This window comes from Dendrobium catenatum, unplaced genomic scaffold (genome assembly GCF_001605985.2).
Source record: "Dendrobium catenatum unplaced genomic scaffold, ASM160598v2 fragScaff_scaffold_43, whole genome shotgun sequence".
In the NCBI taxonomy this organism is placed as follows: Eukaryota; Viridiplantae; Streptophyta; class Magnoliopsida; order Asparagales; family Orchidaceae; genus Dendrobium; species Dendrobium catenatum.
The window spans coordinates 1,829,244-1,891,021 of NW_021318505.1; the positions used below are offsets into that span (position 1 = coordinate 1,829,244).

A 61,778-nucleotide genomic window follows, 5' to 3' on the forward strand; every position below is an offset into this window, starting at 1 on the left:
ATAGATGATCTTTGATGATGATCATAAGACAATACAATAGAATTCTTTAACATAATCTCTAAATTTATGTTAATAAAAATAAATTTTACAAAGACAAATCTTGAATAATTAGATTAATAAAACTTTCTTCAATTATTAAGCTCCTAATCATTTTCACGAGGACTATACGGTTTGTACTCACCAATAGCAGCATAAAAACGACGATTTGGAGGGCCCCACCTTAGGTCCTTACACATGATCAAAAAGAATGGCAGCGTGTGCATTTAATAATGTATATATAATGCTGGACCCGCCTCGTCGGCTAAATGCGTAAATGGAACCGTCGATCCGACCGCACATATTGACCACTGTCTGCAATTTGCTCTAATCGACCACAATGTGGTGGGGACCTCCTCCCATCAGCATTGCGCAGACATCGTAACGTCAACCATTGTCATCACCGAGGCTGTTACAGCTCTCTCAAATTTTATAAACTAAGTAGCGAGCTCGTTCTTTAAAAGAAAATTAATACAACATGTATTTAAAAAAATATGAGGACATAGACCCTAATACAATTATTAATATTGATAGGTCATCAAAAATATTTTTATCAAGCACTAATTTCGAGACATATTTAAATTAGAAACTTTCAAAATTAAATTTTGGACCATTCAAATATTGATCATAGTATACTTTGTAGTCAAATTAATCTTCTCAACAAGATGAACCCAATGACATCAAAATCGGTCTAATCTGAGTTCAAATGGGCTCGAATTAGTGGACTGAAATGTAATTAGAAGTTTTAAAGTAAAAATTGAGTAATCAAATGATTTTCAAATATGACATGATTATAGTCAAATCGAGCAACTCGATGAGACGAATCCAACGAGACCGAGATTACTTAATTCTGACATCATTAAGACACTTAAATACTTGATGAGAGCTCTATGGTTAAGGGAATCAATATGAACCATTGATGGGGCACTCCTAATCTGTCATAAATTCTCTCTATATTTATGGAGTAACCACTCACAAAAACCTATAAATATGCTCTCATTCTTAATATGATGGGAACGAAGAATGGAGAAGAGAGTGGAGCTCTCTTGCATTTTCCAACCATCGTCGTCGATGACCACCACCAGTTATTGCCATCGACAACCACCATGCCAACGATGGCTAGCTTCAAAAATCATTGTTTTCTCAAGAATATTAAGATGATTTAACTCTGCTGTTGGATATATTTGTCCACATGTGGAGATCAATTTTCTAAAATCCCTTTTGAGAAAATTAAGCCCAGTTGCTGGGTATAGAATGTCCTTCTGTGGACACCTAATCTTTGCACTTTTCTTCTTCAATAGTGAAAAAAGCAAGATCTTTGTATCACTTATTATCTAATGGCTTTTTCAACTGGGGTCAGGCCCGTGTTTTTTTTTCTTTCAAGGTTTTTCACGTAAAAATTTTTCCTGTCCTAATATTTTTATTTGTTCGTGTTGAATTTTTGTGCAATGCTAAGACATAAAATATGCATTCCACTAACTCAAAATTTTTAGCACGCAACAAATAAATTAATATAAAATTTTTATCCCATTATGGGAGATCAACTATATAAATCTTTTTTCTCGACTGTGTTATATTCAAAGCCAATTTGTCAATTAAATCTAATAAAAAAATATCATTTATAATACTTTCTAATCAAATCTTTTTATATTTACATCTATCTTTCTTAACATAGGCCGGATCTAACACATCAACTATCTTATCTGAGTTGTTTCATAAGGCCAATGCTTTATATGACCAAACCATCTAAGACAACTCTCTAGTCATATATGCCATTGAAGCTATTTATACCTTTTTGTATATACTAGTTTCTCACTGTCTTTAAAGCTTCCTTTGAGACAGTTTTACAATTTTATGAAACAAAATTTTAGTACAAAAAATTTTAAATTAAAAATATTTGTACAAAAAAACTGTTTCATAAAATAATTAAAAAATTATCTCAAACAAAATATAAGTATAAAACCATTTGTCCACATGAGCATCCTCATATGTACAATATTTAGTTTTATGCTTATCTCTTAATGGCAATAGTTTACATCATAAATCATTATAGGTCCCATCGCTATCTTATTAAATTTTCTCTTAAATTTGAGAAATATTTTTCAAGAATAAAATTATTAATAATAGATAAAAATTACATCTTCCTTTCTCACCTTAAATAATTTCTTCCTATTTCTCATATTATTATTTATCACTATTTTTATCAATTTATTACATCAATAACTTAGCCTAAATCTTCTTTCTTTATTTTAAATTCAAGACAAATTTTACTTCATATTTCCTTGCTATAAAATAAATATCTAACACGCTAAAAAACAGAAAAATATTTTCAAATGCTTCCCACCAAATAACCCCTATAATCTAACATAATAAATAATTATTGTCTAAGAATTTACTAGATAGATTTTTTTTTTCTTTTCTTTTTCGATTCAATTTACAATGCTACAATTGCATCAAAGAAAATCAATAGAAGCAAGCAATCTCATATGATGGAAAACATAGTAGTAGTCATAAGAATCATGTGACTAGATACTCTCAATTGATGGAAAATACTAACTTTACGTATGCCCCTTGAAAGCCTAAGGTTTCATTTGGGATGACGGTCTTACTGCTTCTTAAAGCAGCTTTATAGTACAAAAATTAAAGCTGCTTTAAGAAGTAGCAAGAAAGATATCCCAAACTAAACCTATTTTGAATTCACCATCAATCAAATCCAAGTTGCAAGAAATTAATGCCGAAGCTACTCTTTATGGCTCAGGCAAAGAAAATCAGCACAAATTACGCCTCTTCATCAGCTGAGAACCAACTTGAGTTGCATGTGCCCATGGTGGCATATTTATTACAGAATTGTTGAAGAATTGGGCCATGACACCTAAGCCATGACCTCGCCTTATGAATATATGAAGAATTCTGACGCACTAAGTGGGTAGTAGATAGATTCAGAGCCGTTTGATCATCAGAAAATGTCTGGATGAAAACGACCTGGAATGGAGGTGGCCTCCTGAGCCCTCTGGAGATGAATCTTCAATGTATAATTGTTCAACTGCAACGTAAGTTTAAAAGGATTTGGATTATAATGCTCAAGTAAAAACAGGCGTTCTAATTAGTTTATCTTATTTTTATTTCAATAAATATGGGTGTATGAAATTGCAATTGGGATTCTTATGGAATGATAGAAAAAATTGACTATATTGTCTCCCTTTTCTCTCCCCTATTGTTTGGGTCCTTCATCTACACCTAAGTTTTCTCATTTGCTCCTGTTTCACCAACTTAACATTATTTTGGTAACGGAGTGAGTAGAGATTATTACGTGCGGTGTCCGGATCGTCCGGAGGCGAATCCGGACGCGCCACGCCACCCGGATGCATTAGGTCCCGGGTGATATGGCGCGTCCAGATTCGCCTATGTACGAATCCGGACGCCGCACATAATAATTTTCCAGGAGTGAGGCCTTCTTTTCTCAAGTTACCAATATCACCGAACATCAACTTGTGCATACCAGCCCACCATCCTGCTCAACACAATTCAGTCACAACCATTTGATCAAATCGCCTAAATTTTTTGAAGATAACCATCTTAATCCTAGTCTTGCATGGGGCGCAATTAAGGGAATGATTTCCTTGAGAAAAATAAAAAGATTATGCTTAAGAGTTTGCAAATTTAAATTCACCTCAGAAATACAGGCGTTATGATGATTGTACAAATGATTCTTCCAGATAGTGTTACTGAAAGAGCACAAGCTTTTGGCAGTCCCATCTTTTCTAGTGTGGATTATAATAAAGTATCAAATAAGCAAAATGTTGTTACTGAAAGCCTTGCCTAAGGAGTTTAATTACTTATTCTTTTATTTCAGGTTTAATTATATAAGTATATTATAGTCTTACCAAAAGTATTTGCTCATAAAATATATTCCTTAGTTGCTACAGTTTAGATCTCAAATTTGAGTCCTATTTGTTGTTATAATGATTTTCTTTAGCTCCTCTTGTGGGTTCATACTTGTACCCAGCATAATGCCCCAAAAATTACCTTGTGCCCATTTTATGCGTAACAACATCTTAAAAAAAGGCATATAAGAGCATCTTCCAAATAAAAAATTACTCTTGGATGCCTATTTATAAAATTCACAATTTCAAAACCTTTTACAAAGAATGTGACAAATGACCAAATTAGTCAAATCCTCCTTGAAAACTTCCATAACCATTTGGATCAAAACTAAAAAATTCATCCATTTAACTAACTTGGGTCAACTTGCCTGAGAGGCTGGAGAAGCCTATGGTCAGCCAAGTTGGTTACCAATCAAGTTGGATAAACTTGGCTGATTAGTTCAAAATTATGTTTTAACCAAGTTGAGTCAACTTAGCAAATTTGACCAACAAGGCTGAACGATTTGAACTGGATAGATTTTGTCAACTTAGAGGTAATCTATCTTATTTAGTAATGGTTGTTTGACTAATCACTTATGTCAACTTGGCTAGTAGAGATTATGTGTCACATTTAATAATGAGTGAACATAACCTGTTATTCTTTGATACCCTCGAGTTCTAATTTTTTACCAGAATATATAACTAGTAACCTACCATTAGCTTAGAAACCTTCCAAATGTTATCAATTACATGCTACATGAAATTTCATTGGACTAGCTACCTCTTGTATGCTTCCAGTAAGGGTGCAATGTGCTCTCCTTAATTACCTTCTTTTAAAACGAAGTTTTGTAAGTTTAATTGATATTCTAATTGTCTTCCGCACAATATCACTTCGTCAATTGTCAAGCATAAGAAGTTTTTCCATCTTAGAAAGACTTAGTATAATGCTCCCTATTGTAAAATTCTTTCTTCTTTGTATTTGTGTTAATATATCTAGCATTTGTTTATATTAATCTTTCTCCTTATCAAGGTTAATATTGATCCCTAAAAAAGATCTGGATTTAGGGCAATTTAGTTGCAATTATTTTGAAAACACTGAGGAAAATAAATAAATTGTATTTTGATTACTAAGAATTGTTTTATTGCTTGCAAATAAATATCGTACTTTTTTATTGTTTGTAAAGTAATTCATTGATCTCATCAAATTTCTCACATCAAGGGTGGAGAATGAGTAAGTAGCAAAAGGTTTATTCCAAGAAGTATTGAGGATGAAGAGCCAATTGTCAAGTCATTGTCAGTGGCTTAGTAGGAGAGATAGAAAGCATCCAATGAAGGAAAATGCAACGGTCACGTAGATTGTGTTAATGCCATCTTAGAAGGGGTTGGGATCATATATCCTGAGCAATGCAACATAGGTGGTCTTACATTTCAAAATGTAATGGGAAATGTGGATTTGAGTGGTATTGTTACAATGCACAATCAGAGGAGCGAGGCAATTGGGCGCTTGGTGAGGGGTATCAGAACAGCAATAACGAACGTCTATTCTTGTGATCCAATAGGAATATTACACGTAGGCATCTGTAATTAAAACTGTCTATATATAGTAGCACTAGTTTGTATTCAGGAGATATGAAAATACATTTCACATTTTCTCAGTCACAGTAGAACAAGAAAGTTCTTCTTCTTTCTCCTCTCTTGTATTGGCATTCGATTAAGTTTCTACATGGTATCAGAAGCGGGTTGAATCTCTGGACATCAACCCATGGCCACCTCCGCCGTCTCCGGCAGCACAGGTGCCACCACAGAATCCTCTCAGATCTACTCCTCACTCAAATTTATCATTTTCAATCTCAAAACATTAGTTACGCATCAACTCTCGTTGGAGACGTATCCTATTTGGAGAAATCAAATTCTCAAAGTTTTCAAGGCAAATGGCTTTGCCAAAATTTTGGATCCTCCGTCATCCGATGCTGGATCGTCAAGAAATCAAGAATTTGACGCCGACGACATTAACAGCTGGCTCATCACCGACCAAAATTTGGCGGCGGCGCTCTGCTCAACCATCTCCGCCCCTATCTTACCTTATGTGATGCATCTTGAAGCGACACATGAAATCTAGCATGCGCTTCAAGTAAGATTTCAATCTTCTTGCCGGTCAAAAGTGATCCAACTCAAAAATGAGTTACACAACATCTCAATAAAGAATCAGTCAATGCAAACATACTTGTCTGAAATCAAGAAGCTGGTAGACAACATAGCATCGGCCGGGGCTACCATTGATACAGAAGATATCATTCTATATATCCTCAACGGATTATCACCGGCCTATCAATCGTTTAAAACGACAATCAGAACAATGCAGTCTAATATGACATTGGAAAATTTATACGCACTCTTGATTAGCGAAGAGATACATATTCAAGCTGATCTTCAGCATCTCGCCATCCACACGGACAACAATATTTCATTGTACGCTAACAGGGGCGCGGCCGTCGCGGCAGGGGTCGCAGTAATCAGACATCCAGCTCAACTAACAAAACCGGCTCAAGATCTTCTCTCCAATGTCAGATATGTACAAAAAGAGGTCACACGGCTGACATATGCTGGCATCGTCACAACGCAAATTACATTACCCCAAAATAGTCATCCGAAAACGCCAATGCGCTTATGGTCACAGCAGATACCTCATCTACTGATTGGTATCTAGACTCCGGGGCGTCTACGCACATGACGAACCGCTCTGAGAATCTTGATCAAGCCTCAGCGTATACTGGATCCGACCACGTCTCGGTTGGGGACGGAAGAACTATACCGATCGCTCACTCGGGCACTGGTATTCTTCCAACCCCGGATTGTAAGTTGTTTCTATCCAATTTACTACATATCCCTTCTATCTCTCACAATCTTTTATCTATTTCAAATTTGGTTACCGCTAATCAAATCTCAATTACATTCTCGCCTGATGGTTTTATTTTCAAGGATTTACAGACTCACAAAGTCATACTTCAAGGCCCCTGTAGGAATGGGCTGTATCCGCTCACTGTCAAGAAAGAGTCTTCCCAGCATCAGGCAATGTCGGCTTCGCAAATGGAATCCATAAACTGGCACATTAGATTAGGACATCCGCACAACAGAATTCTCCAGTTGATCGCCTTCGACAATTCGTCGCTTCATATACCAAGAAGTTACAGTCCATGTATTCCATGTAAAGTCTGTAAGAGTCATAAGTTGTCATTTGATAACTCTGTACACATAACTCTTAATCCCTTAGATCTCATTCATTCAGATGTATGGGGGCCCTCCCCAATTATCTCGAACCAAAATTTTCGATATTATCTACTCTGTGTCGATGATTACTCGCGATTTTGCTAGTTGTTTCCTCTAATACATAAATCCGATGTCGCAAAAACGTTTATTAACTTTATTACGTTTATTGAAAGACAGACAGGTCGTAAAATCAAAGCCATCCGCACGGACGGAGGCGGGGAGTTTGTCAACAGCATTTTTCAAAATCATCTACAAGCCAACGGCATCCAGCATCAAACCTCCTGCCCTTACACACCCGAGCAAAACGGAGTTGTTGAACGCAAGCATCGGCATATTTTAGACACGGCGAGGACCCTTCTCCAGACGGCATCGGTTCCTCATTCGTTCTGGCCAGATGCTGTGACAACAGCAGTCTACCTGATTAATCGTCTCCCGTCTCCTAACAGTGCCAACCAAGCTCCTATTAAACTAATGTTCAATACTAAACCAGATTATTCTTTTTTCAGGACATTTGGGTGTGAATGCTTCCCTTTGCTTCCTCAACACTCTCGGTCCAAACTTCATCCGAATTCGACTTCCTGCATATTCCTAGGATATGCAGTTAATAAAAAAAGGATACAAATGCCTTCACAAAGACACAAATCGCATTACTGTTTCTCGTCACGTTAAATTTATCGAAAACTCGTTTCCTTTTCATCAAACTAATTCTATATCTACTACCACACCTCAGGACATACCAGCGTCAATGCTACTACCTACATCGGTAGTTCATCAGGCTCTACATCCACCTCCACAATAACTCAGACCCATATCGAATCATAATATCACAACTAATCTTCCATCGTGGCCAAGATCAACGGACAATTTCATTCATTCGTCTGACTCTCGTTCGGTATCAATACACTCTGATTTCGCTCAGCCACCCCGTCACCACATGGTCACCAGGAAGCAAACCGGATCACTTAAACCAATATGTAGACTCAATCTCTTTCATTCCACAACATCGCCTCATGAATTGCCCGAACCAACCAACTTCTCTGAAGCCAGTAAATTTCAAGAATGGCGACATGCTATGGCGGACGAGTTCCTCGCTCTACAAAAACAGGGCACATGGGATTTAATCCCACCGCCTCCAGCTGCTTCTGTTTTGGGATGTAAGTGGACATTCCGTAAGAAATACAATATCGATGGCACAATAGCAAGATTCAAGGCGTGTCTTGTAGCTCAGGGAAATCGTCAAGAACACGGGCTGGACTATGATGAAACATTTAGTCCGGTAGCGAAGCTTCCCACAATTCGTCTAATGTTCACAATCGCTCTCCATAACGGCTGGCAGATTAAGCAACTGAATGTGGCAAATGCCTTTCTTCACTGGGCATCAACATAGCCACTGAACCAGCTCAGTATTTCCTCTCCCAATCTTCTTATGCTCAATCCATTCTTCAACAAGTTCATCTTCTAAATTGTAACCCCTTAACCAACCCCTCCTGTACCAAACTTCCTTCTCAAATGCTGCAGGACAAGGAACTGTCGGACCCGAACGTCTATCGCAGGATCACAGGAGCACTGCAGTACCTAACGATAACACGCCCCGACATTGCATACGCCGTCAATATACTATCTCCGCATATGCATAATCCCGAGCCTCAGCATTACTATCTCCTCAAAAGGCTCCTGAGGTATATCAAAGGAACGTTAACGTTCGGCCTACCCATCACAAAATCCAGTCTTCATCTTCGGACATTCTCTGATGCGGACTGGGCGGGAGACCCGATCACACGCAAATCTACCTCTGGCTATTGCACATTCCTAGGTGACAACCTGATTTCCTGGACGGTGAAGAAGCAAAAGACGGTATCGCGCTCATCTACTGAGTCAGAATACCGCGCACTTGCAGCTGCCACAGCGGACATTCTCTGGCTACAGCGTCTCTTATCATATTTCTGCATATCTCTATCGGAGCCAACACATCTACACTGTGATAATACCTCAGCCATAGCACTCGCACACAACCCTGTGTTTCATGCCAGAACAAAGCACATTGAAATCGATCATCGATTTATTCAGGACAACATTCAGAATAATAACATTCGACTACTCCCGATCAGCAGCGTTGATCAGATCGCTGACATCCTAACGAAGCCTCTATCCACGGCACGGTTCAAAATGCTTAGGGACAAACTAACAATCCAACAAGATTCGTTAGCTTGCGGGGGGATATCAGAACATCAATAACGAACGTCTATTCTTGTCATCCAATAGGAATATTACACGTAGGCATCTGTAATTAAAACTGTCTATATATAGTAGCACTAGTTTGTATTCAGGAGATATGAAAATACATTTCACATTTTCTCTGTCACAGTAGAACAAGAAAGTTCTTCTTCTTTCTCCTCTCTTGTATTGGCATTCGATTAAGTTTCTACAAGGGGGAGGGGGAATGATTGATTGAGAAGATATGCAACTATAAATCTTTGGTTGTACGGTTTATTCATTTTTTGTTTCAACACTCTCAACTCTCGTGATCCCACGCTTCACTTCATTACTTGCCTTCTTGTGCATAAATCAATCTTTAAAGTGAATTTTAATTCTTTTCAATGAATTGGGCTTCACTTTATACTTCACATTCTTTTGTGAATATATATTTAGAATGAATTTTACCCCTTTTTGAAGAAGTTGTTTTTAAAAACCCAATCCACATAGATCAACAAGTACTCTCTACAATCTTCTCTGCATAAAACTTTCTTATGAAGTCATGAATTTCTTGTTAAGGCATGAAGACTAGTGTCAATTGACTTAAGCATAGAAGATTAAAACTCAAGAAGCGGTTGAAAATAAACTCCAATGTAAATCAAATGGAACAGGTGTACTTCCTTGTTGTCAACTAATATTAACAAAAACTTCTTGGTGCTATGACAGATGTGTATAAGGTAGAAGTGAGCTGAAATGTTATCCAAGTTACCTCCAATGTGCGGACTTGCTCTTGGTATTGACTAATTATATTCTTCAGCTGTTGCACTTCCTTAAGCTTCTCTGAAAATTCGGAATTGTGTTCATGTTGAATTGTAACAGCCCTCTTTAGAATTTGATTATCTCTCAACAAGCACTGCAACTGCTCCTTCAGAGAAGCAATCTCTTGCTGCCCCAAGTGAAAATGCAATAAAATCAGCACTTGTTGAATGAATTAAAAAGAAAAACTTCTATGAGCATAATTCTTCTGTAACTGAAATCTTAAAAGCTACAGTTTATTCATCAGTTACCTCCTTTGAGGAAGTAGATTGGGTAACAATCATTTGTTTAAAAGATTCCAAAATCTTAATGGCTCGGTTCCTGACATCATGCCAATCTGATGCGTTCATCATTTCTTGGACAAATATATCCACCCATGAGGATCCATGAGTTTCCTTTATTCCAAGATTAGACTCAACATTAGGAAAGACTGCAGCCTTCACTTCAGTATTCTGTGCATTTATAGCACCTACCTCAAGCAAGCAGATAAAAGTCTCAGTAAGGCATGAAAAACAAGCAATAAACATGAGAAGAAAACCTGAAGATATACTGTGTTGATTGTTTCCTACCTTCTCTTTCATTTTCTTCTGATTTGAGCTCTGAACTAATATAAACAGGTTTATCCCTCACTAAAGTTTCACCAAGGCAAAGAGCATGAAGATTCTTGATGGCATCATCAATGTTGTTATCATGGGAGTTTAGAATAGTTTCCAGGACCTACTCAGGATTGGTTAAAAAGCCAATCTGAAAATTCTTAAAATGAAAAACAATTGCATCCTATCACCATGACAGCAGCATTGTACAACTTACAAGGAGCATTTTCATTCATAAATGTAGGTTTTAATTAGATTTTATTTAGAAGAGTCCCTCCCTATACCCTACATTGGAGAGGACACTATGAATTGGGTACTTTTAACAAGACGCTTGCTGGAACATTGCAAGTAATGATAACTGACATAACACATAATGATGTGAAATCAAAAAAATTCCAACATAAGTTAGGGAAATACATAGATTCACATCTCACAATGAGCAATGAACCGATCCAAACAGACCTTGGAACTAGTAATCAGTTTGCTGTTTCATTACAGTCACGAATGTACCCAGAAAAATAGTTAGACTAGCACAAGTTGGTTCTCAGGTTCAGCTTCTGCAAGTGAACTGGAAAAAATCTGTAACAATTCCACAGGCAAAAATCACAGAAAAGCTGGAAACTTAGGTCTCTCTCTCACACACACGTATGAGCGTGTATATATATATATATATATATATATAAGGACTGAATTGGTCCCTTGACTCTTTCTAAAGGATCAAAATAATTCCCGATTATATAAAAGTCATAATTTGGTTTATTGACTCTTTAAAAAGGGGTAAAAAATAATAAATTAACAGTAGAAAGACTGAAGACCTTAATGTCATGAATGGTGGGAGGGTATTTATAGAAGGCAAACGGAGACCTGCACTTTGTCAAACCCCAGCAGTCGAGACTATAGCTTGGAAATGACCGAGCAATCTTTCCCTTCTTCCCATTGCGCATGCCAAATTCAAGCAATGCTAAACCCCAGTAATCGAGACTTTAGCTTGGTGTGGGCTCCAAAAATTCGCGCCCCGACCTCCTCTCTTTCGAGAGAGCTTTAATGAATTATGTTCCTAAGTACTTTCAGAAGGCAAATTGGGTTTGAAATAAGACACTACCCAGAGATTTCATCCACATTTTGCGAGGACTTTAGATATGAGTTCTAATTTCCTATAGATGCAAGCCCCTATAATTAATTACCCCTCCCGGTAACGAGAGAGAACTTTTGATTAAGGCATCAATAAAATTTCAATAATTATATCAAAAGATATCTTGATGTTTAAAAAATTAACTTTTTAAGTGGTTTCACAATCTTCCTTAAGTAATTTACGTTCTTATCAGTATCCTTATCAAGAATCATCCATAAAAAAGATAAAATTCTAGAGGTGACTTCTACAAGTTTAAGTGGTGGCTTCCGCCATGTAGCGCTTTATCCCACATAGGGTTCAAAAGATGACTCATATTTTGTACCACTTTGTCATGTATGACACTTAGTTACTATCTTCCTGCTGGTGCATTGCTTTGATACCATTTTATAACAACCCAAACTCTCAAATACAAAGGTATTATCCGTTTTGGCTTAATTGCCTCACGGTTTTGTCCCATTAATATAAATTCCTGAGAGGTCACACATCTCAGAATTGCTCCTGCAGGAGCACTCTTAACTTTGGAGTTTTTCAATAAAATTCCAACAACTACACCAAAAGTCAACTTGATGTTTAAAAGTTTAGCTTCTTTTTACTTAAGAAAATTTACACTAAAAATCTTAGAGATCCACTCGAGCGCCTACATCAGGAAATCTTCTAACGATCACTTGATTGATGTTGTTGAAACATTGTCGAAATGCCACCATCAGAACATTGCCCAAATGTCGCCATTAGAACACCATCCGACCACCACGATCAAAATACCACCCGATTGCTGTCATAGAACCAGCATGAAACTGTCATCATCACACCACTATTGCCCGACCACCATCATGTTCCTTTGACAATTGTTGCCAACTATGGCCCTTTAGCCAAAGTTAGCTGACTATAGTCATATGATCTCCATCGCTTGTGTAATAATTTCTGTCACCTAACTACGGTCTTCCAACCTCCATCATTCGTGCCCTATAATCTCCATCACATGACTATGATCTTCGAGCTTTCATCGCCTGTTTACAGTCATTTTACCACCATCATCCGACTACCATCCTCCAACCTCCGTTGCTTAAATGTGATCCTCCAAACATCGTTGTCTGACTACGGTCCTCCGAACTCCATCGTCTGGCTACGGTTCTCGGTTTCACAATCTTCCTTAAGTAATTTATGTTCTTATCAGTATCCTTATCAAGAATCATCCATAAAGAAGATAAAATTCTAGAGGTGACTTCTACAAGTTTAAGTGGTGGCTTCCGCCATGTAGCGCTTTATCCCACATAGGGTTCAAAAGATGACTCCTATTGTGTACCACTTTGTCATGTATGACACTTAGTTACTATCTTCCTGCTGGTGCATTGCTTTGATACCATTTTATAACAACCCAAACTCTCAAATACAAAGGTATTATCCGTTTTGGCTTAATTGCCTCACGGATTTGTCCCATTACTATAAATTTCTGAGAGGTCACACATCTCAGAATTGCTCCTGCAGGAGCACTCTTAACTTTGGAGTTTTTCAATAAAATTCCAACAACTACACCAAAAGTCAACTTGATGTTTAAAAGTTTAGCTTCTTTTTACTTAAGAAAATTTACACTAAAAATCTTAGAGATCCACTCGAGCGCCTACATCAGGCAATCTTCTAACGATCACTTGATTGATGTTGTTGAAACATTGTCGAAATGCCACCATCAGAACATTGCCCAAATGTCGCCATTAGAACACCATCCGACCACCACGATCAAAATACCACCCGATTGCTGTCATAGAACCAGCATGAAACTGTCATCATCACACCACTATTGCCCGACCACCATCATGTTCCTTTGACAATTGTTGCCAACTATGGCCCTTTAGCAAAAGTTAGCTGACTATAGTCATATGATCTCCATCGCTTGTGTACTAATTTCTGTCATCTAACTACGGTCTTCCAACCTCCATCATTCGTGCCCTATAATCTCCATCACATGACTATGATCTTCGAGCTTTCATCGCCTGTTTACAGTCATTTTACCACCATCATCAGACTACCATCCTCCAACCTCCGTTGCTTAAATGTGATCCTCCAAACATCGTTGCCTGACTACGGTCCTCCGAACTCCATCGTCTGGCTACGGTTCTCTGAACTTCATCGTGTGGCTAAGGTCCTCCAACTACACTCGCTCAGCTAGATTAGTTCGACCACCATCGCTCCATTACAGTCCTCCTACCTCGATCGTCCATCAACAATTCTCCAATAACTGTTGTCCGACTACAATTCTCCGACCTATGTCACCCAATTACAGTCCTCTAACCATCGTTACCTGATTATGATCCTTTGAACATCATTTTCATAATATGCTCCTTCCAACTAACTTCGTCCGACTACAATCTGTTTCATCACTTTACATGATTAATTCTTCCAACCACTATAGCCACCCAATTATAGTCATCCAACCACCCCAATTAGTGCCCTCATACTTCTTGACATGTATCATCATAAGAATTTACAATTTCTTGCATGCTACAAACAATAAGGAAATAAATCAGAGGTTGTCAATTTATTCCTTCACTGCTAACTTCACCCGAGACCATAAAGTCAATTTAAAGTGCCTAACCAAAAATCGATTGACGAAAAGAGAATCACCTTCCTATCCATAGAAGGGAACATGCGCAGAAGAACCGAGACCTTATCCTCGTCCGCGACTCCGACTCCGGCGATACGGATAGGCGAACCGTAGTTTGAGCAGCGAGATCTCTTAGTGGAGGGAGACGAAGCCGGAGATCCAAATGTTTCCTCGAACTCTTGGCGCTTCCCGCAGAAACCCGCAGTCATGGCAGCAAAACCCAGGCTCTAAACAAAACCCAAGGGTTTTGATTGAGGAGGCGAAGCCAATCACCCTGCCCGGCGCCAATTTTCCCTTTTCAACACCCTTATTTCTTTACCAAAATTTTCAGCTCTGCAACAAAGAACAGTGACTTCAGGTTAGCAATAGAAGGTTGCCACTCTCCGTCGTATTTCCATGTTTTTCCGGTCGGACGAAGAATGCGCCACCGCTAACCATCCAACAAACAGGACGGGAAATATTTTGGTTGGGAGCAGCCATCCGACCAGTAACTAGTATATAATATATATATATATATATATATATAATTAAATTAGCTCAAAATTTTAAGAACAAAAATAATAAAATAAAACAAATCAAATTATCATCATTTTCTGTGTTATTTTTTTATTTATTTTGATATTTAAGATTTAAGTTATTGAAAATATTTAAGGGATTTACATGCAAGCCACTGTTATTGAATTCATATGTATTATTGTAAGGCCGAGTTCGAGCCATAACAAATTCAAATTTGGCTTGCATAATATTTAGGTGGCACGAACTCGAGTTGTATCACCGAACCTTAGGCTCGAGCTCACCTCGTCAGCTCAAGCTCAAATAAACTAAAATAGATAAATACAACCCAACAGTGAACTAAAATACATAAATATGCCTTTAGAAGTTTACAAAGTCCATAAATAAATAAATAAATAAAATAAAATAAAAGCTAAATTTTCCAAGCCTCCAACATCTTTGAATTCAGTTTGTTGACAATCTGCAAATGACAAAAATTAAAGTTATCTTCTTTGCATTAAATCATTTCAATGTGACTTTGAGTAGAAAGATAGAGAATAGGATGCAATTTACCTTGAAAAAGATTTTAGATAGATGATAATGAAATCTCAATCTCCTCGTCATCTTCATCTTACAGCAAAAAAGTATATATCACAATATGTTATTAATATAACATATAGTAAGTATGAATAACAATTTAAAAAAAAAATTAAAGATAACAAATCTATACCTTAATCTTGCCCTTTAATCTATAGTGTGAACGAATCTAAGTTGATTTGCATATCAAAGCTTGTACTGTCTCAACACCCAATTTAAAATGATAAGTATCAACAACTCTATCCCTTGTTGAGAATGTAGATTATGATACAACTGTGCCAATTGGAATTATTTATGATGCCTACAACCATTCTTGATAATATGCGATATTTCATTTGGTTGCTCTTCCACCATGTTATAATATTGAATGTCCGGTTAGTTGAACAAATCTTTATACCATCCTTTAGATATTTATCTAAATATGACTTTACACATTCTTACTTATTTTTTTAGAGACATAAGTAATAAAATCGAGCTACCTACTATATATACTTGATCCAAATTCATGATCTGTTCTTGAACTGCTACTTTCCCCTGCTGAAGTCGCTCTCTCCAATCTAAATGTGCCACCTGCACCTTCAATTTGGTCAATACATGCAACATATTCCTCATACAATTCAAATAACAAAACACAAACATATGAAATATTTTGCCAACTCTTACCTCTATCATAAATCATGGGATATGCAAACTCTATACCAAAAAATTTCATCATTTGATCCATAATTTCAGCAAATGTCATTAGCCGATTACATTCCCCCAAATACTTGTTAAAATTTGCTTTCATTTTTCTAGTCGTCTCTCTAAGAATTTGGTCAGAAGCAACTAAGTTGTCATCTATAGCACCTTCTTTATGATGATCAACTTTTCTAGATCCCATTCATTAATTGAATTGTAGAATGTGTCAACAATTTCAAAAGTTGCATGAGAATGAGGTAAATGTCGGAAACTTAGAACATGCTTCTTTAACCTATAGCTACAGTCCACATAATGTGTAGTAACAACCATATAAGAAATTATTTGGTTCTTTGACTTCCGTTAGTATGGAGTAAAATTGATTCAGTTTATACTTTTCAATGTATTTTGTAACTTTTTTTCTCGTACATTAACATTATGTCACTATGATCAACTATTCTTGAATATTTTAAATAAAAATGTGGCATTGACTTTAAAACTAGATTAAAACCAAATTTTTTTACAATTGAAAATGATTTCTCATTGATCAAAATGTAGTGTGATATACTTTCTCGTACTTTAGAATTATCATACATAAATATTGTTAAACTAATTATAATAATCTACTATAAAATAGAAGATACGAGAATCCTCATTTTCTCGTAATTAAATTAGATGAGAAATAGTTACAATATAATGGTCTGATTTCTTTTATATGGATTATAGTAATTTAGTGTTCATAGGAGGACAAAATAAACAACAATAAACAACAACAGGATTAAATATTGTTTGAAGTATGGTCATAGCAATGGAGATTGCTAATGACATTCATCAATAATAAGAGCCATGGGTTTTGTCTCACCCCCCTTCGGACCAATAGCCCTACGTGCTTGGGTTTCTAGATATTGTATCCTTGTTTTTATTTTTAATTTTGGTCCACATTGATCTCTTTGATCGTTGATCCTTTATCAACCAATTGAATCATTTAACGTCACCAAAGTGTCGTTAGATTTGCCTCATCAAGCTGCTCAATTTAGCTATAAGTATGATATAATTGAAGGTTGTTTGGTCTATCAATTTATGTTCATAAGTTATAATTATAATTTAAGTGTTCGATTTGAGCTCATTTAAAGTTGGATTGAATCATTTGTAGTATTGATATATTTGTCTCACATAGATGTTTAGTTCGTTTATAACTTTACATAAATCAAAGTTGGGATGATCCTAAATTTAATTTTGAAAGTTTTCAATTAAAATATTGCCTCGAGATTTAAGCTAATCTCTATACTCACATTAGAAGTAAAATAAATATAGTGGAAAGTCCAATTATGATGGTTGCTAGTAACCACTAGTTGTAAGGGGAAACCCTCCCTATGTACATAATTTATTTATGTGTGGTTCTCGATCAATCCTTTTCTCAAAATTTTTGCAAATAACTAAGACATTACATATTATATAATAGTCTTGTATTGATGAAGAAAACTAATACATTTAAATTTATCAATAAATTTATAAGTACTATTAAAAATTAGAAAAATATGACTCTTATAATCGATGACATATGATAATTCTATTGACACCGACATATGACTAAGTCAATTCACGTTGACCTTAATGTTGATGGTGTGTGTTGGCCTTATAGGTGATGCTGTGTGTCTACCGTATTGGCAATATCAGATGAAGGATGATAATTGAATGATGGCTATCAAAGGATCATAGTCATGCAAATGATGGTTAAGGTGGTGGTTGGACGATGGTGATTCAAAAATAGTAGTTCCATGATGATAGTTGAACGGATGTTGTTTGATTGCGGTTGAGCGGAGCTCTAGGAAGCTTTTGAGTTCCCTCATCTCTAGTCTAGCTCCTAGGACGACTCCAACCCCTTCCTCACAGAGAGTAATGGTTTATTTATAGTTTTCAAAGTGCAATATTTTGATAAATTTAACCATAATCAAAACATTAACTTGGACAATTCGTATTAAACTCCTGATCTCAATCTAATATTTTAGCATTTTAAGTGTCTTAATGATGTCAGAGCTAATTAACCATGGAATTTTTAAAATATATTAAGCAGTTTTACAGATATATTTTAATATTATTTATTTATTGAAATGACATATAACCAATTATAAAAATTTATGTATTAGAAGTATAAATGTATAAAAAATTTATGGTATGCATGTAAATTCATCAAAATTAAATCATAATCATCTGAACATATGATAATAATCAAAATAAACTAATTGAGAAAATTTGTTTAAAATATTTTATAAATCTATTTTAAGATTAATATATGAAACAAATACTTAATTAAAAATTATTTTATAATTATCTTGTTGTAAGCTTGTGTTGCTCAATTTTTCCACATAAAGCAACACTTCATCTTTAATTAAAGAGGATAAAAGAAGCTAGATCAATAAACTTTTAAGCAAAACTATGGTTTAAATTTGCCAAACTATGATTAGTTAAGATAATGACATATTAACGTTATTACATAATACTTAGAGTTGGCATAGAATAGATAGAGCATTTAAAACTCTTAGACAATAGATTAATACTTGTAGTACAATAATATGCCCGTGGCGTGAGTGGGGCCTACACTAATGCCCTCAAGTCAAACTCTTCAAATTATAAGTAGAGTAGGGCTGAGCTCGAGCTCATATAATATATAAGCTTGAATTTAGATTGAACCTCAAATTCGTAACTCAGTAAGCTCGTTAGTGAGTTGAGTTCGAGCTGACTTGTGAGCCAGTTTGACTCACTTAAATCTGAACATTGATAAAATCAAAGGCCAAGCTAATAATTGTTAGTTGACTAGACATCGTTAAACATAGAGGGGGGACCATTACAAAAGCATTTTCTTTTATTAAATAAGATTTTTTTATGATTATGAAATTGAATTTTATATTTTATAAGTTATTGTTTATTATTTTAAAAAAAAAATCTATAGGCGTCTGACTTGGACATATGAAAAGGAAGCAATGTTCTATGGGCGGCAGGTCAAACCTATATCTAAGAATGTAGGATTAAAAAAATATATAATTTATGCTACATTGCCTAATTTATTCAGAGTTCTGTTTGAGTTGATGCATTTAAAATACGTTTATTTATGAAATATAATATATTTTCTTACTCAAAAATATAATATATGTTAATTTTTATGATTTATTTTATTGACGGTAAATTAAATACAACAAAAATAATTTCATTTCTTCATTTATTTCTTAAATGAAAAATGAATCTATCTATTTGTCTCTTTGTCTCTCTACTCTTTAGAAGATCAATTTTGGATGAAGTAGAGGATACGATAAGTGATGATGATGATAAGTGATGGAGGTCGCAAATGAAGGCAAGAATGCCAGTGGAGAGATTGAGATTTGCTGAGGATGATGATAGTGGAAAAGATAGGGTCGTCGATTTGAATCGACCTGATATGAATGAATTTAGAAAATGCAAAAAAATAAGCTTTTTAGAATTTTTTTCAAATTATCCAAAAAAAAAAATGCAATTAAATAATTAAAAACCTAAACCAATGCATCCATTTGTTTCATTTATATTAACACAAATTGAGTTCCTCACTCATTTAATCTCTAGCATCAAAATCTATTCATGAGGACAAAAGTAGGATGATATAAGTGGGGCTGTGGGGGTGACATCAAAATATGTTAAACCTTATAAATACCTTCTCACTATAAAGAAAAAAGGGCTTCTTGGGCAAGCCTTATCGGGCCATGGGCATTCAAAGGTAAAAGGAGGCGACCACAAGAACAACTTCATCTACTTTTAGTTGAGTCTCACTATTGCTCAAAAACTTACTCTTATTTCTTTTATTTTGAATATAATTAGGGCTGCAAACGAACCGAGCCGAGCCGAGTATGTGAGTGTTCATGTTTGTGTTCATTTAATATTATGTTGTTCCAAGTTTGGTTCATGTTTGTTCGAGCTTTATTATTTGTGTTCATGTTTGGTTGATTTAAATTAACAAGTGTTCATGTTCGGTTCATGTTCAGTTCATGTTCAGTTCATGTTCGTTTGTTTAGTGCTTATCGAGCTTTAAACAAACAAACATGAACGAGCTATAAACGAGCTCTACTTTTAAATGTTTATTAACTTAACAAACGAGCTTTATCGAGCTTCCTAACAAACGATTACATCGAGCATGTTCACGAACATATTTAACGAATTTTTTTTTAACTATCAAACAAACATGTTCATGAACATATCTATGAACAAACACATTTATAATAAAAGCAATTGTTTATGTAACTAAGGCAATGATTTATAACCAAATCTCATCTTCACAGAATTTTACTAATAGCAACATTAATAAAGGTAATAATTTATAAATAAATAGCCATATAAAGCTACAATTACTTAGACAGCAAGTTAAACAATATTTGATACCTGCAGCAATCACACGAATCGAGCTTTTATCGAGATTCTTATCGATCTTAATGTCGACTTTGTTCACGAACTTCAAAAGATGTTGTTCGCTAACGTAAATGAATTGAACGCATTAGTATTCAAGTTTGTTTATTTAAGAATCGAGTATTTAAAATATTGTTCAAGTTTGTTTGTTTAGTTAATTAAACGATCACAAACGAGCTTTAATCGAACCGAACAACGAGTAGCTCGCCGAACGTTTGGTTCGTTTGCAGCCCTAAATATAATATAGCTCCAACCTCCCATGCATTTCTTATGTTTCTTTGTTCTCTCTTTGAAATGAGCTCAACATAATTGGAATCCTCTCTATGTAATTCTGAGGCATAATGAAACTCATTAGACTTTAGTTATCTCTATATGATGAACCATCATAAAACTCTTTTATGGAAAGATTATTCTATGTGGACGCCAAACGCCGTCTGGAGACTAACCAGAATACGCCACATCACCCCTTCGCTCGGTACCGCAGCTTGATATTGCTCAGTACCGCGACTCGGTACCGCTGACATGACTGCACCTGATTCGCCTTCGAACGTAAAACTTTGCTCGACCTCCGCACAGAATAATTTGTCCTACAACTAACTGATCTTTTTCCTTTCTCTCTCTCTACCTCATAATAAATAAATTTTAATTTTCTCACCTAACCTTTGTACTTTAAACTTTGACATCACACGCTTCCTCCTAACTTCTAGGATAGATGAGATAATATGGTCCACAAAGAAGTCTAGCATCCGGCCAACAAGCACATGATTTGCAAAGGTCCTACCAAGGGTGATAGAGAAAAATTTTTAGTCTACATATCCTAATCCAAATATTTGTTAATTTGTCAATAAGCCCAAGGGAAAAAATATTATAATTAACCAATCATTAAAATTTAAATTATTTTATTATATAGTAATTGAAATATAAAAAACTACATCAAATATTTTTCTCCACAGAGGGGCCGACGACTATTATTTTTATACAAATTTACTAAATTATTTTTTAGGGTCAGTACAATACAAAAATATTGTTTTCACATGGAGAGCTGTCATTGACTCACACAATTCCCCGGTTAGACAAAGAATCAAACACCTTGCAAACAACCAAGTCTGAGTCTTCTAGATTTCAACCGTGGCAATAGACTCCCATCTCCAACAGAGCAAGACTAATAAATTACTCTAAGAAACAGTGAACGATACGAAAATACCAAATCAAAAGATTCACTTCAGTACAATTTAGAGCAATTTACATATCGTTTTATCTTCAAATTTGTAGCCGAGAAAGAAAAAAACAGTTTATGCAACCTTAGTATCATATTGAAAGATCAGACAAGCTCCTAGTTTACATAGTGTCACAAACAAAAGGTCTCTCCGAGAACCAAAAAGGAAAATAAAAAAATGAAGAAAGACGCTTTTCGAGGAACACGCTCTCCTCAGCTCGGTAGACAGAGGAAGGAGGAGAGCGTGCTCGAAAAGTAGAGATAGATAAAGGTTTGCCTTTTCGATGGAGTTCTTCGATTTAGAGATGGAAACGAGAGCCAGTGATGACGAAGCAGGCGACTCGGAAGCCGGAAAGAAGGGCAGAGAGCGCGAGGAATGCAAAACCTCCAAAACCAAGCGCGACGGAGATGTAAGCCTGCACGCAGAAGGCACCGGCGGCGTCGCAAGAGCCATGGCCATGCAAATCCCTTGCCACCCCTGTCCCCGTCGCCTCAGCGGCAAGAAGCATATACGCAAACACCTGATGCGCATTCCCACAAACTAATCAGAAAACCAGATTTGATGCCCAAAATCTTAAAAAAATTCAAGGAACATACCTGATCGTGGCTGAAATCGAACCAGAGCTGCACCGGCTCGGGAAGGAGGGTTTCGCCCTTCAGGATCTCCCAAACAGAAGCAGACATCTCGAAGAGGCAGTAGATGGAAACGATCGAGTTGGCTGCCAGGACGAAGCGGAAACTGGGGAAGTGCAGCCAGGAAGGAGAGCCTTGGGAGCGAGAGGAGTTGGAGGCCATGAATATTGCGGCTGCAAGTGAGAAGCAGAATGCAGCAAAGCGGAGGAGGAGGATAAGAGCGTTGAGACGGCGAAGCTTCTGCTCTGAAACAGTCGATTGGAATGGAATCTGGCGGTGGTGGACGACGGCTGGGGACCGGAGGTCGCCGTTGCGGAGAGGAGATGGCATCGTAGGCGGCGTAGAGGGGAAGAAGTCATGTGAAAGCGAGAAGCTTATGGTTGCGGGTTTGGGAAGGAAAAAGAAAAGGGAGAGTATCAGCAAAGAAGGTTTTTTGATTTGGTTTAAGGGGTCGTTGTTGGAGTCACGAGACAAGCGAGAGATGTGAAGGGCTATTTATTTCTTCTTTCCCCTCGCTGTCCGCGTGTGAAAGGTGGGAGGAAGGGACGGATAATAAATAACCAGGTGGGGCTTTGTTCATCAATTTATTCTTCTCCTATCTTTCTTCAATCTCTGTGTAGGCTTCCTTCGCTGGAAGGAAGAAGAAGAAGAAAAGGGCGAATAAAGAATGAGGGTTTGGTTTGGGGTGTGAAAAGGCGCGGCTTTGCGACGGTAGAACACGCAAAAGTCTGGGGTGCGGTGCAGCGCGGTGGGGCCGTCACCGTCCGGCGGCCGAGTTATTTGTTAAAAAAATAGGAGCCGCGTCATTTAATGCTCTGCTTATCGATTACCCCCGGTGACGATTAGCCCCGGTGACGATTAGCAGCGCTTTACCTTATTTGCCGCAAAGTTCCTTTGTAACCTTAGCTTTCTGTTCTGTTCTGTTTTTTTGTTTGATATTCTTTGGTAAAATAATCCAAACTCCAAATTTGATTGATTGTTATTATTTTAACGATATAGGTCAATTTAGAAGTCATCTATCATGAAGGTCTCTAGTCTCTGGGAGGAATTTAACTATGGTACTACTTTACATATGAAAAGGTGGCTTTCATATTGTATTGAGGACAAATTCTTCTTCTCCTTAGGCTTACTGTCACTTTTAGAACATAGTTGCCATGCCACAATGATACACATTTACAGGCTAAGTTGATTTCATTTTTTTATGAGGAAAATTGAAAGTTACCCCGCACTCTTTAATTGTGTCTAACATTGGTTGTTATAATCAAGGTTGTGAAAGTTGGATCAGACAAAGAACCAGAAGAATGAGAGGTTAAGGTTCGACCTGTCTGTACGGATATCTAGCTCACATACAGAGAACTTCGGGCCTCATATGCTGGTCTGGTGGAACTTCGGGCCTCAAATTGTGGTCCGATACAACTCTGGGCCTCAAGTGGTGGTCCGCCAGAACTCCGGGTTTCAGGTGGTGGTCCGACGGAACTCCAGGCCTCAGGTTGTGGTCCGACAGAACTCCAGGCCTCAGGTGGTGGTCCGACAGAACTTCGACGTCAAGTGGTGGTCCTGCGGAACTCCGGACAATAGTCAAGGAGGAGCTATGGGCAAGAGCAATCTCCAATCTCTCTTTTGCTCTATTGCTTAGGCTTCGAGGGTCTCTTTTCAAGAGGAAAGAGGGGTCTATTTATAGATTTCATAGAGTGTCTTGACCCGTAAATATGAGAATGATCAAGGGTAAATGGGGAGTGGTTTGGATGGACGGCCGATGTTGAATCCCTTTATTGTGGACCATTTGCTAGTCATTTGAAGGTCTTAGTGATGTTGGAATTCCGTGATCTTGAGCTTGTTGCATTCGCCTCGCTAGGTTGCTTCGATTATAAGAATGTCACGTTTGGAAACCATTTGGTAATCCAAATTATGGTTTGAATCTTCTAACAATTCTTTAGATCCTTGATTTGGACCCATTTGGTCTCGGATTGAGTCAAATTTGGTGTCGTTGGGTTTGTATTTTCGAGACATTCAGTTAGAATATAAGTTTGTTGAAATTAGAGTTTGGATTGTCCCAATTTTAATTTCAAAAGTTTCCAACTTGATATTGCCTCGAGATTCATGCCCGATCAAGATAATTTTTTATGATGTATAAGTAATAAAAATTTATACATTATAAATTCATAATATTAAAAATTTATATTATAACTATTATAATATATATTATAGCAAATTTATAATACATATTATCCAAATTTGTAGTCCAACTGAGCCCAAATAAGTCCAAATTCACATTCTAGATAATTCATGCAATTTTTTTAGTCCCACATCATAGGAGTTTGAGATTGTTGCCTTGAATCCTTTATAAAATGTGAATTAAACACTTTTTACAAAACAACTTATGATTGTTGAAAAATGCAACAAAGTTCTTTAGCTCTCTAAGTTATAGAAACTCCACTACATAGACAAAATGGAGTCATATTTATAATTTTGTTAGAAGGACCTTTTGATAAATTTGATTATAATCTGAAACACTTCATCGATCGATCTATATTGATCATCATGATCATAAATCATTTATTCAAATTTTTAGTATTTTAATGTTGAATGACATTGAGTTCATTAAACTCGTCGAGTTGATTAGCTCGATGTGATTGTAATCATATAAGATTTGAATATTGTTTAGTTTTCAATTCATATTATGAAGCTTTCAAATATGCTGTAAGTAATTGAATATTATTCGTTTTGACTTGGAACATATCACTTGTAGCATCAATAATTTTTCTGTTTGCCGTTCAGTTTTACAGCAAATTAATTAAAATCAGAGCTTGGATGATACTAAATTTAGGTTTTATTTGGAATAGCTTTCTTACTATCTTGTTTTTTAGATTGCAACCATAATTTATATTTGATAACTATTTTTTTTACTTTGAAAAAATATTTGTATTAAAAAATTGATTTCTATAGTGGAGCCAATTTAATTTTTAAAAAAACTTCCCTCAACTTTTTATTCATTCCTAAAAATATTTTCGGCTGATCAAATTAATTTTCAGCAAAGAAAAGAATATTGAACATCTTAGTACAAAACAAAATAACTAAGTATACTTTTCAATTTTCAATTTCTGTTAAAAAGGCATCTTAGGGGGTGGGAAAATTTATTATATTACAAGATGGATATTCTATTTTGTATTTTTTGATAATAATATATTACAATTTCATTTGAAATCAAGTCAAATTAGATTATAATGAACAATAAAGAATTTCTAACAAATTGCTTATTAGAGTATTCATAGTCCCATAAAATTCTCTCGTATGATTCTCATTTTCTGATTCTCATTTTATGTTTAGTAAGGATTAAATGTTGTAGAAACCCAGATCTTCTAAGGGATTTAAAGTAAATTAAAATAACAATGTTAGCTTGAGTGGTGTCTCTTTGAAGCCGATCAAAGAACTTTCCTTCCACAATGATCCATATATAAACTTTTCCTCTCTCATATAAAGAAGTTTTTGCAAGAGTCAACTACATTTCCTGCCGACAGCCAAAAAAAAAAAAATTCATTTGGGACGGCTTTCTTACTGCTTCTTAAAGCAGCTTTTTAGTATAATTTTTTTTAATTTTTATACTAGAAAACTCCTTTAAGAAACAATAAAAAAACCGTATCAAACGAAGCCTAAATATTTGACACACTGAGTTTGCATAACAGGGATTGATCAGTGCAATCCATGGAGTTATTAAGCTTAATTTCTCACTCTCTTTCTCTTAGTGCTAACATATCAAAGACTTTTTGGGCTATGGGTGGGCAACATAGCACTTTTCTAGCTTTTCAAACATACACAGTTTGATCAGGACTAGTATAGTTTATATATAAAAAGTTTGATCAGGTGATGGCTACACATTCCAACAGATTTTGCATCAGTTGGATGATTAGGGAATTTGCCTGATACTTTAGATGGGTCTTTAAGTTTTGTTTTAAATACCATTCCTATTGTCACTAATCAAACTGGCACTATCTCTTGATAGGATAAAAAGAAAATCTATTCTGCTACCTTCATTTATGATTTCTTCAAAGAGGAGAACATACTCTGTTGGCCTAAATATGTTTGGCATAAGCATCATGCGTTGAAATATTCTGTATTTGTCTGGCTGGTTATTAAAGGTCTTAAAACTGAAGATGAATTAATGAAAAGGAATGTCACCATTGATTTAATTTGTCCCTTTTGCTTTGTCAATTATGAAACTAAAATGCATCTTCTTTTTTAATGTGATTGCTCTTTTGCTATTCTTCAAAAGTTTATACCTTCTTAAGACAAATTCTTTATGAGACCAAATCTCTCTCAAGACTTGGAATTTGTGGAGGAAAGGACTTTCACGGTGAAAGATAAAAAAAATTATTACTTTCTAATTGCATGTTGTTCTACGTATTTCTTATGGAGCTACTTTGTGCTATCATATAAGAGAGCGGTTGACCGAAAACTTTCAACCTAGAAATATTGGGATACTATAAAAACAATTTGTCATTACTGGAGATCTTTTTTAGTGGTTATTGTATGGCAATGAGTTCCTTTTAGGGTTTTTGTCTTTTAAAAGTCCCTTTCTGGAGGAGGTTCTTTTTTCTTTGAATTTGGAGGGGATGGTTTCTTTTGGCCGAATCTATCGGGCTGCCTTTTCTCAAGCAAAAATCTGATGAAGCTGTTCAATTCTTAAAGGATTTTGATTTGTCTTGGATGATGATGATCATCTCATCAATTCAAATTTCTACCTCTTGGATGGTCTCTGGGCAACCAGGGGTGTCTGTTGCTTTAAAATGCTGATATTAACTTTCAAATTTCTAAGTCCAGACATTTATGCTTTTGACCTTTGTATTTTCCTTCACATTCTGCTGTAAGCCTAATAATTCTCTTTTGAATCAAAGCTCTTTTACAGTCTTCTTATTGCGTTTTGGATGATGAGCTTCTTCATGTTTTGGTAGCTGCTCATCTTCAATTTTCTCTTATATAGCAGCTCATTTGTAACTCTTCTTGTTGATTAATACAAGGGCTTTGCCCGCAATTACCAGAAAAAAATTTTAATAACATTTTAATTTGTTTTTTCTTGTATGTTAATTAATAGGCAAAAATTTAAGAAGAATCTTGGGCAAAGTTTAAATTATGCGAAGGAGTAAAATTTTATAAAAATTTAAGAAGAAGCAAACTAGTCAAACTATTTGTCTAACTTTATAAAAATTTTAAGAAGCAAATAAGTCAAACTAGAACCGTACGATTTTGGTTGTTGTTGGAATGTTGCTTATGAGTTCATAAATTTAATATAAATTTTTGTTGTTTAAATTTAGTTTGTCCTAATTTTTTGAGGAAAAAAGAATTTTAATAACATTAAGTGAGCACCAGACTTAAGCGATAAAAATACAACCTACCTAATTTAAGTAGTATTTTCTTTAAAGCTAACTAACATAAATTGATCAATGAACAATTTAAAATGATATAAAACATGAATAACTTACTATTTAATAATAAATTAAATAAATAATAAAAATAATTTTTTAAAAAAATATTTGAGCTAGAGCAAAATTGCCCGTTAAAAGGGCCATTTTTTCACTAATGATCCTTTAAGCAGAGAGTTTATCGTCTGTTAACCTAGTTTTAATTTTTTTAATGCATCCTTAATCAACTAATGATATTGCTAATAATGATTAGTGAAAATAAGGATAGAATTAATCAAATTATTTGGTGTCTTCAGAATTAGCCAAACTAGCAAACTAGCTAAATTGTTTTACTAATTTATTTCTTCTTAAATTTTTATATAATTTTGCTCCTTCACATAATTTAAAACTTTGACAAAGATTCTTCTTCAAATTTTGCCTAATTAATATCAAACTAACAAAAAAAATATGTATTTTATTGATTCAGTATCGCTCTGTTTCTTTACTTCTTAGGAGAGAGCTACACCTTACCAGCGAACGTGGAAGCCTGTGGCGCTACCCCCGCTTTGCATGTTCGCCACCTCTGCTCTTCTCCCTTCAGCACTCTTCTCAATAGCTTAGAATATATATATATTTGCCTCTTCATCCCCCTTTCAACATCGCAATATTTTCCCATTTTTTTTCTCTGCGTAAACCCTCTTCACATTCGCTGTTCATTAACAACAAATTCCTCTCATGGCTTCCAACCTCAACCCTGCCTACGCCTACACTGTTGTGTACGTCAAAGATGTGGCCAAATCGGTGGCTTTCTACGCCAAAGCCTTCGGCTACAACGTTCGTCGCCTCGACCAATCGCACAGGTGATCAGCTTGTGAAGATTTTTTTTTTTTGGGAACTTCGGAGCCAATTCATTCTTTTATCTTAAGTTTCTGTGAGATAATTTCATTTCCTAACTGAAATATTGCGAGTTTTAGATGGGGAGAGTTGGAGAGCGGGCATACGACAATAGCTTTCACGCCGGAGCACCAAAGAGAGACTGACGAGAAGAGCGGTTCGGTGCAGAAGCCGGTCGGGCCGAAAGAGAGGCAGCAGGTCGAAGTCTGCTTCGCCTTCGCGGACGTGGACGCCGCTTACAAGACGGCGGTGGAGAGCGGCGCAGTGCCGGTGAGCCCGCCGGAGGACAAGGAGTGGGGGCAGAGGGTCGGCTATGTTCGAGATATCGATGGCATTGTTGTGCGCCTTGGAAGCTATGTTAAGGAGCCCAGTTCTTCTCATTAACCGACCACGAGACTTTTGTAGTGTTGTGGTTCAGGAATAAAAGATCTCCGATTTCTCTGCTCGAGTTTGATAGATCTGTTAAATAAGTTTTATGTGTGCGGTTATGTTTGACTAGTTTTAATCAGATTTATTTTATAGGTCGAACATACATAAACTTTTATTCAATAATGTGCAGTTTGATAAAAAAAAAATTAATTATGTTTATATACACAAAATATGATCATCAATAGGTCAACAAAGATCCCTTGATCTTGTTTTAATGTCTTTATTACAATTTTTTTTAAAAATTAATATTAAGATTGATAAATCATCAAAAAGTTATCTTGATTGGGCATGAATCTCGAAGCAAAATCAAATTGAAAACTTCTGAAATTAAATTCGGGACCATGCAAATTCTGATTTCAATAAACTTATAGTTGAATTAAACATCTCAAAAAGACGAACTTAATGACACCAAATTCAACTCATGACTCCAAATGGGTCCAAATCAACGGTTTAAGTGAATTTAGAAGTTTCAAACTATAAGTTGGATGACCATATGATTTCCAAAGTGACATGCTTCTAGTCGGATCGAGCGGCCGACAAGACGAATTCAATGTGCCCCAGATTGCCAAATTATAATATTACTAAAACATTCAAATGCCTAGTAAATGATCCAGGATCAAGGGATCAATATTGGTCATTCATCTGAAACACTCTTAACATATTCTTAATCTTTCCACTATTTACTAGCCATGCCACCCTCAAAAAATTATAAATAGACTCTCCCCATCTATTCTTCATAAAAAGGGGACGATGAGAAGGAGCAGAAAAAGGAAGAGAAATTTGAGATCTCTCTTGCCACCAAGTCCTTCCTCGACCACCGTCTGGAATTCCGTCGGACTTATGTCGAACCATCGACAATCATCGGACTATCGTTGAACTTCCGCCAGGCCATTAACTGATGTCGGACTTCCGCATGGCCACCGACTTATGCTGTAATTCTGCCTGGCCATGTATTGAAGTTGGATTTACATAGGACCAATGACTATCACCAGTTATGCTGACCTTCGTCACCAGACAATGATCTTTATGATCACTGTCACTCTTAGACTATGTTCCTTCCAACTTCCGTCGCCAGACTACGGTCTTTCCGATTTTCATCACTAGTTAACAGTCTTCCTAATCACAATCGCCCGCTGACTACGAACTTTTTGACCTCCGTCGAGACAATGACCATTCTGACCATTGTCGCCCGCCGACCATGATCTTTCTAATCACCGTCGCCTACCAACTACTGTCTTTCTGACCTCCATCACTAGACTATGATCTTTCTAATCACTGTCGCTTGTTGACAACGATCTTTCCTACCTTTGTCATCATACAATGGTCTTTCTAACCATTGTCGCCTGCCAACTATTATCTTTCAGACCTCCGTCGTCGTACAACCGTCTTTTTCACCACTATCGCCAGTCGACTATGGTTCTTCTGACCACCGTCATCCACGAACTACGGTTCTTCTGACCACCATCACCCAACTACGATTTTTCCGACCTTAGTCTTCCGTCGACAATGGTCATGCTAACTAAACCAACATGGCAATACTGATTCTTCAATTTCTACTTTGTAATGCACTCTATATGATATATATTTGTTACATCAAACAAAGGCCCTCCATGCCTTCCTCCCAAGGAAGGGCCTCATTTGTAATTGACTGTGAATACTAGGGATTCATTCAAATTGGATTAGACCTCATAATTTTCCCCCCATTTCAGGGGTTTCTATGTAAAATTTTGATGTCTCTTATGAACGCTACACCATCTCTTTAATTTGATTTTGTGTTGGATTTTTATATAAAGTTAAGACATTAAATTTTATATTTCTCTATCGCCGTGAATATTCCAGGATGCAATAACGAATATTCAAATTTTGATTTTAGTAATACAATCTAAACGAGAAGTTTTGACAAAATGAACTTGGCTGCATTTTTTATTCAAGCCCAAATGAGCTTAAATCAATAATTTAAAATATAGTTAAAATTTTTACAATAATATTTGAGGGGTTAAATGATCTTTGAACCCTACATACATGTGATCATTAAAACTTCTAGATATATAAAAAATGATTTATGATCAAGAAAATTAATATATAATCCTCTAATTGTGTATTTGATTATTTTAATTAAAATTACTAAATTGTTATTCTTTGATGTCTCTTGAAAGATTTAATGTTCATCATGAATCTCAAAGCATTTTTAGAAATTTTACATAGAATTTTCGTTCTCCCCTATTAACTTTTCTTATCTCTGCGTATGTTAATCTTTGGGCAATGTTAAAATGAGAATTCTTATCTTCCACATTTTCTAGCAGGTATCACATGAATATGTGCATATGTGCATGCATACTTACAAGTATTTATATGTACATGCATACATATGCATGCTCACATACTTACAAACGCCTCAATACCCGAATACGCAATTTTAAACATTGGTTTTATCAACTCTCAAAGATGTTGAATGCATGTCACGATCGATGGGTAGAATTCTGTCAGGAGTACACTTATACCTTAGACATAAGGCGGGAGTTGAGAATAAAGCTGCTGATGCTCTCAGTCGTCGTATGATGACTACCACTGAGATGAGAGCCGAAGTCGTGGGTTTTGACCCAATAAAGAGGGACTATTTGGAATGCCCCGACTTCAAGGAGACTTACTCTCTCCTGTCCACGGGCAGCACACACCTTGTGAACGATTTCCTTATGGAGGATGGTCATCTCTTCAAAGCTCAAAAGCTTTGCATCCCTAGCACCTCCCTGGGAATTTCTTGTTCAGGAACTCCACGTCGGCGGCCTCGCTGGGCACTTTGGTCGAGATAAGACGATAGAAGCCGTGGAGTATCATTTTTATTGGCCCAGTCTAAAGAGGGATGTCGGTAGGATGGAGCTAGCCAAACACCGCAAGCAAAACACTGGTCTTTACACCTCTCCCCTCTGCCTGTCCCCAGTTGTTCGTGGCAGGACGTTAGCATGAACTTTATCTTAGGTCTGCGGTCTGCCCAAGATTATCCATATGAATGACGCCATATGTGTTGTAGTAGATCAATTCTCCAAAATGGCCCATTTCCTACCTTGCTCCAAAACATCTAACGCCTCCCACATTGCTAAACTCTATTTCAACGAGGTCGTCCGCTTACATGGGTTACCCAAGACCATTGTATCGGATAGGGATGTTAAATTCACCTGCTATTTTTGGAAAACCCTTTGGATGAAATTGGGCACTAAATTGCAATTCTCCACAGCCTTTCATCCACAAACTGATGGTCAAATTGAGGTAGTCAATAGGAGCTTAGGCAATATGTTACGATCCCTGGTAAGCGAGCATATTAAGGATTGGGATTCCATTCTCCCCACAGTTGAGTTTGCCTATAATAATTATTTGAACCGAACCACTGGCCTAAGTCCTGAAATTGTTTATGTGTTCAAACCTAGACAACCACTAGACCTCATACTCATGTGCTATAGGTATGAGATTTCTGAGTCTGCATCATCATTTGCATCACATATGCATGAACTTTATAAAGAAATTACACGACAAATTGAAAAGAGCAATAATGATTATAAATTGTATGCCAATCTTAAACGAAAATTTAAAACTTTTGAGGTTGGTGAGTCCATGATGGTGCAAATTCGTCTGGAATGGTTCCCGCAGGGAACAATTAAGAAGTTGCATGCTAAAAGTACTGGACCATTCAAGATAATTAAGAAAATCAATGATAATGCTTATGTAGTAGATCTGCCTGCAGAATTCAACATCAATCCCCTAACATAAAAGATCTAGTTGCATATGAAGGTCCTGATTTCAACCCATCAAATCCACTCATACAACAGCCTTGTGTGACCCTACCATGTGGGAGCCCAAACCTATCTCCACTCCCAAACATTCCCAAATCACCCATGGCAAAGAAGGTTGACACGATTCTGAGTGATGAGATCATCTCCACAAGGGAATGTGGATGATGGAGGTACTTGATCAGGTGGAGAGGCAAGGCTGAGTCAGAGGATACGTGGTTGGATCGCGAGGAGATGCAGCAGATTGACCCCGACGTATTAGAAATTTATGAGAGCACCCGGGACGCTTACTCGATGGAGTCGAGCTTCTTCCCACACCGGGAAAATGATGGGGACATTGGAGCTTAGAAAGTCTATCAGAGACGTAGACGTCAATCTACGGCCACGATTGAGTCGATGTATTTCTGAGTCATATTATGTATTTTATAATGTATTTGTTTTGTTATTTTATGTTGTATTTGTTTTGATATTTTTTCCCCTTTTATCCCTTACTTAAGGAAGGTTATTTATAAGCCCAAAGGGCATGTTCGTCTTTTATTTTCGAGTCCTTTGTATGAGACTATATATAGTCCTTATGTTCTCTTTTCATGTTTAATGAATGAAATGATAAAAATTTTTCATTGCTTGAGTTCTTTGTAAGATCTTGAGAGTGCTTGGGAGAGAAACCACTAGGAGAGGGAAATCAGATCACCCACCTACCTTGGAGACGGCTGGGTTCGTGGTTCTTCTTCACTATCTCTTCGTCCTCTTTCCTTAATCCCCTAGCTGCTGGCCCAAGGTCTTCTCGAGTCCCTAAGTCGGCGGCCACCTAAATTCCCACACCACCGGCCGCCTAGATCCAACCCCACCCCATCCACGGCCAAGCTCCACCGCCGACCCATCCCCTTGGCTTCCCCCATCTCCACTTGCCACCAAGTCTTTCCTAAATTAGATTTCATAATTTTGGTAACTCTATTAATGATCAAATTCAAATCAATTTGAATTTGAAATAGTTACCTAATTTATAAATCCTATTTTAAGAAACTTATGTAATCATATCCTATTTAAATTTTGAATTAAGATAGGATGAGATCTTTCTTTCCAAACTTAATTTAGTAATTTAAGCATTGAATGCCTCATTAAACCCCTCCGTCCCTCTATAGCCGTCTACTCCCTATGGCTTTGAATTAGGAATTATTTCCTAAAAGCCCACCTCCCCTCCTGGAAACAATTCAAACTCCCTCCCCTCTTTGGCCAAAATCCCCCATATCCCTACCTATTTAATTTCCTTCCAAAGATCATCTCTCCTCTTTGGAATTAAATTAAATCCCCTCCCCCCCCCAACCCTCTATTGCCGCCACCCCTCTCTCTTTCCCCCTTTCTTAATTTCTCCCAATCAAGGGATTAATTAGGGAATTGCTTGAATCACTTTCCTTCTCCAAAATCTGAACCAAATTTAATTCCCCCTCCCTCCTTCCTTGGCCGGCCATCCCCTCCTCTCCCCTTCAATTTTTTTTGAGAGAAACTTCTCTCTCTAGTGGAGCTTCAAGGGATCGACATTGATCTTTGTCTACGCATCATTCTTTCAAAGCCAATGAATGGCCGATCCGGAGCTTGACGATGGATTCACTTACGACGAACAAGGCAACGTCAACATCCTCTGCTCCACCTTCTTTGATTTCAACCCGGAAGTTGATTTTTCCATTAAAGAGTACGTGGACCGCATCATCTTCACGCTTTCAGAGGCAATTGACGAGCAACTTGCCAACGTCCAATGGCAAATCATTTTTGAACCATCCCAAGGGTGAACTTCTTCCCCTTTTCATTTAATTTCCTAATCCATTAATCTTGTAGGTGATGATCAAGTCACAAGGAGCCGTGCTTCGCCTTCTGCCTCTACTTAGTAAACGTAGGATTGAGTGCATTTTCTATGTTGCTATCTTATTGTTAGATTAGAGATTTTATTGAAAACTACTTAGCATGTTGTTGAGATTCTAAGTTATTTTGATAATTCAAGTGTTTGGCATGTGATTTGGCCTAAGCGTAGCTACCCCTCTTACATTTTATTTTATCGTTTTGATTGCTAATAGTCTTAATCGTAATTGTTCTTATCAAAATCGTACAAGTTCTTAACGCATACATTCAAAAGTATTGTAGCCCTACACCAGTTATACTTTATTTGCTTCAATGTATCCTGGATTTCACTTCTTTTGTGTAGAAATAGAATTATTTGTTTTTCTTCTAAACGCAAAAATGACATATGCAAAGCTTCGTGCAAATTCAGGAATTACCTGAAATTACAATTCAATTAATCTATTGCATTACTTTGATGATTACATACTACTCGTCAACGACTTTATGTTTCATTTAAAAAGTACAACTCATTCGTATATGTTTCATAACCCATGAACTGTGTCAGAATTAATTTATTGAAGAAGTTGCATTCATGCCCAATGATTGAATAAGTTAGGAAGGAATTTTTACCTATTTTTTATGGTTTTTTTCGAGCTATGTCATGCTTTCAAGGATTGCTTTTACTCCAGTTGCTGCTTCACAATTTTTTAATATATCATATCACCTCTCCTGGACATGAGGTTAGTTATTTCGTTTTACCTCCTCAATTAAGTTTGCATTCCCATGTTGTAATTGTTTGTTTTGCCCTAATTGGAACAACCTGCTCACATGATTTTCCCCACCTTCCTCAAGAGTTCCTATAGTTTGGAGGTGTTCCTATTTCTATACACCTGCCAGTGCCTTCTGTTTTTGAGTTGCCAAACCAAGTTACGTACTTTCTTAATTTCTTTGGCTAATATTCTTTAATACTTGGATAATATTTCTTGTTTTGAAACTTATAATACTTCCATAATCATAAAGAGTGAAGATGATTCAACATTTTCTGAATCATTTGTTTATTAAAAACTTCTCCTTTCATCTTGGTTAGCAACTATGATGTGCTTGGCTGTCACAGTTGGTGCTTACATCCTTACTTTTTTGTATGTCTTCTCATTAATATATAATTTTTAATGGCACTTTAATAAATTTATTTTTTAACGGTTAACTCTTCAAGACCGAGTTATTGGTCTGATGCTTGTATGACCATTATGTAAAGCTCCCTCAATATTTCAATATTGCTATTATAAGTGTAATATAATATATATAATGCCTTCCTATTCATAAATAATCTAATTGATATTGATTTGGTTAGTTCTTAGTTCTTTATTTATAAATATGTAAAAGAATCTTAGAGTGAAAGAAAAGTTCTTTGTTTATGATGATCAATGTTGTTTGAATGATTCTCCTTTAATTTAAGACTTATTTTCATACTAATCTTTTACAATCGCTTTCTAGTATTTCAGATTTTGCAATATTTATGAATTGCATTTGGTTTCATTCTCCAAATTGGTAGTATAATATGAGTTGGGTGGTATGGTTACTAATGCATATGGTTGCTCTAATGGTTATGTTCCAAATTTTTTATTTCATTTCAACTAGTATTATTCATTGCATATTATATAAAAATCTTCAAATTCTTTTTTTAATGAATTATATGTGATTTGATCCATGCATTCGGGATAAGCGTGCAAGTTAATATTACAGATTTTTTTCTTGTCATTTATTTACCTTTTTCTTTTCTACATATATTTATTATTTGGTAAAATTCATCATCACTGTCATCATTGTCACGATATATGCGAGCTTTTATTCATGTTTTTTATGAATATTTCTATTTACATTTTTAAATAATTTTTCTTAACTTAATCTCATGGTTCTTTCTTTTTCCTATTAAGTGTTTAAGTTCGCCATTTTATTATTATTGCCACTTCAATAACTTAATCATGTTTATTTTTTGCTTTGATCTTAAATATAAAGTTAACATGTTAGATGCTTTATTTTTGATGAATTTTATAACCTGAAAGTTCTAATGCCGGCTTTACAAACAAATTAAATAAAGGGTTGTTGACCTCACTTTTGGTGAGGTCGATCTTCCCCTAGGATTCTCCTAAAATTTAGGGCCCTTTACCGTAGTGTAGAAGTCACCTCTAGGAGTACATTTAGGTGGACGCCGAATGACATAGCGTCGACTCAAACTCATTCGGCTTAAGTTAACACACTTTAAATTAATTAAAATTAAATCAACACCAAGAAACCAAACCGAACCCAATCCGACGTCAATAACTTTGATTAATGCTGGCTAGTTCGTTTCAAATTTAATTTGAATTAAATTAGTGTTACTTAAAACAAATATTTAAATCAAAAAATAAAGTTGACACTAATTGAACTTAACCAAATTCACACTCAAATTTGATATTGAAATAATCTCAATCAGCTTCCATTTATTTAATTAAGTGTATTTTAAATTTAAAATAAAATCAGTTTGATCAAAATCATGCTAAATTGAGTTATGTGGGTCAAGGCTATCTCTCAATACCATCGTCGACCAATTAAATTGAATTGAATCAAACCCGAATTAATTAAAACTAAGCTAACTTTAATTAAACACATTCCATCGACATCATCAAATCATTTTTGAGTTAAATTAACTCGATTTGAGTTTAATATAACTGTCCCAATCTAACCTGCCTTGGCTAGATCTAAACCGAATCACTGCAAAATCATTATATTTCGAACAAATTTAAGTTAAATGAATTTTAAATAAATTTATTTATACTTTTGATTATATATCTCAAATCAGCCATTTAAGTGCTTGTAATACCCTAAGATAAAGAGGTATAAGATTGTCTTCATCCCCTAAAGGCATTAGAGCATAAAGGAGGCCGGTTCCAAACATCTTCCCCATTCGGACATGATTGCGTGCGTGAGAGAGGAGGGAATGATGGCGTGCGTGTCTCCTTCTCTCTTTTTTCTGGCCCTTTGATTCTTGCATACCTTTTACCTCTCCTTGCATGCCTTCCATTTAAACTACATGACTACACAACTTCTTTCTCAACTAAGCCATGCTACGTCTCTTATTTTCTAAAGCTAAATGGCTGCATATATATTCCTTATTGGCTACAGTTAACTAAGTGAAATGGAATTGTATTATTCAGTAATTTATTTTTTTAATTAAAGTTCATTATTGGACTGATATATGTTATAGCTGGAGTTTATTTTAATAACTAGCAGCAAACCCTTTTCTATCTAAATATATGTGGCTTGTCATCTCTCTTTTACATCATATAAGGGATTGCATTAGTTATACAAAGAAATAAGCTTCTTAGTATGACAATAAGAAAAACATATTTTGGGAAAAATCTCATTCAATAGAGAAGTTAGCCTTTTCCGATTTATGCATTTATATATACATAGATATGTTTTACCTTTGTGAAGAACCATTCTAAAGCTACTGGCCTGTTTTTTTAAAGAAATGAAATGAGGTTACCATGTGATTTGGTTTGTACAGTGACTCTTATATTCTTAATAATCTCATGTTTGGTGATAAAAAAAAAAAAGAAAAAATAATATCATATTGTTAATGGCTAAGAATTACAGTAGTTGCTAAGATAGTTGTGGTTGTAACTTGTAAGTGTTTGGTGATTTCTTATATCAATCCCAAATCATTACAGCATAATTGGATCTTAGATGTTTCATTATCTTAGATTCAATATTAAAGTCTGTTATGATGAACACCACATACATTAATTTCATAAATTGCTTAGTAAATCTTGTTTGAAATTTTCGTCACTCATGGTTGATATGAGAACTAACTCATAGACTTTATGGAAACACCCAAGATAGAGTGGTATTACCATTCATTTGAACTTTTTAAGAAAAAAGATTTTACTTGTTTATGTTAGTTGCTAAATAGTTCATATTCTTTTGAAATTAATTGTAGAAATTCTCATATACCATATGTATGAACTGGAGGATGCTCGATTGTTTCATTCTCATTGATTACTTAATCTGATATACTGGTAGCCAATAGCAAGAGATTTCTTATAAAAGATCAATTTACATTAATGGTGATTCTGATGTGAAATCACCAGGAATTGTAAGGAAATAATAAAATTATTGTAAGCTTGCTTATTTAAGAGGTTTTAGAAATCTAAAATTTATTTTAGAATTTTCTAAGTGAGGAAAGGGGTGATTTAAACTCCCAAAATATTCTCAAAATAGTCAAGGAGGGGGCCCGGCGGTTTAGGGGGCTTAGCGAGTAATTAATGGGGGGGGGGCACTTATCTCTTTATGAAATTGTTGGATGTCCCTTAGAGGTGGGAGTTGGTTGGGTAAATCTTTTGGGAAAACGTCAGCAAAGGTTTCAAGGAGGGGTCCTCTTATGGAACAAGTTCTTCCAGATCCGTACTTACTTTCCGAGCTACTAAGGTGTATAGAGGTGAACCTAATCCTAATTCAGTGTCCAGGTCTTTGGCGGTCAAGAGATTTAGACTGATGCTGGGTTTAAGGGGGGTAGGTTTCACTTCCTCTTTTGTGGGCTTAGGTTGCGATGGCAAAAGCTTAATTTTCATACCATCGTGCTCAAACATGCAGGTGTTTGATCTCCTGTAGATATGAACGTCGTTGTCGAAAAGCCAAGGACAGCCAAGGATGATCTGACTAACGTCCATGGTTAAACCATCACACCATATCTTTTCCTTGTATCCCATAAATTCAATGGAGATAAGGCTCCTCTCCTTCACTTCAAAGGCGGTCGAGTTGATCCAAGCGACCTTGTAGGGGTTCGGGTGCGGAGTTGTTTTTAGGTGTAGCTTAGTGATCATAGCAGATGAGACAATATTAATACAACATCCACTGTCGATGATCACCTTACAGTTCTTATCATTGATCATGGTGAAAGTAATGGAAGATGGAAGTTCTACGCCAATCATCACTCAGTTTAGGTTTCGATAAAAAAGCACATCTAACAACTTGTAGGTCTAGGTGATCCATCTTCTGTAGGTAGTGTATTACGGCAGTGTCTTCCTCCCAGAATAAGTCTTTTTCGTCATCAATGTGATGAACTAGTTCGGTATCCGATGCATCCTCCTCATCAATGACTTCCTCAATCATGGTTACCTTATATGGGCTTGAACATTGAGAAGCGGTGTGTCCATACCCATGACATCTGAAACATTTTGTTCCCACGAAGGTTTTGGGCGCTCACGTTCAGGGGTTTTGTTTTTAAAGTCATAATGGGGTGGGAATTGTCCAGCAGTGGGTCCACCAATCGTGGGACCATGTGATTTGTTTTGGGTTTGGTTGGAGGAAGGTTTAAAAGGGTTCGAGCGGAAGTCTTGGCCTTTCGAATGGGCATGGTTCTTGGATTCTTCTAGGTCTAGCACAAGACTACGAACGGCCTCTAAGGTTGTGATTCCTCTAGCATGCAGTTATACTTATAGGAATACAGATCAATTCAAAACAATACTAGAAAATACAATAAAGCAAAATGTAATGTAATAATAATCCACAGGTTAATATCAAGAGTTTTCACCTCGAGTTCCCTTTCTCGCTCACGCTCTATGAGGGGCTTTAGCGGAGAGAGATCTTTAGCAAACCAAATGATGCCACTAGGAGGGTGATGACACCGATGGTCTTGATCCATAGGAGATTCACCGGAGAAGGAAGCACATGTGGACGTTCGATGAGTTGCCACTGTTCGGATGGTCTTTGTTCGTCAATCGTCTCGGAGAGATGAAATAATATACGATATACGTAGTTTTCGACATAATCTTCAAATTCCTAGTCGGGATCAAAGAAGGGCGATTGAAGGATGTCAATTTGCCCTTGAGAATTGTACACAAATCCGTGGTCGACTTCAAGATCGGCCATCCCAGAACATGGGAGTATTTATGATTGTGAACCTTGGAGGAGCTGTCGGTGAGCAAGGGGAGAAGGAAGGAGAGGTAGCGGACCGGGGTGCTTGGGTGGAGGAGGGATAAAGCGAAGGGAGGCTATGGTTTAAGGCTAGGGAGGTGGTGAAGAGGTTTTAGAAAATCTGAAATTTATTTTAGAATTTTCAAGGGAAGAAAGGGGTGATTTGAACTCCCAAAATATTCTCCAAATAGTCGAGGGGGCCGACGGCTTATGTGGCTTAGGGAGTAATTAATTTGAATTAGGAAATTGATTAGGGAGGAAAATAGGAAGGTAGGGGGGCATATGGGGAGGGGTGTCAAGGTTTAATGCATGTGGGCCCAAAGGAGTTAATTATAGATTTGAATCAAAACTGAAATTGAATTAGGGAAGCTTCTTAAGTGGGTTTTAACAATAGGAAAGTAATTAGAATTCAAATATTTAATTGAATTCAAATAAAGATACTTTCCTAAATACTAATGTGCTATTTTAGAATGATAATTAAAGTAGTTTGAAATTTGAAATTCAAACTTTGGGGCAAGGTAGGCCAGTGGCTAAGGGAGGACTAGGGAGGGGAACCGACGGTTGGAGGGTGGGGGCCGGCGGCTGGACTGGTGGGGTGGGCTATCCAGCGGCTTGGGGTGGTGGAGAGGGTCAGTTAAGGGGAGAATGGAGGGGACGGTGGGGAAGATTAGGCCGGCGGCTAGGCACCAAGGGGAGGGGGTGGTCGGTGGCTTGAAGTACGGGCAAAGTCGAACCATGAGCCCGGAGCACCTCTGCGACTGGTGGGTATTGCTTTGCCCACGCCTTGGGACTTCGCTACTCAAGAACTCACAAGCTCGAGAGAATAAATCTGAAATTTTATTAAGCAATCATTGAAAACTAATACAAAGATTATGGGCACTATATATAGGCCTCTACAACGAATAAAACTCAAATACACATATGCCCTCCAGGCTACAACTCGCTAAAGTTCCTTCATAGGGGTACTAAGGTCAACTAAAACAAATAATGAAAATAATACTAATGATCATAAAATAACTCAGAAATAAATGCTCCTAATCGTGGCCGTCGATCTGCGAGGGTTTGATAAATGTGCTGGAATCTTCTACTGTTGTCCTTATCAGATTCATTTTATTTATCTCTCTCCCTCTTCTGGCTCTCTCTCGCATGCTAAAACTTCTTAGTGACGCTCTTTCTTAAACTGAAATCTCTTGTTTGTGAAAAAAAAATTCTCTTCTTAAGTTAAACTTCTGTCCAAAGGCTGCAAGATTCTCCTAAACCAATCAACTTCATGTCTTCTCTACCATGCTAAGTGGTTGCATTTTTTTTATTCCATTAGGTTTGGTATGTGTATGTCTCATCAGGTTTGGTATGAAATGGGTTATCTAGGAATAAAATTTCACACTAATTTCGTATGGCTTTTCTTCCTTGTAAGTTAGATAACTGATGATGGCAATATGACATAACTACACATTTTTCTAAATGACAACTACACATTTATTCATTTCTAAACTAGACGGCTGCATCTCTCTTCTCCGTTAGACTAGTCACTTAGCAATATTTGTTTATTCGGAATGTTAAGAAAATGAAAATATATCATGATGATAGCAAGATCCACTTTCTTACTAACAGAGAAATCTTTTAAAGGAAATATATGTAAATGGATATAAAAGAGAACAGCCACTGTCAAATGTTAGAAATGAATAGAAGTTTTCAGATTGGTGAAACTAAGCTCTAACAAGAAGAAATATTGCATCTTGCTATCAGATATAAATTCTGAAGTATTTCTACTTTGATTTCAATGCATATGTCTATTATAAATTTGAAGAGGTTAACTGTTAAGTTTAATATATCATGTTTATATCATTTGAAGAAACAAATTGAGTGCCAAAGCTTACAAAGCTATATAATGTGCATTGTTGTTCCGATAACCAATAATTCATCAACGGCTGCAATTTGTTGGCGAAAAGCTATACAATGATGGATTTTAGGAATGTAACAAACAGATACTACACTTCTTAACCTTCTCACATCTTCCCAATATTGAACATTAAGTTGACCATTTTATATTAATTTGTGATGAGGAACAAATAAACGTTTACAAATTAGAATGATTAAACATAAAATCAACCTCACCCATGACTCCAGTGGGTGATGTTGGAGTATAGGTAAAAGCCTTAGGCACTAGGTTTATGTTTATTATAACATCTTTTATTTGCATACATATAACATAAGGTCGACACCCTAGGCTAGAAATTATAGATGTAGGTTCACTATCCATAGACTATGCACCTCCCAATTGTCAGCCTAGGATTAAGTCTCCTCAACCCCTTAGCCTAGTAGGTCCCCTTTGATGAGAGAACCCATGGTTACTGACAAGGATAGTTAGGTTGGCACTCGACCAGTAGGTTAAGGACATTGACGAACCCGTGACAATGGATGACCATGGGATCTTGATCGAGGGCGTCATACCCACCAGGCAAGGTAGTTTTCATCTTTCAAATTTATATCTAACTAAACATCCAATATACATTATATGTTAACTTTAGTAACCTTAGACCCTAGGTTAGGGGATTAGGTTATTTACATTTTCTTACATATCTTCATATACTGTTTGCTTTTATTTTCTTTCACTATGCATGTTTTATGTTATATATCATTTTCTTTTCATTACAAATTTTAAATCATTAATTTCAAATTCAAATCCAAAATAAAATAAAAGACATTTGGTTATAACTTTTGATTAAAACTTAAAACTGAAATATTTATTTATGCAATAAAACAACTATCAAGAAGCAAGCTAAAAGCTGTTGTTTGGATGACTTTCGAACCCAGCAAAACTATGACCGACATTGCAAACCCCGTGATTTACATATTAAAACTTCCTTACTTTATATAAAATACAACTATAGGGGCACTAGGCAACTACCCTATCTTGCATTTCATAAGATCGGACATCAAGATTTTAAAGCGTTAGGTGGAGTTTAGCTGGCAGTCATATCCAAACGGGATTTTAAGTTCATAAGAGTCAGACCTTCTAGGCCTTTTGTATTTTATTAGATTAGATTTGAATCGCTACCCTGTAGTGACTTGTCTCAAATGTGAATTTGATTCATATATCATAAGTCCTCACTTCCTAGGCATTATCCTAATATGGTGATTAGGAATATAAGTCTCAATTTTCTAATAAAAGATCAACTTGAACAAAATAAATCTTATTCTAAAACATTAAAACCCAATTATATGATAGATTGGAGCACTTCTCAGCGGTCTCGGAATCCTAGTGCTTCCTACTATTTCTCCTTTGACTCTAGAAATAACGTGATTTTGAACCTATCCCCTTTTGAAAAATCCAAAGTTTCTAATCACATGCCTTATACTTTGAAATCCTATAAATATTCGCCACTACTTTAATCGAGAGCATTCTCAGGAGATTAATTTCTCTTTAATATCTTGGGATGTAATTAACTATAGGGGCTTGTTCTTATGGGGATCCGACAACTCCAGAATAAAACAAATCATATCTTACTCTCGTAAGATAGCAGAAAGATCTTTGGGAACATAGATAATATTTTCAAAACTCATATCTATTTTCAAATGCCTTTGGAGAATGTTGTTATCATTTTGTTGAAATGATACGATACTCTTTGTCGTATTTGATTGTAGAGATGCCGTATTTTTCAAAATTCATTCTTGCTTTCAAATCTTTCGTTGAATATTGTGTTTTTCTCTCGAGATGATATGATATTATCGTCATTGTATTTGATTGCGAGAATGACAAATCTTCAAAACTTCTTCTCTTTTCAAATACTTTCACAGGACATTATGTTTATCTTTTAGGATGATATTTTGTTCTATTGATCATGTTTGATTAGAGCAATAATATTTCTAAAACCTTATTATATTATTGAATCAATTGTAGAATATCGTGTCTTCCGAGATGTTATGTTATTTTCAATGCAGCATTCGATCACAAAATAGGAGAACACACTGAATTTGTTTGGCAATTTATTTCCCAACAAGGGACACTAGACAACTCTTGCTAATTAAATTTCAAAGCAGTTTATTGACTGTGGCTAAATTGAGAGAATTGATTTTGTTGCTTATATTCATGATCATTTATATTGAATCTCCAATCTCCATATGTGTTTTGTTTTAATTTATTAGCTTCAGGTGTTATGATGTAATATTTTATGTTTATATGTTCTAAAAGTTAAAATACTATTTGTTTTATTTAACTAAATTCTATCATTGGTGATGAATTTCCTTACTGCTTTTTATTCTTTTTTATAATTTTATTTTTTAAAAAATTAAATAATTAGAATAATTATTTAATATTTTATTATAATATCCTAATCCACAATTTTATAAAAGCTTTGCGTTTTTGTTTTTACCAAAACAGAGAACATGTAAGGAAAAAAAAAAAAGAGAAAAAGAGGGGAGAGGGAAAGAAAAAGTTTGGTTTTGGAGGTCTTAAAGTTGTTTTATCCTATCGATTCAATTGAGAAATTTATTCTTCTCATGGTATGTCACATATTGCTAATCTCAATTTTAAAAAATACTTAATATTTGTTGATTTTTTTATTAAAATTTATTTTAGTTACTGAAAAATAAGTATAATTTTGTATTGGTAAAATTTTCACCTCGTAACTTTTTTTTATATGTTATAGAGATTAAGGTTAGGAGCATTTTAAATATTTTTGAAATTTTTATAATTAGGATTTTAAAATTAATGAGGCTTTTATTGAATAAAAAAGCATCTGGATGCTAAAAAATTATATTAGAGTTCAATTAAAATCTTTAAATAATATTCTACACAATCTTTGGTAATTTGTGTATTTATTAAAAATGTATATTTTTGCTGTGTAAAAATTTATGTTGTTTACCATTTTAGAAAATTATGTAGTTTTGACACATGCTCACTTTAATTAATATAATGTGATGAAAAATGAGCATGTGTGATAAAATTATATATGTTGGAAGAGATAAGGGATTAAAATCTTTTGAGATTTTATCAATGTCAGGGAATATTTTGTTGCTTATAAGTCATGTTCTTTTTTTATTTTAAAATGTCTATGATCAAGGTTATAAGCCATGTTCTTGTCATTATAAATCATGTTCTGATGTCTTGACTTCTCTTTCAAAATATTGATCATTCAAAATACAGCCTAATATTAAATGGCGGCAAGAATTTCTTAATGATTTAATATTTATTTGTCTTTGTAAAGCTTTTGCATCATTGCTTCTGATATTGTGAAAATACTTTTTTCAAGTAAATTCGATTAGGTTAATGAATATTCTCATTTATATTTGATCAAGATGAAACTTTTACACACTAGTGCAATAAATAGTTAAGGGATTTTAAATAAATAACACTTGAAATTATTAAAAATAAATATTCAACACTTAAACTTTTATATTTATTAATACCACCTAAAATAACTTCCTAACATTTGTAATGCCACTCCGTAACATTCTGTCAAAAAATGAAACCCCACCTCTGCGAGCATCGATTCCTAACGTCCCCCTCACCCGCGACCGTGCCACATATGCTGCTTGCATCTTCGATCTCCTCAGCCACGGTGATGTATAACAGTCTGCCCGGGACGACTTGTCGTGAGCCATTTTTGCTTCAATCGAGCACGCTTTTTGTGGTTACAATTTCCTACCCTTTTCTTTCTCCTCACGGTTACAAAATCTCTCTCCCAGCTCCTGTTCATCGGCAACTGTTATGCAGTCAGCCCAGCTTGCGCTTTCAATTGCTTTCGCTGCATTCAGTCTCTGGTGCTCGAAGGAAAGCCACGCTCCGCTGATTTTAATTTGGTTCCATTAGGATGGGGACACAAGGATGTTCTTTGATATAAAGTTAGAGGACAAATTTTTGTGTTTTATTGTCTAAATATTGGTGCTTATGTATGGGCATCTAGGAAGAGTGAAGATATATAATAATAAATAGAATTTCGATCTCATAACTAGCATAACACTGCATGGCAGGAGATTCCACGTAGAAATAGAGAGATTGAGAGTTTAGGGGTTTAGAAAGATGATACAATTGAGCTATGATCCTACTGATGGCTCTGGCGACGTCGTTGATGTGGGTGTTCGACATCAAAGTCAACGCCAACGACGACTGTCGGCATCAAGGAGAGTTTGGAAAGCGACAGAGACAGAAAAGGTAGAAATTCATTGCTCAGTATGAACTATGAAAAAATTGGACTCCCAGACTCGGTAGGTAGTGGATGGTCGCGCCATTTTGAAGCGATGAGGGAAGCAACGGCAGGCCGAGAATTACACAGGTGTTTATGGAACACTGATCGCAGTGCCATCATCAGCTCCAAATTGCCAGAGACATCTCCATGCCCACTGTTGCTATTGTTCTACCGGCCAACCCCATCTCATTGAATCGTATGAGGTCGGGAAGACAGTCTCACGCGAACGAATGAAAGAAGATGCCACATGGGATTTCTAACGGGCTTAAACGTAGTGGTAGATTTGAGCGAAATGTATGTTTTAGGTAGTATAGTAGTAAATATAATAATTTGGGTGTTGAATATGTATTTTCAATAGTTTCAAGTGTTATGTATGTAAAAATCCCAATATTTAATTGATTATTCCTATATTACACTCATTCAAAATAAATCTTATAGTTATAAAAATATCTTGATAAAATTTTGGCCAAATATATGATACTAATTTTGTCTTAATTTGAGTTTCTTAAAGACATGAATTAAATATTTTACATATTTGAGAATATTGATTTAAATCTCAACTAATATTGCTAAAAAAAATAAACTTTATAGGTAAAAATATTTGTGATTGTCCATCATATTTAAAATAAATTCTATCATTGGTCATAAATTTCTCACTAATGTTTACTCTTGTTGATAATTGTAGAGAATTCATTATGGTATGTCCCAAATATCTAACCAAAATTATTGGTGATCTATTGTGAAATTATTGATCATATTGGTTTATTTTAGTCTTTTAGAGAAACCTACTAGTTAGGTAGGTAGAGATTATTGTTCTATTACTTATAGGCTTATTCTATCCATTAGGACAAGGATACTATGACTTCATTTGGACCGGCTTTCTTACTGCTTCATAAAGAAAGCTGTTTTAAGAAGCAATAAGGTCGTCTCAAACGAAACCTGTATCTATCATAAGCATTATCATTGACAATAATTTTTAGTTTTTAATACTTGACAAAATAAAGAGTAATTAAAATTATTTATTGGCATATAATATTTAGTTATTTATAGTAAAAAATCTATCATATTTAGTCATGTAATATATTCTCATTATTAAGAATAATATATTTTATTATATTTCCATTATTATTTTATTCCCTTACCTTTATATAGGCATATTTGTGTTAGCACAAAATCTATCAAATAAAAATATAACTTCTTAGAATTTCTAATACTGTAAGAAATAAGGGTCATTGTAGTGAGAGAAATTTATGTACTAGAGTTGCAAAATTTTCGTTAGCTTGTACCAATAGACAAACATTTTTTTGAGGAGATTCCCCACTAGTTTTAAACTCTCCTATCTATAGTTTCATGTCATGGAATTTCTAGCCCGCTAATTTTGAATTATAATCTCATACTTTTTATTGGAATTTATGCTTATTAAAATTCATATTTTTTTTTAACCCCAAGACAACAACAATAACATCAAGCCTTTGTCCCATTACGTGCGATTGGCTATATGAACCTTTTTTCTCCATTGCTCAAATTCTCGTTTAAATCTAATAAAGAAATATCATTTCTAATACTTTCTAACCAAATCTTTTTGTGTCTACCTCTATTTTTTTAACATAAGTCAAATCTAATACCTCTACTTTTCTAATCGGGTCATCAGAAGGCTATCATTTTATTTGACCAAATCATGTAAGGCGGCTCTCTCAATTTTATCTTTCACTGGAGTTACTCCAACCTTTTTACATATATGCTCATTTCGTATCTTATCTCTAAAGGTAACCCCAAGACATTTTAAATAATATATGACTATAGCTTTTGGTCCTAATTAAGTTAATAGACTAATATGTGAGAAAATTTTGCTAAAATTTTTAAATAAATAGTAAATATTAATATTACTGACATATTTGAAATCCAATGATGTAATTAACTTCAAATGAGAGAAATATTATCTACTCTAGACTCTCATATCTATGTCATAGCAACGAAATCTGTTTCACTATGGCAAACAATTTCGTTCCACAGAGAAAGATTAAACTCCAATATTCAACTAGCATTTTTTGAAACTCCATTTTATATACAATTGCTTTTAAAGCAGCTCTTTAGTATTAATAGTTGCGTGATTAATAAAAATTATTGAAAGAAAACTCTTGCTGGTATGGAATGCTGTAATAAAATAGTTAATTATTGAATGAAACGCAATTATATTAGAAATAATTAAATGAAAGGCTTCAAAAGGATTGCGTGAATGCTCCAGTCCAGTATTATATGAAATCAACATTATACGTTAACAGATTAATGGAAATTAAATAGCTTTCAATTAATCTTTGGCTGTATTACGTTAAATGAGATTTGACGTTGATAATCGGTTATCCGGATTAAATATGCGTCATTAGTAATGGAAAGGCTGTTATGAATAATTAAATGATGAAAGGCTGTAATTGGAAAACATTAACAAACGTCATTATTAATGGAAACTTCCAGTTTGGTGTGCTTTCCTTATTAACATCAAATGAAATAAAAAGCAATATGAAAGAAAGAAAATATTAATATAATTGGCCCTAAATGGCTCATGCTATTTTAATTATTACAATCAATTTGTCATTATAATAACAACTTTAGTAATTTAGGAAGTCCTCTAAACTAAGGAACCGCGAAAGAATAAGATCAAGTCTGACAACATAAATGCTCCCAATCAAATAAATGTCTCAATGGCTTATCCTCCCCTTTTCATCATCATAATCCACAAGGTATATAAAGCAGTAGCAGGCGATGGCCGCCCGTGGATCATGACGTTTCACTTTGGTATAGGTTAGGTTAGGTCAGGCTCTGAGTGTGGCATCGTTGAGCCTAATCTCAATATTATGTTCGGGTTGAAGCGGAGGGAGAGTTGTGGAATGAGAGCAAAATAAGTAGAAGATGAAAGTGATGGCGGTGACAAGGAAGAGAATGGTGATGATAATGGCGGTGGAGTAGCTCATTATAGAGGTCGGGTAGGGAAAGAAAGTACTACTTGCCAATAGGATTTGAATTACATAAGCCAGATTTAACTTGGATTATGCCAAACAGCAAAGACGATAGCTTTAAATCCAACAAAATCTTAACTTTGTTGTTTAGGGCATTTAATAATGCTGCAATAAAATATTTCTTCATCTTTGCTGAAGAACTACCACTCTTCCCTTCTCCCATATAAAGATTTCTCTGCACCAAAGCCATCTTCATATTGCGAAGAAGGCTCGCCACCTCTTCCTCTCGCTCTGTCACATAGACCTTGGGAATGACATGCACAATAAGCCCCTTGAGCCCTTCAACTTGAATGCAAATGGGAACTTGATATGCAATGGCGTGGGAGATACTCAACCTCGTCATCTCAGCTTCTTCGTTTTTCATTAAAAAGTTCATTGGGAGAGGCTCCCTATGAAAATGCTGTAATAAAAGAGTTAATAATTAATGAAAGACAATTATATTAGAGATAATTAAATTAAAGTCTTTAAAAGGATTGCACCATTCATCACCGACAATCGACACGTTGGACAAGTTGGATGTTGCCACAGCCATGTATCTACAAATGGCATTAAATAAATGTTAGCAATTTGGTAAAAGCCTCAATGGCTTATCCTCTCCTTCCTCATCATCATAGTCGACAAGGCTCACTCATGACCGCAACCATGGATCCATACACATGGCATGAAATAAATGTCCACAATCCGGTAAAAGCCTTAATATGCCTTATCCTCCCCTTCCTCCTCATCTTCATAGTCGACAAGGCATATCGAGCATTACATGATTGGAGTTAATGAATACTATAGCTGGTATGGAAATGCTGTAATAAAATAGTTAATAATTAATGAAATGTAATCATATTAGAATAATTAAATGAAAGGCTTCAAAAGGATTGCGTGAATACTCCAGTACAGTAGGCAGTATTAATCCACAGCTTATTTGCGATCTTTCTACAAATTTCGACGAGTCTTTTCTTGAACAAGGTGCTTGAAAAGGAAGCCACTGCGGACAACAGAGTAATTGGGAATGGAATCGGAATAGCATCTTTAAGAAGGCAACATAATAAATATAAGGGACTTATTTTAAATACACCAATGATTGAATTTCCAGTGCAGCAGCTCATAATAGCCTCTTCCCTGAAATGTATTATGCCCTTTCTTGGTGAGGAGAAGTAGCGATCAATATCTATACATTAATAACAAACACAAAGATAGAGGAATAGCATTAATAGTTTAATACTACTTAGAACAGAACTTTAGGGTAATGGCTATGGAGTTTGCTTGGTCAGCAAGATATGCTTAAAGTGCGTTTAGTGACACTAGGATTTGCCTAAGAAATTGCAGCAAATGGTAGAAGAGATCTGATCATTAGAAATGACCTCATCGTCGTCATCGGCTCGTAAGGATTTAGTTGGAATGAGGGATCTCGAAGCCATCATGGAAGTATACTTGCCTCGTGGTCGACGCCATCTAAGTCTCGAGCAAGGGTGCTCCAATCCGCCTTTCGTTCAAGCCTTGACAATTGTTGTTTGAGTCTTGGACGAAGAAGAGGAAGTCGGGCAAGTTGGACATCGATGCCTTCTCAATTTTAAGCGGAATTTCATCAGCTAAAGGCATAGGCATGGCACCATTCATCACCAATGACTCACACATCGGACAAGTTGGAAGTTTTCGCAACCATGGATCCACACAGATGGCATGAAATAAATGTCCACAATCCGGTAAAAGCCTTAATATGCCTTATCCTCCCCTTCCTCCTCATCTTCATAGTTGAAGAGGCATATTGATGCTTACATGGCGTGCGAACCACTTCCTTCCCTCCTTCCACCTCTTAACCCACGTAACTAAGTCTAAATAGGATTTACTTAACTATGTTGTTCCGCAAGCATAGTGTACTCTTCCGGTATCTATTTATACGTGTATGTACCTTAGGTTTGTTCAATGAAATCATTTCGCTTTACTCTGTTCTTGTTCGCGAGTTCCTGAAGGTGTATGTTCGCATGAGCTATCATGGTATCAGAGCATAGATAAGTTTTCCTTTTCTCCTTTCCTCTTCTTTTTTCTTCAGCTCTCTATTCTTTTTCGATTTCCTTTCTTTCCCCGTCCTCATTCAAGATAGTATGGCCGGTTCTTCCACCACATCCCTCGTTACAGACACCTCCGCCAATCTTTTTCCTCCCATAGATATTCCGTCTCAACTCAAGTTCGTCCTTACCAACATCAAGAATATGGTTTCCAATCCTCTAACAGCCGATAATTACCCCTTGTAGAGATCACAAGTTGAGAAAATCTTTGTCGTCAATGGCTTCAAAGGATTTCTTGATGGATCGCATAAACCTCCCAACGATAATGATCCTTCTCTTGACTCCTGGAATCATCTTGATCAAAACCTTTCAACTTCCTTATTATCTATTATCACACCTTCTATACTACCCTACGTTCTCTCCTTGAACCACTGCGTCGACATATGGGCTACTCTATTTCATCGGCTGCAAGCATCCACCCGCTCCAGTATCATCCAGTTAAAGAACGAACTTCATCATCTCTCTAAAGGCAAACAATCTATGTCACAATACTTACTCACCGTCAAATCCAAAATCAACGTGATTTCTGCCACCAGAAGCAGCATTGATCCGGAAGACATAATTCTCTACACGCTGAATGGCTTACCCGCATTATACCAAGCCTTTAAAACAACAATTCGCACAAATATGCAACCCATAAATCTTGATGACCTTTATACACTTCTTTGTAGTGAAGAAGTAAATCTTGCCCAAGAAACCTCCAAAGAACTTCAATTACTACATCTTACCGACAATTCTTTGGCTCTCGCGGCTACCAGCAGTCATGGATGTGGGCAAAACAATGCCACTTGTGCCCGGCCTTATGTTCTTAACAATCGGACAGTTGCAGCCTTCGACCGAAACGAAAAACAACAACATAAAAACATTGTCTACCAAATCTGTACAAAGAAAGACCACTTCGCCTTGAAATGTTGGTATCGCCGCGATCCAACATATCAAGAAAATTCACCAATGCAAGCCTTCTTCAGCTCAACCGAACAACCTCGTAAAAATAATTGGTTCCTAGACAGCAAAGCCTCTCCGCATCTTAGGTCGGGTCCCTCTCAATTCTCCTCTGTCGAACCTTACAAAGGTAATTCCCAAGTTATGTTAGGCAATGGTCACCGCATACCCATAAACCATATGGGCAAAGGGCTCCTACCAACACCCTCAGGTAGTCTCCAACTCAACAATCTCCATCACGTTCCAAATTCATCTTTTAATCTATTATTGGTTCACCAACTAACTTGTGACAACTCTTGCATTGTTTTATTTAATTGACGTGGTTATCAAATCTAGGACTCGAAGACCAAGTAGATTCTCCTTCAGGGTCCATGCATGTCATAACTGCCTCTACCATATCTCTTCCTCTACTCCACCATCAGCGTTAGCTTTATTTTCCATTCAAATCGTTCCAAATCTGTGGCATGGATGTCTTGGTCACCTGGACAGCCGCAAACTACACTCTCTCGCTTGGTTACATTCACCTATATGTTTCAATATTATATCATATTCTTGTAATACTTGTAATCTTGCAAAAAGTCATAGGTTGTCTTTTCCCAAGTCAATTTCTACTTCGTTTGCTCCTTTTGAAATTGTCCATTCTGATGTTTGGGGTTCATCCCCCACTGTGTCACTACAAGGATTTCATTACTATGTCTCATTTATAGATGACCATACTAAATATTGTTGGTTTTATCCACTTTTGCAGAAATTCGAAGTTTTTTTCTAAATTTATGGAATTTTATAATACGATTAAATGTCAATTTAGCAAGCATATTAAAACTCTTCGAACAGATGGAGGTGGAGAGTACATGCCAACCAATTAATGCAAAAAAAAAAAAAAACATCATTACTATTCATGTACTTGCTCAACCAATTAATCATCAGATAACAAATCAGCCGGTTAATCAGCAGATATCAAGTAGTATTCCTACTAATTTGCCAACCGACCCAATACCACAGGTGAATAATCAATGTGCGAGCATAGTTTTCTTCAGTCATATCATCAGATAAAAGGTTTTTCTATTAATTAGTGAAAATACTATAATAAGCTCATTGAACTAAAATCCAAAGCAATGTATAAAATACTGCTGCAAAATGCAGCGCATAAGCATGAGGCGATTTACTATCATAAACCATTCTTTGTCCAAATCCAATTCAATCATAATTAATTAAAATTGTTTATATTCAACTCATAATTTAATTTCAATTTAATATGATGGTATAATCACTCAATCACATTTTTCGTAGGTGTGTTGTAAGTAACCGGAGAAATCCTATCTTCTAAATTTTATATGATCCCCTAAAAATTTTTTCATCCTCGGTTTCAGAGAAGAAGAAATATGATACAAAAAGGAAGGAGATTCGTATACTCTCGGATTTCCAGACACAAATTCAGCAATGCGTAGTATGACTTGAAATTGTTTCTCCTTTTCTTCGCTTATGCTTTTAGTGTATTATGTCTAACCTTAGGAATAAAAAAAAAATTCTAAAACACACAGATAATTATACAAAAGAATTCAACTAAACTAATTTTATCCATAAATTGTTCAATCTGGAGAAATAATACATATGTGAGGTCTTCTAATAATTTCAATTTCACTAAATTGAACCATTAAAATTTCTATCTGATAGAAGCAGAGAAATAAAATTGAAATGGCAAATAAAATTAAAAAAAAATGGTTCGAAAGAGGATTAATCAAATTTGTCAGAACATAAACCTAAAAATTAGCCTAATCATAAAGAGATAGAGGAGCAAGATGAAGAAGAGGCTTTATCTCACCAGAAATAAAGACTTACCCGTCCACAACCCGCAGTGAAGAGGGAACGGCCTAAAGGAGGAAGAGAAAGAGCCACCAAATTAGGTTGAAATTTAGGCAGTTGAACTCTAAGCTATAAAAATAAAACCTCGAAGACATGGGCAGGCTGGAGTTGCAGCTCGCAAAGGAAATTTCCCAGAGATGCAGAGAATCCATAGCTATGAGGCCACCACCAGCTTTTACTGACGTCTTTCCTTAGATTGTAATTTGTAACTGTTTTTATTATTACATCGGGCTAAGCCCCTAATTTCCCCTAAAAAAATTGCAACCAATGTCAATAGCTATGGACCCACCGCCACCAACTAATGATGTGATTTCATTGACTATTTCATTGACTAAAACACGAGAAAGAAGACCCAGAAAACTAGCTCGCATATAAATTTACTGTCATGTGAAAAGTGAGAAAATAAGCTCTCTCTATTTTTTTTTTGGAAAATTAAATTTATTATTATGATGATAAATTGGTTAGTGGGTGGCGGTGGGCCCATAGCCATTGACATAGGTTGTAAATTTTTTTTTTTGGGGGAAACTTAGGGACTTAGCCTGATAAATTAACAAAAACGGTTACAAATTACAATTGTGGAAAAAAATTTCTAAAATCTATGATTAAATAAGAGGCGTACTCATGCTTTGCCCAGGGTGGCCCACTCTATATATATATATATATATATTGGGGGTCCAAGGGGGCAGCCCTCCCGGCGGGGTTCGACCTATCCGGTCAGATCGCGGGGTCAACGGACAGCGCCCCTGTGGGGGTTTTCGGGGGATAGTGCCACCGGAATAAATTTTGATTTACTATTTCTCTTTGTATTTGATTCTTCGTTTCCTAACAATAACACATCTACCCAATGTATTTAATTATATTGGGGAAATTTCCTAAAGATCATATTATTTTAATATTTTTAGTGGGGCCAATTGCCTAAAATAATAAAGACAAGAAATTATCTAAATAAGAGTATAATGAAAAAAAAAAATTTTTTGAGGGGGAGAAATTGCCCTCCTAGTCATAAAAAGGTTCCGCCCCTGAGGCAATTACAAGTAATGAAGATAAAATATAATAATTATATAGACAAAAAATTACTTCATCAAATTTTTATTAAGGCTTAATTTTAAAAATATTCATTTTTTTTGTTTTAAAATATCAAGTTTTTTATTAGAAAAATTTACAAAATTATTAACTTTGCTTTGAGCATCTTTCGGAACCAGGGCAGAGGCAGGGAGGGGGTACGTGTCACTACTGGCCAATTAAAAAAAATTTGAGATGCAGTTAGTGGGGTTAATTTTAAGAGTGAACCACCATAGGCAAAGCTTGGGTCCCTACAGGGGTCTCAATATTGGATGCTAATAAAAAATATGATTCAAATCCGACACAAAAATTTTAGATTTGAATCAACCTTAAACCTTTTTTAACAAAGTTTCTTCTTATTTCCCTATGTAAAGCAGTTCAAAATTTCTTGTTATTTTATTATCATTATTCTTTCTATGGGAGCCATATTTTGATTATTTCATTATTTTTATGCTTTTCCTGCCAGAGTGACAATTTTTTTTCCTTTCCTGGCAGAGGTAATTTTTTTCTATAGAAGGGGCTCAAAATATTTTTTTAAAATTCTTACAACTTTATTCCTTCAGATTTGGAACATCTATTTCTATATATTTTTATGAATCTACCTAAAAAATTTTGAGTATTTTGGGTATTTTGCCCCCTCTTAAAAAATTTTTTTGCCCTCATTTAATCAATCCTAAGCATCTTTGCCTATCCCCCACAAAAAAAAAAATTTTGCCCACCCTGAAAAAAGAAGCTGGATCCGCCCCTGATGATAACGTTGCATTATAACTTTATTTGGATTCCAACATTGATTATTGACTTCCCAATTTGTCTGCATGTATTTCGATTTTTTAGTTGACACTATTGTATGAAATATTTTCCATCTAAAATATCAATGATGATTGACCTGTTTCAAGTTTAAATTTTCAAGTAGTTAAATATTGACTTCTTAATGCCTCACTTTAACAAAAACTGGAGCTTGTAGAGTTTTTCTTTCAATCTTGCCTGAATGTTTGTATTTGATAGATCCTTCCAATTGTTGATTCTTCAACAATTTTTGGTGTTAAAGCAAAATTAGATCCTTAATAGAGAGTTTCAATAAACAAAATTTTGAGACTGAAAATAAGAGTTCTGTGAGAATCTGTCAACCTCCATTCGTTTTAAAGTCACTGTCATAAGTGAACTTAAGTCTAAAGAAATGGTTCTGAAACAAGTTTTGCTATGTTTTACTTGGAAGTTTGATTATATAGTTACTGTGATGAAAGAGTCCAAACTCCAAAGGCTTATGTGCATTTTTATTTGAAGAATTAATAAAATATTTGATACAGCGATGAACAAATTTGCTGCAAAGCATACTTGCATAAATGAATATGTTCTTATCTCTTCCTTTAACTAAACTAGAATTTATATTTTTGTTTTGCATATGGATTTTGGGGATGAAATGCAGGTGACCGCAGTCAAATTTTTTTGGATAAGGTTCTAAAGCTTTTAGCCTAATCTTAGGAGTAAAATGAAGATTGAAGAAGAGGCTTACTAGATAAGACAAGCCGAAGAACGAAAGAAGACGCCAGCTATGATCGTGGATAGTCGATGAGTATCAACTGCGGGTTGTTGGAACGTCGATTGTGGACGCACGCGCAGGAAGAAGATGGAGTTGGCTACCGGGAGGGGAGAGCTGCTCACAGCACAAAGAAGAGGGAGTCTGCAGTTGCTTCACACATGAATGCGGGTGAGCTAAGGCAAAGGAGGGGCACAATATGATATTTAGGGGGAGAGGGATTACATAATTAACCTCAATATAAGATTTTTTTCGCCACCGGCTGCATGTTTTATGCTTGCAAGCTATTTGTTTTGATACACTTGGGTTTTTTTCCTACCTTACCCCATAATTACTAGATGATTCGCCAGCTACCACTTTGCCTTATTTAATTTTATCTATAATATGGAATATTTGTTTTACTTTAGTGCTTGACACATTGGTTATATGCTTGTATCAAGATACCTGCTTGGCTTTCATATTCGGAAGTCATAACCCTGATTAAGAGTTGATAAGATAAAATAAGAAATGTGATGAATGAACTACTCTTATATAATAAGGTAGATGATGATCTTGCAATCCACCTATGAATAATATGTATTGTCATATGATTTAATAAGATTCACCAAAAAGTGAAAAACAAAAAAAGATCCCACAAAAGTGTTTGTATGCATATATAATGATGCATTAAAGTAAATCAGGACATATAAGCATGGTCTCAGGTTAGCTTAACAATTCTTCTAAGAGTGGATAAAGAATAAAAGGAGAGATGTGATGAATGATTAATATTATAAGGAAATAGGAGGGAATTGGGGGAAGGCTGTTTGAGTATTTTTTGTCTAATGTTTGCTTTAAATATGTGATTTTCCTAGGGTTAGGATTATCTGATAATTGGTGACTATTTAGTGTTCTTGGAGTTTGCCATCTTGGGCTCTAGCGGTGTCTAGAGATTGAGAGAGATAGATCTTCCTCTCGAATTGAGGATCAACTGTATCTTAGTATTTTCCTTCCATAATATTTGACTTTTGCAATAAAACTTCTGTTTTATGGTTTTCTATCGAACTTTTGTGGATATTGCTCACTGTTTTTGCCAAGATTGTTAGGTTTTACTTGAGATATTCAAGTATTTTCTATCAGATTCTATGATTTGGATTGCAAGTTCTAATGAATCAGAAAGTGCATATAGCACATATATTGATCCTCGATGGAAAACTACTATTATCTATGTGGTGGCGTTTTGGGTTCTCGATTTTGCTAAATATGTCGTTCAGGTGCGTTTGCTACGATTTTCAGGAAATTGTCTTCTTAATAATCTTTAAATTTGGAATTACAAAACATTTTAAGCATGAAGCATGCAAAATTGCAATCATTATCATCATAAAAAATTAAAATAAAAACTATAATAATTTGATCTCATACATATCAAATTTCTAGTAAAATTCTGAATTTTTTAAAAGTAAAATCTCAATCAGATTTAATATTTGAAAGCAAGAATTTAATAAAGCTGAAAGCAAGAAAGGAGAAGCAGAGAAAATAAAGCTGAAATTAAGAAAGAAAAAGCAGAGAAAATAAAGAATAAGCCAGCAGGGAGACGATAAGGAATATTCACTTTCCCTCGTCTCACCATGGCAAGAAAAGTGCTACTAAGAAAGGAGAACATAAAAGAGTGCACCAAAAAAAAAAAAAAACTTACTTGGAACTTGGGAGACGATAGAGAATAAAGGAAAGAAGAAGCTGCAAGCACCTTTCTTTCCTTAGAGCAATCGATCTTCGACTTCAGACGGCGGCGAGCTAAGCGAATGAAACACACTAATGGGGCAAAACAGCGAATGAAACACACGGGCCACACGGCAGGAGATCGGCTAGGGCAAGTAATATTGGGGGTGGGAGGAAATTACCTTATAGCCCTTCCTTGCTTGCAGTTTTATTAAATTCTTGCTTTCAACTATTAAATCTGATTACGAATGGATTGCTTGAACCATAGCAAAAAAAAAAAAGTATACTGTAATGGAAAAAATAGCATTGCTACAATAGAATAGGTTGTCATATGAGTTTGCCCCCTTTAAGAACTAAGGCTGATTTTGCTCCAAGATGTTTTTAGCCGACCATTTCTTCAAGTAAAATTTAATTTAATTTGCCACTATTGGTAAGTTTAATTGAAGGAAAATGGCAAGTTTAAATGATTCTAGTGATAATCTCTAATTATCAAGATGTGTTAGGCATAATAGAAAAATATGAGTAAAACAGAGAGAGAGAGCAGGGAACAAAAAAAATATCAACAATGAATCTTTCATTTCAAGGAAGAAACAAAAATCTGAAATTTGAGAGAAGAAACAAAAAATTGAATAAAAATCTAAAGCAAAAGAGAAGAAACAATCACACTTGCACTTGGAGGGGATCTCCGAGCTCAGGCGAGCCGTGTTTCTTGGCGAATCCAAGATGTCGCGCGAAGAAAAGGTGTCGTCGTGCATGTGCCGTACGATTCACGAAGATGCACGAACATGGAAGGTGCGGGTTGTTAGGGCAAAAATAAAAGCTTAGAGGGGGTGGATTACTAAAATGCCACACTTATAATTATTATTTTTTAAAAGGGGGGCAATTGTCCCCCCTAACATGAACTTAGTTCCGCTCATGATCTCAGGATTAGCTTAACAATTCTTCTGAGAGTGGATAAGGAATAAAATGAGAGATGTGGTGAATGATTAATCTTATATAAAAAGGTAGATGATAATATTGTAATTCACCTTTGAATATTATGTATTTTATGATTTAAAGAATTGCCACAAAAGTGTTTGTATGCATATATTGTGGTTCATTGAAGTAAACCAGGATATATATTTGACATGCTTTTTACATCGACAATTCTTATTTGATTTTTCCACATATTAAGCATCAAAGCACGCCCAACTGCATTAAGATCTATGATCTATGTTGTCTGATTATCATGTTTCCAGCTAATCAAATACGCCGTTTTATAAGATATGCTTACATATTCCGACGTATAAACCGGCGTAACTGTCGTCGTAACAATACCGACGGCTATTCTGCCGGAAAGTATGCCGTTATAATTCCGACACAAATGACGCCGATAAAAACGCCATAGTTACCGATGTATATATATCCGCCAGAATCTCCAACGGTAATCCCGCGTTTTCCCGTAGTGATATATACTATTTAATTATAATTATTTTTATTTTATTATTTATAGAAATTAAAACATATGAATAGTAGTAAAGTGAATACACGAAAGTCAGTGGTGGAAAACACGAAACCCTTTCCTTAGTATTTATGCCCTAAAGGATCTCTCCAAACGCTAAATCCTTGGCGAACACGAAACCCTTTTCTTAGTATTTCTGCCCTAAACTATCTCCCCAAACGCGAAATCCTTCCTTTTTCTGCCCGAACAACCGACTGGCTGACTCCCAAATGCCACTCAAGCCCCGGTTGGCCGCTCAAGCATCTTTCCTATTTGTTATCCCAGACACACCGTCCTGAAACCCTCTCGTTTCTTCTCTCACTGGCCAACATTGATAGTAACTTCTTAATTTAAAATAATTATATCATTTTATTATAATAAATTTAAAATATTTATATTATGGATATTTATTACTTTTATAATTAAATATTCATATGAGTGGTCATCAAAATGCTAAAAAAGAAAAAAAAATATAAGTCAAAGCAACAGGGTTGATGGATTCTAGAAATAATAAAAAATAATGCCGAAGTTCAAGGTTGAATTAATTTGATTAAACAATAAATCCCAATATTGAGATTAAAGCCTCCATATCTTCCACAGTTACAAATAAAATTTACAAGCTAAAAACAAGTAAATTACTAGATCGAACAACGTCGAAGTCAAAGTTAGATCGCAACAATAACTTATCAAGTTTTGATACCATTTTGAAAACTTGACCAAAAAATGTTCACCAAAATAAATAAATAAAAAATCTCTTCTAAGAGTTTAAACAATCTACATAAAAATCTATGAGGGAGGAAAAGCTTTCAATGTTTAGAAAAAATAAATCATAGAATTCTAGTTGAATAAAAAAAATTTCAATGTTTTGTCATGAATATATTTGTGAGGGAGGAAAAGCTTTGGAGATTTAATCTCAATATTGGGATTTATTGTTTAATCAAATTAATAGAACCTTGAACTTTGGCATTATTTTTTATTATATCTAGAATCCATCAACCATGTTGCTTTGACATATTATTTTTTTTTTAGCATTTTGATGACCAGCCATATGAATATTTAATTATAAAATTAATAAATATATATAATATAAATATTTTTATTTATTATA

The 61,778-nt window shown here is 35.5% G+C and overlaps 4 protein-coding genes across 4 annotated transcripts; 1 reads left to right on the plus strand and 3 right to left on the minus strand.

The window, feature by feature from the left end:
• Positions 1-2,451: 2,451 nt before the first annotated feature.
• On the minus strand, positions 2,452-14,974 carry LOC110107240. Its single transcript, XM_020837436.2, has 5 exons — positions 14,520-14,974; positions 10,745-10,892; positions 10,427-10,644; positions 10,129-10,305; positions 2,452-3,079 (listed from the first exon to the last, which is right to left on the minus strand). The coding sequence occupies exons 1-5, from the start codon at positions 14,706-14,708 to the stop codon at positions 2,993-2,995; spliced, it is 819 nt and encodes a 272-aa protein (XP_020693095.1). The 5' UTR covers positions 14,709-14,974; the 3' UTR covers positions 2,452-2,992.
• Positions 14,975-21,892: 6,918 nt separating this feature from the next.
• Positions 21,893-23,174, minus strand: LOC110107239 (CASP-like protein 4C1). The gene is made up of 2 exons (XM_020837435.2): positions 22,505-23,174; positions 21,893-22,428 (listed from the first exon to the last, which is right to left on the minus strand). Exons 1-2 carry the CDS (start codon positions 22,868-22,870, stop codon positions 22,207-22,209), a joined length of 588 nt encoding a protein of 195 aa, XP_020693094.1. The 5' UTR covers positions 22,871-23,174; the 3' UTR covers positions 21,893-22,206.
• Positions 23,175-28,477: 5,303 nt separating this feature from the next.
• LOC110107275 lies at positions 28,478-29,214 on the plus strand. Its single transcript, XM_020837479.2, has 2 exons — positions 28,478-28,796; positions 28,911-29,214. Exons 1-2 carry the CDS (start codon positions 28,672-28,674, stop codon positions 29,212-29,214), a joined length of 429 nt encoding a protein of 142 aa, XP_020693138.1. The 5' UTR covers positions 28,478-28,671.
• Positions 29,215-49,446: 20,232 nt separating this feature from the next.
• On the minus strand, positions 49,447-59,945 carry LOC110107266. Its single transcript, XM_028693622.1, has 5 exons — positions 59,857-59,945; positions 59,168-59,336; positions 50,913-51,010; positions 50,511-50,567; positions 49,447-50,431 (listed from the first exon to the last, which is right to left on the minus strand). Exons 1-5 carry the CDS (start codon positions 59,943-59,945, stop codon positions 50,404-50,406), a joined length of 441 nt encoding a protein of 146 aa, XP_028549455.1. The 3' UTR covers positions 49,447-50,403.
• Between the last annotated feature and the right edge of the window lie 1,833 nt (positions 59,946-61,778).

Bases quoted from the DNA above. Each gene is read 5' to 3' on its own strand.
- LOC110107266 (XM_028693622.1), bottom strand. From the start codon at position 59,945: ATGCACGACGACACCTTTTCTTCGCGCGACATCTTGGATTCGCCAAGA. The intron at 59,337-59,856 runs GTGTGATTGTTT...TACTTGCCCTAG, and splicing joins GAGATCCCCTCCAAGTGCAA to CCGATCTCCTGCCGTGTGGC. The intron at 50,568-50,912 runs GTATTCACGCAA...TGCCATTTGTAG, and splicing joins ATACTGCCTACTGTACTGGA to ATACATGGCTGTGGCAACAT.
- LOC110107239 (XM_020837435.2), bottom strand. From the start codon at position 22,870: ATGCCATCTCCTCTCCGCAACGGCGACCTCCGGTCCCCAGCCGTCGTC. The intron at 22,429-22,504 runs GTATGTTCCTTG...AATGCGCATCAG, and splicing joins TCGATTTCAGCCACGATCAG to GTGTTTGCGTATATGCTTCT.
- LOC110107275 (XM_020837479.2), top strand. From the start codon at position 28,672: ATGGCTTCCAACCTCAACCCTGCCTACGCCTACACTGTTGTGTACGTC. The intron at 28,797-28,910 runs GTGATCAGCTTG...TGCGAGTTTTAG, and splicing joins CGCCTCGACCAATCGCACAG to ATGGGGAGAGTTGGAGAGCG.
- LOC110107240 (XM_020837436.2), bottom strand. From the start codon at position 14,708: ATGACTGCGGGTTTCTGCGGGAAGCGCCAAGAGTTCGAGGAAACATTT. The intron at 10,893-14,519 runs GTGATTCTCTTT...AATCCTGAGTAG, and splicing joins TCCCTTCTATGGATAGGAAG to GTCCTGGAAACTATTCTAAA. The intron at 10,645-10,744 runs GTAGGAAACAAT...TGCTTGAGGTAG, and splicing joins AGAAGAAAATGAAAGAGAAG to GTGCTATAAATGCACAGAAT.